At 42.3% G+C, this 72,089-nt stretch overlaps 4 protein-coding genes and 1 pseudogene across 4 annotated transcripts in view; 2 read left to right on the forward strand and 3 right to left on the reverse strand.

The window, feature by feature from the left end:
- Positions 1 to 16,704: 16,704 nt before the first annotated feature.
- LOC149751124 (uncharacterized) lies at positions 16,705 to 21,350 on the reverse strand (annotated as a pseudogene).
- Positions 21,351 to 28,383: 7,033 nt separating this feature from the next.
- LOC103718278 (phospholipase A(1) DAD1, chloroplastic-like) lies at positions 28,384 to 29,490 on the reverse strand. Its single transcript, XM_008807018.4, has one exon. The coding sequence runs from the start codon at positions 29,419 to 29,421 to the stop codon at positions 28,384 to 28,386; it is 1,038 nt and encodes a 345-aa protein (XP_008805240.1). The 5' UTR covers positions 29,422 to 29,490.
- A 14,562-nt stretch (positions 29,491 to 44,052) lies between these two features.
- LOC149751125 (uncharacterized) lies at positions 44,053 to 45,021 on the forward strand. Its single transcript, XM_089927674.1, has one exon. The coding sequence runs from the start codon at positions 44,053 to 44,055 to the stop codon at positions 45,019 to 45,021; it is 969 nt and encodes a 322-aa protein (XP_089783800.1).
- Positions 45,022 to 45,118: 97 nt separating this feature from the next.
- On the forward strand, positions 45,119 to 57,980 carry LOC149751126 (uncharacterized). The gene is made up of 3 exons (XM_089927675.1): positions 45,119 to 45,432; positions 57,437 to 57,559; positions 57,707 to 57,980. The coding sequence occupies exons 1-3, from the start codon at positions 45,119 to 45,121 to the stop codon at positions 57,978 to 57,980; spliced, it is 711 nt and encodes a 236-aa protein (XP_089783801.1).
- A 13,782-nt stretch (positions 57,981 to 71,762) lies between these two features.
- Positions 71,763 to 72,089, reverse strand: part of LOC148702279 (uncharacterized) — a 1,535-nt gene continuing 1,208 nt past the window's right edge. Inside the window, exon 2 of the mRNA XM_089927676.1 lies at positions 71,763 to 72,089. This exon is cut by the window's right edge and continues 239 nt beyond it. Within this exon, the coding sequence (XP_089783802.1) occupies positions 71,763 to 72,089 (327 nt within the window).

Below are 72,089 nucleotides of genomic sequence, written 5' to 3' on the forward strand. Positions count from 1 at the left end.
CCATTTCCCACGCTTCCAACGGCAAAAGGATTCTTCCGGGTTCTATTGTTCATCATTGCCATATTTGCTTTTCTAGAGCTTTTCTTTTCTGTGTAAACTCTTTCATTGTGGTGCTTGTTCCAGTCAAGGGACTTGGAACAAGGGAAAGACGTCCCAAGCCTAAGTGAAATTGGGGGTGTTAGGGTTTGTTGTGAGCCCGGTGTAAAACAACGAGTTAGGTAGTGAACTCGCAAAACTACCGTACTGTAATCTTGGATTATAGTGGAAATTCCCAAAGGTGATTTGGGGAGTGGATGTAGGAGCAGTGGAAGCTCCGAACCACTATAAAACCTTGTGTTTGCGATTGACCTTTCTCATTCCTCCTTCTTTACTTTAGTGCATATATTTGTGTGTTTTATTTTTAATTAGGCGAAAAGTTTTAAAACACCCAATTCACCCTCCTCTTGGGTGACCATCTCTGGGCAACAAAAATACTGCACCACGGATTCATGGAAGCTGACCACGGGCCAATTATATTGCTTGTGATTAGATTTGAATGAATTTGAATTCTTAGCTTGACGAGAATGTCAGAGCTCGAACAAAGAGAGTATGCAAGGATCCGTGCGAGTATGTGTTTAGCCTCACATTGATTATTTGTCGAGAAAATTTTAAGTACTTATATAGAACTAAGAATATAAGAAAATATCTTCCGATTAGTTTTTTTAGGTGTGCTACCTATACCTTTCTGCATAGATATATAAATCTAGCTATTTGTTTAAAGACTTATTCTTTTAAAACTAAATATTGAATCATGCCCTTTCGGTTTCATCTCTCTACCAAACTTTCTACCTTAATGCACAGCAGAAAAAACAATTAAAAATATGCTACCCATTATATCCTCCACATTCTCTAAAATACCGAACAAGTGTCAGCTAATACAATATATCCCTGCATTTCCCTGGATTCATGAAATGCAACGATTTAGTGATTTCCCTACCTTTATGAAATAAGAGGATTTGGTACCAGCCGAATAATTTTAAAAAATAAAACTATTTTATATACCTTCTATAGAAGGAATCAAGCTCATAAACCCTCAACTTGCTAAGAACCATGCATCCACTATGATAAGAATTTATTTTGTTAAAATTAATATTTGTTAAAAAATTTATTGAAAGCTTATTCACATTATAAAAATCACTCATTCGAAATATGTTGTGATATTTCAAATTTAATAATTATTTTCTTTTCATAAAAAAATTCAGTCCTTTCCCATTGATAAAAATTGAAAAATGAATAACTACATTTTATTTTTCATGATATTTTCAAAACTATTTTGTTTAAAGTGTATAAAAATACCGATAACTCAACATATTCCTAAATTCATACATAATTCCTCCTTACAAGTTCTCTAAAATATAGATAATTTACTTATGTTGCAATTAAAGAGTAATGGCATGCTTTATATTATATATTTTATTTAAATAATTTATAATTTTAACATACTTCTAATATAAATCCTGCTCGGATCGGTGATCAAAATTCTTAGCCAAATCAATTTTGTGCATCCTTGTTTAGCATCGAAATTGAACATGGCATTAGTATATGCTCTTAGCTTGCATTTTTATTTTGTGTTAACTAATCATGCCTTCAAAAAGTGCATTTGACCTATCAACAGAAAAAATAAAAATGAGTTGAAAACTACTACTAGGACTGTGGACGAATCAGGTTGGATGGGGGCATGCTTGACGCTGCCTCAACTTGATTTTATATTTGGATCATGATTTTGGGTTGAAGCAAACTTGTTAGCTAATCAAGTTGGTTCAAGTCAGGTCCATGCAAAAAAAATTAGATCTAGTAGGTTAGGGTCAATTAGTCAAGTATGACTTGAACCCCAACGAAAATGTTCGGGTTTGGGACAGGTCAGGTCAGGTTTGTAGTTTGAGTCAAACTTCCAATTATTATTCTATAACGAAAATATAGTAATTGTTAATTATAGATAAAATTATTAAAAATAAATAAATTAAAAAAGTGCCAACTTCTACTTGAATTTTTATTCAAAAAATTTTAATTTCATCAAAGTAATTGATCATTCTTAAGTTTAAAAACTATAATTTTTTAAATATATATTAATATACTTGTGGGCATAATTAAGAATCTATAAAAAGAAACTATTAAATATGAATGTTTAAATATAATTAAGTAAAAATATATGAGAGGAGTTGTAGTTGTTGAGATAAAAAAATGGAAATAGTTTAAAAGAGAGTTAATGATTGAGAACGATATTTAGAATGAATGAGAAGAAAATTTATATGATTCCGGTTCTTGTGTTAGGTCAGATCGGGTTCAGATTAGATCGTGTCCTTTTTTTATCCAAATTAGTCTCGGATGATATACAAACCTGGCTGGGTCGAGTTGGATTGAAAAATAAAAGTTCCAAATATTGACCTGAAATTTAGATTGAGTCTAATTTTGAGCTCGATTCAACCCGCTAATCTTTAAATATGAATTGGGTCGAGTCTAATCAAGTTGTGTCAAGTCGGATCATTAGTCAACTCAACCCATTGCAACTCTAACAATACCATCAAAATTTTATTTCCAAATATTTTTAAAATATTATTAAAATAATATTGTAGATTCTATGATAAAAACAATCTACAATTTAATACTTAGATATTTATCATAAATATGGGATGAAGTATTATTTCACAGTATTTTTGTGAAAAAATACTATTAAAAATAATATTGTGGATTCTATGATAAAGACGAGTTACAAACTAATACCCGGCAATTTACAATAAATGAAGGACAAAGTGTTGTTTCAATATTTTTTTAGAAATGCTACTAAAATAAAGGTATGGATTCTATTTTTTTTCTTGCAATGGCAGCCTTTCTGCCTCCATGCACCTATATGCTCTTTTGCCTCCGCCGTGCTGGCCTCCACACTCTCACTTATAATTATACCTTCTTCTGCCCCCCACTGCGCTACTGTCCTCTCCCTCTGCTGCCCTAATGGTATCCTTCTCGCCCTAATGGTACCCTTCCCATGCCTTTCTCCCTCACCAAGCCTACTAATATGGGGGTTTGTCTATTTCATCATGTTATTTTCAGTCTACTTCATTCTCTTCTTAGGATTTTGAAAACATAGACAGAAATGAATGCAATAGCAAATGGTCCCTAGATTTTCTATCGTGACAACTAATAATGAAGTTTGTGAAGAAGAATTTTTAAAAGATCTCGTAAAGTTAGTAAAATTTTTTAATGATTTTACTTAGAAATCTAGATTCAAATCTCATCTTCATCATCAGTTGGGAGATTATAGGTGTTTGGGGTGGGCTGCACCATGTCCTATGAGCCTCTTATACAAAATTGAAATAAACATGCACCATCTAAATCTGAAGCATGCGGAGAAGAACTTTCAAAGATGTATAACTCCAGTAAAATTTCTGACCCAAAATTTAAGCTCAAATTCTACCTTCACCACAATTTGGAAATTTAGGGTTAAGTGGAGTGGGCAACCCTATTGCCTATGGCCCCTCTTATTAAAAAAAAATAAAAATATGCATAAAAGAGAGAGAAGAAGAACTCCTTTCAAGGCAATTTTTTTGCTTCTATAACCAAAATTACCCGACCTTTTGAAATCTATCAGCATTACTGCTGGGGCAAATATCCCTGGGATTATGAAGTTGGGCATATTGCTGGCCCAACTATTTTGTATAATTTTGGAGCTTTTAACGTGTGGAGTCAAATGATTTCACTCTATAATTCCAATCAGGGTGAATTTTTTTGTATTGCTTTGAGAGGCAAGGACAATGGGTGCTAGTTCTCTACAAACCCAATTTTTGAAAAAAAAATATATATATACTGCAAATTTTTGTTCTCTGGTCAGCTACAAGTCCCATCGATTTCACTAGAAATGGCTGCAGATAGATTTTTTTTTTTTTTTCTCTTGTGATTACAGACTACAGATAGACTTCCACTAGATTCTTTCATCCATCCAAAGGTCGCCCGTACCCAGGTTAAGGAAATTATTACCACTGCCAATCAAAATGAGAGCAAATACTAAGGGTTCCATGTTCGGTTCAATTGGTCTGAAACTGTATGCAAGCAGTGTAATATATGTTACATTTTAATGTTCAAAGTTCAAACATAAGAAATTATTTTTATCTATAAAATTCAGCGACGTTTTGCAAAGAAAGGACATATCTCAACTATCAAATTCGGATCCAATAATGTAGAGTGGTGCCCAAGCTCTTTGAATAACTGACTTTGGCTCAAAATATTTTGAGCTAAGCTTAGATTGGCCGCCAAGTTAATTCAGGTTCACCGAGCTCAGCTCCGACGGCCGAGCATCAGTCTCGAAATAGGATCAGACTCCAATCAGAACCGGTGCTCGTCTCATAGAGTTAAGCTTGATGAAGCAAACTATACAAGCAGAATTTAACCCATAAAAGTAGTTCAAAAATCTGGATCCAACATTAAAAAAATAAGATCTGATTCGAAAAGAGACTTAAGCCAACTGAGACAACCAAGTGATTTGCTGATTTTGGGTCTAAATCATCGAATCAAAGCCTATATACATCAATTCTATGTCAAGTTGGACCAAGACCTCAGCTTCTCAAAGAAGTTTCTGTTGATCTAGCAAGATGCTTTGTAAAATATTTAAATCACATAAATAGAAAATTTAACAATTATAATAAAATATTGATCTAGCAAGATGCTTCATAAAATATTTAAATCACATAAAAAGGAAATCTAACAATTATAATTAATAGTGGTAAGAAAATATCTGACCTGTGACGTGTGAGAGGCACGTCAAGAGACGCACTGTCCTAAAGCCGTTGTTGCCTCCCCACGTGCAGGTATTGGCGGTCAGCGACGACTCCAAGATACAACCCAAACGACTCACAGTAGGCCTAATCTACAGTGCACGTCTGTAGTAGGCAGATTACCTAGTCTATATCGATTGCCCAAAATATAAAATAAAATAGGTAATTATAAAAGAGAAAATGGTGGTAGGAAGAGACTATGGGAGCAAGAAGAAGACTTTTAGTTTTTATCTTTCCACTCTTTTTTTGGTGTAAGAAATGACTCTCATGTATAAAGGCCTTTTGTAATCCAACCATAACGGTTGAATACTTATGGCCTCATTAAGGCCATAATGAGAGATAATGGGAAGTTTTGAAACTTCCAAATTGAATTTAAAATAATTCTTTTAATACTTTGGGGGTTACAAATCTTTTTTTTATTAACACCTCTTTAAAATTTTTAAAAATCCATTCAAATTCCAACAGTTTCAGCCCTTTAGTGTGCTGATAAATTGAGATGGACAAAAGCAATACACACACACATATTTACACACACACACACACACATATATATATAGACACATGTATATTTATATGTATTGGAATAAAACAGTAAAACATGCAGTATATTGATTTTTGGGGCTTCACAAATTAAACATCATTCATACGCTTAAAAGAAAAGGTGGATTAAGATGCTATGTGTTGGGTTATCCCTCCTATGTTGGAGGAGACTTAGCCCAACAAATGTGGGCTAAATTAATTAGTTTTAGCCTATTTGGTTAGACTATTTTTTGGCCCAAAACGTAAAGCCCATTAGGGCAACCTTTTATGTTGAGAATGCAGGGTATGTGAGCCGTCTTCCACGAGTTAAAAATAGAGAGAGGTAGGGGAGAAGATGCAGAATTGATATTCAGCGTGCAGTCTTGATCAAACGACGATTGAGAGGCGATCCGTGGTCCGATCGAGCTGAAATTTGGATAGCATGCTCGCAACACGTGGTTCTTCAATCTGTACGGTGTGATCGCCATTTGCAGTCTTCTATCATAGTCAGATTTTTCAGAAACGTGGCTGCTGTTTATGTGAGATATTCTCAATCTTTCTCTCTTATTATTGATATTTGCCAAGAATATTATTCTTGAGATTATGTGGTGATATATACCTCTAGTTTTAGCTAGAGAGAATAGATTGTATACCCATTATTTGTTGATAGTGGAAGATTTTGGGTGGACTACAGTCCCGTAGTTTTTACTCTCCACATTGGGAAGGTTTTTCACGTAAAATTTGGTGTTCCTTTTGTATTTTCTGTTTTTTTGATCAGCTAAGTATTTGTGAATGCCTTGATATATATATATTAGGTGGATTGGCTCTAGTTGTTTGTTTTCTAACAGGTTTACACAAGGTGGAAGAGTTGTTGATTCCGTAGTGCTTTAATTATCTTGTTTGTTGTTACCTCCCAATCCCAACACTATGGTCTAGCTAAGATAGTATGGAAAGTGGAAAATAATAAATGACCAAGGTTTAACCCGAGTAGTTGCATCATCATCCTTTCTCTAGAGGATGCATAGGTTCAAATCCATTTAGGTGTTTTAGGATTTTCAGTTCATTAGTGATACTCTAGAATATTGCACATGATCTAAATCTAATTTGTGTCAACCTTTATGCCTAAGATAGAGCATATTTTTTTCCCCTCTATGGATTGTCATCTTTCACAATTGAAACAAGACCCTTCGGATCTGTAGATTACAGTGACGTGCAGACTAGTGGATTCCAATTTTCATTGGTTCTAAGTTGGCATCGATCGCCATCCAACTTTGAAAGCTGAATTACCATAAAAAAAATTGTCTTCCAGAAATTACCTGCAATCAATCTTAGCTAAACTAGTTAGCTTGCCCCTCCACTTGGAAGATGCCCTAGATTTGAATCCTGATGTTGGGGTCCCTATGTCACGCCCCGAACCCAGCACCCGGGTCCGGTACGCGACCGGCCGCATGAGCTCTAGAGCAGTGCCCTAAAGATCATGCAAGGCCTATGACTAACAAAAATTCCAATAAATCTATAATTAATCTAGTAATTCAAATAGAGCAGTCCGACATGTCCAAATAAACAAATTAGTTCAACTACAAGATCTTCAAATGTTCATCGACATCAAAGAAGGATAAATAAACTAACTAGCTAATGACTCTGATACTTGCACTCTGCGCCCATCCCATCCAAATCTAAGCATCCTGCAACTCTGATAAAAAAAAGAAGAAAAGGGGATGAGCTTTATAGCCCAGTAACAATCCCTACACATCCATACCAACATAATAATAATATAAATATAAAAACCACTGCAAGTCGAATCACATACCATGAAGTCATAAACCAACTATCAAAGCTCAACAATTGATATAAATATGTACACCCAACATCAATAAAAGTCCAGCCATACAAGAATGATATAGCATATAATAGCTCATAAATCCATATTATAGTTTTAATGCATTTTCTTCAATTTGATCCAGATTAATTTATCTTTCCGACTTTGGGTCAAATCTCGGTCACATTTCTCAGCCTGTGGTGGGGCAACCAAATTATCACATTTTCAGCCTGTGGCAGGGCCTGCACAATATAGTTCCACATTTCTAGCCTGTGATGGGGCCTACCAAAGTATCATATTTTGAGCCTGTGGCAGGGCCTGCACATTATAGTTCCACATTTCTAGCCTGTGAGGGGGCCTGCCAAAGTATCACATTTTCAGCCTGTGGCGGGGCCTGCACATTATAGTTCCACATTTCTAGCCTGTGAGGGGGCCTACCAAAGTACCACTTTTTTCAGCCTGTGACGGGGCCTGCCATAATAACAAGATAAACCTAAAGTCCCTTTTCATACAATCCAGTTTACATCCACACATCAATTCCTTTATATTTATTTCCGGCTTTAAACTAACCACGGTCACGTTTCCAGCCCGTGATGGGGCAACCAATATCACATAGTTAGTTTAGAGCACCACATCCATCAGTCGAATTTTTGCAGGTGTAGGTTATGCGCATGCATGCATCCATCATTATACCAATCACAAGCAAAGACGATCAAAATACAATTTAAATATAAAAACCATTTTGCTTTGTCTGGGTCATAGCATATCAAACATATATATAGTGCAAAATATTTATATCATGTAGGATTAGCGTACAAGGATTCTTACCGAAATTGTAGACAGACTCAAATACAGATCTGGATCACAACCTACGAGTTGGGGTGCTGAGTCCCCTGATCAAAACCTCCTGGCATCGCTGACTCTTCCCCTACAACATCAATTATAAATCACAAACTAAATTATTTAATATTTAAATATTCTAAACCATAATTCACATCTACTATGGGGTCCATCACCAGGTCCCCAAACATCTCAATCCCTCCAGATCTAGGGCAGTCGGGGTGGCCCGACTCCCACCTTGCACCATCGGCCTATGTCGTCGCCAGCCGTGGCCGCAGCCATGCCGGCGACGATGGCCGGTCCCGATGAAGAGACCAACATAAAGGGATGATTCCTCTCTCTTCATGGTTGGGAATACATCTCCCTCCCTCAAATCCTTTTTGATCCAAGGGAAACAACCATGGTGGCTGTGCCCTCTCCTTCCCCAACCCGACAACACCACAGGCCGAACCATCGTTGGCCGTCTGCAGTCGCCGGCGATGGTGGCTGGCCAAAGAAAGAGAGGAGAGAAGATCCCTCTTCTTCTCCTTCCCTTAGAACCGAAAGGGTCCTCCCCCTTTTCCTGCATTATTGATAGAAGGCAAGCATTCTCACAGCCACCGTGATGGTGGCTCGGCTCCCCCCCCCCCACCCGACAGCAGTCACGGTGGCCCACGACCGCCGTCGTCGTCGCCGCCGGTGGCAATCCGACGAGGGGAAGAGGAGGAGAGGATGGGATCCCGAGGAAGAGGACCTCGGATCCACCCTCCCTCATCACATACCCATCCTAGAAAACCCTCTCCGACCTTCATACGAACCCGACCAGCCCCACCGCCATGCATCTCGGCCATCCCGGCGGCCGGCGGCGGCCAAAAACTTGAAAGAAGAGGCCGAAACAGGGGTACCCTGTTTCGGGCTCTTCTCCGACGATTCACCGGCCAAAAACCCCTCCCACACGACCCAAAAACCAAGCAATGAAACGCAAGGAAGAAGCCACGCTTACCTCGGTCCGATGGGGGTGCTCCGGCGGCCTTTCCGGCGACAAAATCGGAGAGGAAGACCTTCGGATCCCTAAGCTTCTTCGCCCGATTTGTGAGGAGTCTTCACGAAGGGAAGAGGTCGCTTTGCGGCCGGCCGGATCTCCTCTCCGGTGCTCGTCTCCTCCGGCGATCGACCTCACGCCGGACGCCGCCGCCTCCCTTTTTTTTTTTTGTTTCTTCTCCCACGATCGTGCCCTAGGCACGATCGTATATGGTGGATGGGCCCGGTCTTTTCGGGCCGGCCCGTCCACCCTTCTCTCTCTTTTTTTTTTTTTTTTAGGGGTATTACATACTCTCCCCCTTAAAAAAAATTTCGTCCTCGAAATTAACTTACTTGAAGCCTCAAATTTTTTTTTAAAAAATTGCATCCATTATATCATCCCTGAGATTTCAAATAGTCTCCCTCTCGGAGTACCTACCCACAAGATTTTGACATACAAAAATTACATCATCTCAAAACTTGATCCTTTCTATTTACCACACATAGTAAGTTCTTTTGATCTCCTTCAAAAGAATTCCAAACTCCCAACCTTGGATTAAAATGCCATAATTATATCCCAAAGAAATTAATTTCTCTTAATTCTACCCAGAGATCATAATTGGCTTGACAGAAATAGGAGAAATCTTTAGTATCAAATGCTCCTAATATTCTATAATCATTTTTCTTTTCTTTCTCCCATATCATTCCAACAAATAAGAGATCCATGTTAAAACATTCCAAGTCTAAGACCAACCAAGGAATCATCAACCATAAATGCTAAATTTAACATGCCCAAGATTCTTCCAAAAGTTGTCAACAATAGAAGAATCCACTGGTGAAAATTATATAGCTACCTTTAGATCATCCATAGAATCAACAACATTCTCCTGAAGCGAACTCAAGTATTCCATCGTAATGCCTTTTAGATCAAATATTAATGATCTTAACCAGTTTCAAAATAAGTCAAACCACCACACTTCCGTTGCACACTCTGATTTAATTCATTTAATTCTCTAAAGTCATAAAATAATTTTTGACTAGAGTATCACTTTGCATTGAGACTAAGAAACTCCAAATTTCAAATTTCCAAGTAGAACTAGAGCAAAACCTCTAGATCTTTTTGTTCTCGATTTATATAGAGTGTACTTACCATAACCCCGATCCTTTAGTCAAGTTTAAGGTCACTATGTGATCTCCACAACCTTTTTAGAATCCAAAATATCTAGGTTTAATTTAAAGGGGGTAATTCTTGTATTCTCTTTGCAATTTAATTAGAAAATCTACATTGATTTTCCTTCCAACAGAATTTACCTCAAACTCAATGGGTTAGAACTGTTGAGCCAATATCACTATGAGTAGGAATTAACTCTATCAACCACCAAATCCTTCTTTACCAAAATCCTTAATGTCTATGATCAATGCTACCCATGATAACTCACATAAGCATCTCAAAATCGAAATTTCTACTCAATTTTGTATTTTACAATGACAAAGATTTCTAGTTAGGTCATAAACCTTGACTTGAGTTCAAGTTAATACATCCAATAGTTTCCAATAATTAAAAAAAAAATTCAGGAGCCCAATCCAGATATACAAATTCAAATAATTAGAATACTCCACCAATTTGCATACTCTATAGCCTCAAAATAATCAAATACATCAATAGGAAATAGGTCTATTTACAATATTCAACATGCCAATACCAGATATAATCCACATACATATTCAACTTCGAAGAACATTCCTTTCAATATTATGAAATCTTTTTAGCTCACTCCAATACTACGGAAGATCTACGTACAAATCCCGCTCTAACAATTAGCAGCAAAACCAAAAGTACAATCACATCAAAATCCATATCAAGTTTAAACTTTCAAGTCATTTAAATAATATCTGAACATCGTATAACCGATATGCCATTGTTGACCTTCCTACACTTATCTTAGGTCAAACCTCTCTTATCATGATCAAAGACAATTTATACTTTCCTTCCACACTCATCGAAAACCAAACCTGATGCATACATTTTATCACAATGCCCAGTGATCTTACACCTTAAGCACTGAATCTAATTGTCATGTTCCTAGTGATCATAACCTTAAGCTATGATATATTTCCGTCGCAAACCTAAGTGATCTTAATCATATGCTCAGATTCCAACTGGTCACATTTTTCAGTAATCTTAAACCTCAAACTTTAATGCCACTAAGGCCACAGTCCCTAGTGGTCTTAAACCTTAGATTATAATATCATTCTTGTTACAATCTCAAGTAATTATAAACCAAATCTCTGATAGTTTTGCTATCATAATTCTCCACTGATACTCACCTGAACATAAACCCTAGGATACCTTAACCTTAAGCTCTGATACCACTCTGTCACGCCCCGAACCCAGCACCCGGGTCCGGTACGCGACCGGCCGCATGAGCTCTAGAGCAGTGCCCTAAAGATCATGCAAGGCCTATGACTAACAAAAATTCCAATAAATCTATAATTAATCTAGTAATTCAAATAGAGCAGTCCGACATGTCCAAATAAACAAATTAGTTCAACTACAAGATCTTCAAATGTTCATCGACATCAAAGAAGGATAAATAAACTAACTAGCTAATGACTCTGATACTTGCACTCTGCGCCCATCCCATCCAAATCTAAGCATCCTGCAACTCTGATAAAAAAAAAGAAGAAAAGGGGATGAGCTTTACAGCCCAGTAAGAATCCCTACACATCCACACCAACATAATAATAATATAAATATGAAAACCACTGCAAGTCGAATCACATACCATGAAGTCATAAACCAACTATCAAAGCTCAACAATTGATATAAATATGTACACCCAACATCAATAAAAGTCCAGCCATACAAGAATGATATAGCATATAATAGCTCATAAATCCATATTATAGTTTTAATGCATTTTCTTCAATTTGATCCAGATTAATTTATCTTTCCGACTTTGGGTCAAATCTCGGTCACATTTCTCAGCCTGTGGTGGGGCAACCAAATTATCACATTTTCAGCCTGTGGCAGGGCCTGCACAATATAGTTCCACATTTCTAGCCTGTGATGGGGCCTACCAAAGTATCACATTTTGAGCCTGTGGCAGGGCCTGCACATTATAGTTCCACATTTCTAGCCTGTGAGGGGGCCTGCCAAAGTATCACATTTTCAGCCTGTGGCGGGGCCTGCACATTATAGTTCCACATTTCTAGCCTGTGAGGGGGCCTACCAAAGTACCACATTTTTCAGCCTGTGACGGGGCCTGCCATAATAACAAGATAAATCCAAAGTCCCTTTTCATACAATCCAGTTTACATCCACACATCAATTCCTTTATATTTATTTCCGGCTTTAAACTAACCACGGTCACGTTTCCAGCCCGTGACGGGGCAACCAATATCACATAGTTAGTTTAGAGCACCACATCCATCAGTCGAATTTTTGCAGGTGTAGGTTATGCGCATGCATGCATCCATCATTATACCAATCACAAGCAAAGACGATCAAAATACAATTTAAATATAAAAACCATTTTGCTTTGTCTGGGTCATAGCATATCAAACATATATATAGTGCAAAATATTTATATCATGTAGGATTGGCGTACAAGGATTCTTACCGAAATTGTAGACAGACTCAAATACAGATCTGGATCACAACCTACGAGCTGGGGTGCTGAGTCCCCTGATCAAAACCTCCTGGCACCGCTGACTCTTCCCCTACAACATCAATTATAAATCACAAACTAAATTATTTAATATTTAAATATTCTAAACCATAATTCACATCTACTATGGGGTCCATCACCAGGTCCCCAAACATCTCAATCCCTCCAGATCTAGGGCAGTCGGGGTGGCCCGACTCCCACCTTGCACCATCGGCCTATGTCGTCGCCAGCCGTGGCCGCAGCCATGTCGGCGACGATGGCCGGTCCCGATGAAGAGACCAACATAAAGGGATGATTCCTCTCTCTTCATGGTTGGGAATACATCTCTCTCCCTCAAATCCTTTTTGATCCAAGGGCAACATCCATGGTGGCTGTGCCCTCTCCTTCCCCAACCCGACAACACCACAGGCCGAACCATCGTCGGCCGTCTGCAGTCGCCGGCGATGGTGGCTGGCCAAAGAAAGAGAGGAGAGAAGATCCCTCTTCTTCTCCTTCCCTTAGAACCGAAAGGGTCCTCCCCCTTTTCCTGCATTATTGATAGAAGGCAAGCATTCTCACAGCCACCGTGATGGTGGCTCGGCTCCCCCCCCACCCGACAGCAGTCACGGTGGCTCACGACCGCCGTCGTCGTCGCCGCCGGTGGCCATCCGACGAGGGGAAGAGGAGGAGAGGATGGGATCCCGAGGAAGAGGACCTCGGATCCACCCTCCCTCATCATATACCCATCCTAGAAAACTCTCTCCGACCTTCATACGAACCCGACCAGCCCCACCGCCATGCATCTCGGCCATCCCGGCGGCCGGCGGCGGCCAAAAACTTGAAAGAAGAGGCCGAAACAGGGGTACCCTGTTTCGGGCTCTTCTCCGACGATTCACCGGCCAAAAACCCCTCCCACACGACCCAAAAACTAAGCAATGAAACGCAAGGAAGAAGCCACGCTTACCTCGGTCCGATGGGGGTGCTCCGGCGGCCTTTCCGGCGACAAAATCGGAGAGGAAGACCTTCGGATCCCTAAGCTTCTTCGCCCGATTTGTGAGGAGTCTTCACGAAGGGAAGAGGTCGCTTTGCGGCCGGCCGGATCTCCTCTCCGGTGCTCGTCTCCTCCGGCGATCGACCTCACGCCGGACGCCGCCGTCTCCCTTTTTTTTTTTTTGTTTCTTCTCCCACGATCGTGCCCTAGGCACGATCGTATATGGTGGATGGGCCCGGTCTTTTCGGGCCGGCCCGTCCACCCCTCTCTCTCTCTCTTTTTTTTTTTTTTTTTTTTTAGGGGTATTACATATCTTATTTCATAAAATGACAATGATAACTTAGATAATCCAATGCACGGAGCTTCTACCACAATAAGGTCTAGGGAGGGCCAGATGTACATCTATTTATATTTCTAGAAAGATTCACCCCTCAAGATTCACATTTGCCGACAAATCCAGCATGTCATAGTGCAAGACTATTCCATATGTGTGAACAGATCTAAATGAGCGGAAATTTAAACATTTCTTGGTGTAAGGATTCTAACCGCCTAAAGGTTTTCATAGATTCTTTGACAGTTAAAAAGGCACTCTAGCTCAGCAGAAGGAGCCTGTAGGCTGTAGGGTCGCTATGAGTCGGTGTCTTGGTCAAATGTCCCAATCATTGAGATTTCTAAGGGCATGGGTCAACTTTACGCGGGAAAAACGGCTACCAGTCACTTTGATGGCCACAGAAGGGTTCTCACCGGGCATGCGACGTCTAATTACGTCTCCCTAAGAATTCATTAAGTTTCCATCGATTCATGCAATGCTTGGAATTTTTTTTTTTTTTTTTTTTTTTTTGGGGGGGGGGGGGATAAAATGGTCCATGGCAATTCTTTTTTCTCATGGCAATTCTTTTTTCTCATGAAAGGAAAAAAAAAAAAGTTCCATGGACTGGCCACATGCAAACTTGGGATTTATTGGAAAAATACAAGAATTTTGAAAGATAAATATTTGTTGGATTTTTTTTCATGAGTGCTTGATATGGAATGCTTGCCAAGTGCGGCCTCCGTAGAAATAGAGTGACACTTTCAAGTTTAAAAAAATATGTAATATTGTTAATATTATCAACCGGCCATGCTTCATCAAATCCACGATTATTTGTTTTGGCACATCCCCATCTCTCCTTCTAAGTGTATGTATGTGCAATAACACTAGTAAAATGAGCATTGGAGATCCAAGGGCAAAATTAAAAAAAGGAGGAAGAGATTGGCGGGTCTCTTTTTTTTTCACATGCCAATTATTACTCTAATTCTATGAATTCTATAAAATAATCTGTACTTCTATTATTTTTCTATATAAAAAAAATTTAAACAAGCTTTTTTTTGCCAAAAGAGTACATCTTTCTAAAACTTTTTTGGGTAGAACTTTAAACATGATTTTATTAAAAGAAAGCAGACTTATGCAAGGGCATGCAAGACAGGGTTCAGATTATGGTAGAGACATATTTCCACCGCATATATATTAAATAAATTTAATCTGATATATTAAATAAATTTAATCTGATATAGCTATGAAAGTGTCCTTATCAATTAAAGAGTAATTGACTCTTGTGAGCCTTTCAAAGATTCCATGAAAAATGGACCCCGTATATCCAAGATAACTAGCGCTGAGGTGGCTAGATGGCAGCAATCATAAAATTTGTCCTATTAGCACCTTGTTAAGCCTCAAATAGGCTGTCAATTTTATCTGAATGTGACACAAAGTCAATACTTGTGTTTTTCTTGTCAAATCTCATCTACCTTGTCATGATGGGCCCAAAACCTTCACACAATTTGATGGAACCAAATTTGGACGTTCACCCTTTCTGAAAACCAGGACCTTCTTCCAAATAAAAGAAAACACACATGTTCTAAATAATAGCCTTAACTCTTAGCCGCACAATGCTCCATTATCCCTCTTAACAGAAGTGGTGACCTCACCTCTCACTTCAATCTATTGGACTTTTACTGAAATGATTGAGTTATGTTGATGATTTATAATGTCAAACAATGATAGCTTCTGTATGAAATCAACATCATACAATTGGTGGTTCTATCTATGACTATCCACATCTCTTTATAAATACTCAGTTAAAAGACTAAAAGACTAATTTTGATGGTCGGCATCTCTCCCTTTTTAGAAAATATCAGTAGTTTGAATCTTAGTGCTGCAACCTCGTCGTGCTTCTCAAAATGATAATAGTTGCAATATATTTTACAAAATGATAACAACTATAATAATAATAGTTAATTGTAACGATAAGATCCATGCTTGTCTTTCTTTTTGACTATGCAAAAGATTTGATTGAATTCGGTTGTTTTTGTTGAAAAACAACACACACATTTTGCATATGGTCTATGAAACTGAAATCGGATGCAGTGAAAGCGATCTTCTATACGAAGTGCTTTATTTCGTCTATGTGGATCGATCCATTTTTATTATTTCTAAAATTGAAATATAATTAAAAATAGGCTAATTAAGCTTTATTTGTATTATCCTTTTTATGTGCATGTCTTTATTTATTGTTGTTGTCAATTGTAATTCTAATAAGTATTCAAATAATTAAAAAAATTTCACAAGTGCAGCTCAAGGCTTGAAATGTAGTAGAAACTAGGACTCCATTACACAGTGGGGCAGTGTGGTGTCCTAAGACAATGGATCCTTTTCAAACTTAGGCATGTTTGGTAAATTCCCATTAGGGGGAATAGGAATACTACAACAAAAAGGGGTTTCGCCGACTCTTACCCACCGACGCAAGAAAAAAGCGTCAGAAAATTGGGCACCCTGTGCAAGGTTGCCGACACGTTACAGCAGGGGCGGAAAAAATTAGGTTAGACGACGCTTTTAAGCGTCATCAGAATGCTACGACGCTCAAAAGCGTCGTCGGAAGCCTTACAACCCAATCACCTAATTTTTTTCCCACGGCGCTTTACAAAGCGTCGTCGTAAAACAGGCGCCCTTCTATTTTTTTCTTCCTCCCCGATCCCAAGTCCCAACTCTCTCTCTCTCTCTCGCGGAGAACAACAATCCCGTAGAACCCTTTCTCCCCAATCTGTGGCTTACTTGGAAGAGACGGGGTGAAGGGTACGGGCGATGCCGTTAATGGCGCCATAGCTACGGGAAGTGAAGCCCAGGCAGCCGAGCAGGCCCTAGCGGTAAGGCAAGAACGTCTTCCGCCACATCTCCTCCGCCTACGCCCGGTTCGCCGTGTAGTGCCGCTCGTGCGGAGACGGCGCCGGCGCCCTCCGCCACCCCACCCAGTTCACCGGCTTCGCCGCCGTTCTCTTTGAAGACCAGCCGACCGGTGGCGATGGATCCTTCGATTTCGCCTTCTCCGCCCCCGAGATCGCGGCGGCAGGCGGAGGATTGGCGGAAGAAGAGGAGTCGGCAGCAACGGCGGCCGAGGCGGAGGGAGGAGGAATCGGCGGCGGAGGTTTGGACTTGGATTTGGATTGGGAGAAAGAGATCGAGTGCCAGAACTTCTCTTTGGTGTTTCCTCTCTCTCTTCCCTCGCTCTTGCTTCTATAGAGGAGATCTTTGAGGAAGATCCACTTCTTGGAGGTTCTTCCAGAGGAGGAGGAGGAGGAGGAGGAGGAGGACGTGGAGGAGGACCGGGAGGACGAAGCTGAGACGGATAGAGTGGCCGCCTCCGCCTCGATCTGCTTCGGATCTGGAACCGGCTCTACATCTTTCGCTCTATCCTCTCGTTCTTCGACCTCCATTTGCCAATGGAGTGGCGCGTTCCGAAGCGGGGAATGAGATCTGGCCCTCCGGCGAATCGATCGGCTCCGGAGCTTCAGATCCCGCCCCCTCGCGGCCATTTCCGCCGGGTGACGCTCGGATTCGTCGTCGTCGTCTTCTTCTTCGTTGAGATCGAGGAGGGGGGCGAGGACCTGGGGCCGCTGGAGGTGGGAGCAGAGCTTCATGGGGCGGATCTGGCCGTTAAGGAAGAGCTCGTCGGCGGAGGTCATGGATCCGGTGGCAAAGGCGGCGGCGGAGGGGAATCGGGCGGAGAATTCAAACTCGAAGGAGCTGGCGACGGAGGCGTCGGGGGAGTCGGAAGGGAAGCCGCCTCCGCCGGCGCCGGCGAAGGAGAGGAATTATGCCGCAGATAATAATTCAATTGTTTTTTATTTTTTAAATTTTTTTTTCTAACGACGCTTTAAAGCGTCGTTAGAACAAGTTTTGCCGACGCTAAAAAGCGTCGGTAAGGCGTCGCTAATTTTTGACGCTTTTGGAAGTGTCGGAAAATATTTTCTTCACTGTAGCATAGGCGACGCTTTGCCGACGCTTAGGAAAGCGTCGGGATAGTTTTTAGCGACGCTTAAAAGCGTCGCTAAAGACCAAAAACAACGTCGCTAATGCCCAATATTCTTGTAGTGGAAGTGAGTAGAGCATGCGGGGTGAGAAGGATGGAGGTAGGAAAGAGAGAAGGGAGAGAAAGAGTCAAAGGGTTGCAGGGCCCGAACATCATGGGATTGAAAGACCTTGAAAGGGGATACGTGGTAAGCAAAGCAATACATGTGCATTTTGGTGTATATTGATTCGTAGTTTGATAGGTCCACCAGCTCGGCAGAGGATCTAATCCAATTGGAAATCTCTACCATGATCAAGCTTTTGCGGTCCTCCTGCAATCTCCCTCTTCCTTTCTAGCTTCGCTCATCCTGCCGTATCTGACAAGATATTTTCAAAACGATCTGTAGTCGTAGAAAATTCTCATAACCTAGATATATGATTTTTAAAAAACTACATGATCAATTTTAATTAATGACAATAATTTTAATTTAGAATTAGTCTTTCTCATAAAATAAATGTGAGACAAAGCTGCACAGTTAATAAGTTTGCGCCCTAGCTTATATTCATTACAAATCCCCACATTAATTTAATTATGTCCTAAATAAAGGATGTACATGTTCCACGAGGCTTATGTCAAGTCGGCAGCAAGTGCAAGTCTACTGACTGTGGCAGACTTCCATCCCTTTAGCCGTCCATTGTCACAATCTATCCCCACTGCCAAGATGAAAGGATGCAATCTATGTTTCTTTCCATGCTGTTCACGCTTCGCTATGCTTATAAGAAAAAAATCTTTGCCTAAATGGTCTGACATCAACTAGTCTCAAATGAACCAAGGTGAACATAAACAGCATACCTTATTTTGATAATAAGCTTAATAAGCTCATCTAAAGCTTGACTCATAAATGAGCAAGTTTTTTCATCTCGATCTCAAGTTATTTGCTACGATCCCGCTTTATGTCAATAGAGCTAACTCTCTAATATTATATATACAAACATCTTGGCTCCAGATAATGGTCAAATATAAATTGAGAAAATCTAAGATATCAGATATAATGTTCATATCAACCGATATTTTTCAATCATTTTTCACTTAAATCGATTTTTTAATTAATAAATCTCAATGACAATGCTTAAATATAGTTCTTAATCTGAAATTTATCATCTCAGTTGAGATCCCATTACCTTAAAAAGCTTACTTCTTTCCAAATTTTTTCACTTACCATATCAACCAAGATAAATCAAGATCTCCATTTATGTCGCTCTTAGCCACTACTCATGTATATCAGGATTTATGGACACTTTTGACTACCAAAATTAATAGAAATTTGGGATCGCCTCAACAACAAGCCTGAATTCCCTTTTGATATAGTGAGCAGGGCATTAATATTTTAGCAGTCTACTCCAACATATTTGAAAACCCTAACTGGTAGTCTGTTTACAGGTACTAAGCCTTTGTAACTAAAGAGATTCATAGATTAGAAATTATAAGCTAATATATATATATATATATATATATATATATATATATATATATATATATATATATATATATATATATATATAAAGTTCTTATCCTTCTACGTGCATAGCCTATGCAGAACTCTAATATAGATACTTGGGGGAAGGAGACTACACTTTTCTTCAGTTTTTTTTTTTTTCAAAAGTAAGCCACCTCTTTTTAACTTTTTTCTAGATGCAGCGATTGATCCCTTTGTAGTCGCTGGACGGATTCCACCCAACACATTTGGCGCAGCAGTCAATCAATTTAGTCTTCAGCTCTGTATGACTCCCCAATCTGATCTCAAGTTGGAGACTAAGTCAAGCTCACTACCGAACATTTGGTTGATTAATTTATATCTTGGATTGGATCAGCCATGAAACGATTTTATGCATTCAGAAGTAATCATACCCAAAGTGAAGCAAAAGTCTAGGTAAAATTGATCCAAAAAGTGAAATATTAATTGTTATGTTTAGTACTAATAATTTGTAAATTCATTCTGCAAAATGGTTATATTAATTTGTTACCTAGCACAAACAACTTGCTAGGTTCCCCTAGATCAACAAGCACAAATATTTTTAATTCAAAGATCAACAATATTCTCTGGACAATTTCGTGATCTTGTAGATTCTTCTTATATTTGAAGAAGCTAAAGTCACATACTTGTCGACCTATTTAATAAAAAGATTCTGGTAGCGCTCTCAAGAGTTTCATCTAAAAGTTATTATATTTGAACATCTAAGCACTTGTTTGGGTATTTCTACATAATTAAACTAAAAATTCTGTAAAAATCGAGCTTATTGACCTATCCATTTTGCATTTTCTAAGAACTTATCTAAACCCAACCCAGATCCTAACCTTTGGGTTGTAGAAAGAAAAATTAGATCTATGGAAATCTTTTTTCCTTCCTACAAGATTTGGATTGGGTGATATTTAGTTGTTACGAAGCCATTCTTAAATGGAATATCCAAGCATGCCCTAAGAAGGAGAAAGATTCTATCGACCATTCATATATGTTGTAACATTACCTAATTAGTAGACCTGAACAACCTAACCTAAACAATAGATCAAAGTTGACTTGAACCAAGCTAGTCTAAACCGACCTAGTTGAACCCATCGACTTTCAAACAAATATATATTCAAAATCATTGTAATTGAACTTGATTTAAATGATGAATTTCACTCTTCTCCTCTCAGAAAGAGGCTCTAGGTTCCATCCTGAAGGTGACATTTGCAATCACATATTAGAGAAGGAAAAAATCACCAGAAGAATTGCTATTTCGCAAGCCATAACTCATCGAACCATGGTGCAGTGTAGTTCTGCCACTTCCTGTACTCACCCAACAAACCAATGGATCCTAAATGCATGTTCTAGCAATCCTTGATTGTTAAAACTTCCCTCTTTCTAACATAATAATTTATCATCTTCAAAAAGAGGGTCAAGTGGGTGGTAGTCATTGAGCAACATGCCTACGTGATGAGGACCCAAGCACTCCCTATAATTGTACTATAAAGGGGAACTACCCCTATGGCTCTTTGTTCCAAACAGAAGGGAACATGGATCCTTACATCTCTAACCTTACATCACAAGCTTAAGAGGTCCACTCTCAAAGAATTGGGAAAATGGAAGCTAGAAGAAAGATATTTTGATGGAAAGATGCAAAGAGGTTTCCAACTTAAGAAAAAGCATACTTGCGAACGCAGCCGATGGACCCAGCTCTCTTACAAGCCACAAGATGTATTGATATCAAAATTGCCATGGCCAGCGGATACACAAAAGAGCAATAGAGAAGGTTGTGCTAATAGTTCTAAGGACACGCGATCGATGATGACCTCGGCTGCTGGAATGCTTCTTTTACCATGCATGCATGCATGCCCTTCATGTGCTTCCACATCATCAGCGTCGCCCATGGGCATCCATGCATCCACTTGGCGACAACTCATTGGACGAGTGCGGCGAGAGCTTTCGAGAGGCCAGACACACACTGGTGACCAAAGCCAGAAACTAGGCCACATCACAATTTCCACATAGAGATGTCTTGCCTTTTTTTTTTTCCCCTTCCTAAAGTAGTGGAGATCGAAAGAGATCACCACTTTGGGAGCTGGTGGGCCTCTAGTTATCGCTTCATTCTCACCCTTTTTCCAGGGAGATTAGGACCAAGTGACTTGTTGTAATATTTTGGCTTGGCTAGCTGCATCTATCCTCTTTCAATTTTGGGATCATAAGTAGAAAGATTATACTGTATTTACTTCTAATAAGATTAAGTTTTGGCCAGCATTTAAAAGATATTTCAAGCGAGGCATATTTATAGAGAAGTGAACGGTGCGGTAGATTGGATTGCTTCTTTCATGACTGATCATTTTGGCGGGGTTCTCTAGACCAGTGAGACGCAGTTGGTAAGTGCCTTTTGGAGTTTGTTGTTTTCTGAATTTCTTGAATGTGTTTATGCTAGAGTAGTGTGAATTACCTGTTGCAGCAAAAAAAGAAAAAAAAAACATTTGATGTGTTAAATATGAACAAATATCGCGGCCCAAGGCGGCATATATATCCTTGGAAGGAAATGCCCCATGGTGGTGAAATTGGGAAGAGGAGACCTCTCTAATTAAGAGTTCCCTCATGGCCTGCATGCCCGCTGTATCCTACATTCATGGTTAGGACATGTGCATCATGTGAAAAAAAGTGTCCTCTTTCAAGTGGAGCAACATTTGGCTTCAATTGTAGGAACTGCATGTGAAGTGTAGATGTTAGGAATCTTTAAATGGATAAATCATATGACTGGATTGAGTGGCCAATTCTTGTGCCCGAACCTTTTTTTTTTAAAGGAAACTAATTAGAGGCCTATCGAAAAGATGCAGCCCTTGCAATCAGACAATGTAATAAAGTTCGAGAGAGCTTTGTGACAACATAACAGACAAATGATTTCTTGATGATGCACTGCAAGTTAGTAGGTAAACTTGTTTGCCTCGCAACGAATATGCCAGACATTAAAAAGAAAACGGAGCTTCTCAGACCACCTTATATTGTGCCAAAGTTTAAGAATGTCCAATTTATTGTGCAGGTGAAGATCTAAGGCAATATTTCATGTCTCCGATCAATCACCCATAGTGTGAAGCTTCTTTAAATTAGTTTTCTTCTCCCAAGTAGTTCATTGGTGGGAAATTCACTTGGAGAAGAAAAAACTATAACAGCATATAAATAAGAAGTTTTTTAGATATACACCCTTTTAAATATACAAAATTATATGAATACTTTCGTAAAATTACTATTTGCATGTATATCCTTCTTTTCTTTCTTTTTTTATATATATACTTGTACTATTTAGCGTCGTTTAAAACTAAACAGCTTAAAATTAAAATGACTAAAATACTCTTATAGATAGATATGTAAAAAAAAGGTTATAAAGGTATACACATAAAAGAAACTTTATAAGAATATTCATATAATTTCTCGGTATATTTATTAAAAAAATAATTTTATGGGACCGAAGAAGCAAGAAGCACAAATGGAAAGAAAGATACCTAGTTGTTAAGGTTAAACTCGTTATTTGTGAGGTCCATCCTTTTAGAATTTTATTAAGTAGGGAACTTTGAATGGATTAATGTTTAAATAAAGAACTATGAAACCCAGTTGGGAAAACTGTAGCAGTGACCGAGCTAAAGACAGTGAGGATAAGCATGAAGCCAGCAAACTTGGCACCAGATGCAGGGATGTGGATTGATGGGGACTCCTCGCGGCTCTCAGTACCTCATTCTTACACTGTTGAGATAATATATATAACCCCTTGAGAATTTTCCCTGATGACGCAAGTTTTTCGTAGTTTTCCTTGAAGGAAATGCGATCTAGCGTGAAATCATGAAATCATTTCATCTTGTATGAAACTAGACCCACAGTGGATCTGGTTTGACTAATAATTTTTTTTTTTTTTTGTATGGATATACACAGAGCCGGCCCGAATCTTAGGCGATCGAGGCGGTCGCCTAAGGCCCTCCCAGAAGGTGAAGCTAGCAAAGAGATTGTGAGAGAGAGAGAGAGGGAAGTTTCTTGCGTTGTGACCAAAAGGAAGCAAAGGCCCCATATAAAACGGGATCTGGAGCTGGCTACGAGTCTTCCCCCTTGATGGAAGGGAGGTTGAGAGTTTTCTGGCCTGCAGAGGGGCAATTTGGGAAGTTGGGGACAATAGTTTTGTTTTGGGTGGGGAGAGGGAGAGAGAGAGAAGGGATTTGGTTGGCTTGATAGACGCCTGAAGCCACTCTTATCTTTCATCCCTTCTCTTTTTTGGTTTTGGTCTTGGTTTTCCTTCCCTCACATTACTCCTGATCCAGCTGGGCCATCGGGAAGAAAGATAGGGGGATTGGAGATGGACTTCTTGGAGGGTAAAGAGAGAAAAGGAGGGGGGGGGGGGGGGGGGGGGGGGGGGGGGGGTGGGGTGTTGAATGGCTGCTGTGCTGTGATGCTGCAGTTGCTGCTTCGGTACTCACTTGAAAGGGAGATGGTGGGATGGGATTTTTATTAATTAGATCGAGTGAATCTCCCATAATGCCCCTACTTTCTTTTATAGAGAGGTTCTTTTTTGGACAAATTCTTTCCTTTACCTTGACCATGAAGTGCCATGGGGATGACCTTTTCCTATTCTGCTCTTGCTTGACAGGGTAAAAGTATTATCAAGCATTATCTCAATTATTTAATCAGTTTCATAGCTCTTTTCTTAGGGTAATTACTTTTCTGTGCTCCCATTCAAAAATTATATTAAATTAAAAAGGCTTCTTATCTATCTTTGTTAGATTCATGTATCTTTGTTGAAATAGTGTACTTGATAGCTATCTATTTTCATATCATTTTTTTTAAATATTTTATACTTATTCAAAATTTTATTATTAAAAAAAAGGCCTCATTTATTGGATTCGCCTTAGGCCCCTAAATGTATTGGGCCACCCCTGGATATACATATGTAGGCAATGGTGGACAAGTGTCTTCCACGAAATTTGATGCATTTTTGTCCGAACGGATGCTAGCAGCATTTCATTTCTGAGGTGGTAGTTTTTTTTTTAATTATTTTCTTGAGGGTTATCCTATGTACTCACCAATAAATATTTTAGAGTTTATCTATCAACTAAAAAATATTGTAAGCCCCTAAAATTACAATTCATATATTGGTTGAATGACCACTTTGCCTTCGGTTACATTAATTACTTAGTAAAATATTTTTTTAGAAAAAAAGGGTGGAATAATCACCTCTTTCTTCTTTTTTTTTTTGACGAGTACGGATACAACCAATAAAATCAAAAAACAAAATACTTTTGGGTGCTAGGGTTAACTCCCTATCTTCAACCTACAGAGTACTACCGGAGTGACTGGCTACATAAGCCGCCACCTAGTCTGCAGCCCAGTTAGCCTCACGAAAAATGCTTGGCTTGAAAGGCCCTTCCATCCCTCACCATTGCCCAAATATCTCAGAGCAAGGGGTGGACGCAACCATTACCCCTAGGGCTCCTCCAAATCTAACTGATGACCGTGGCCTACATTTCATTAAGAGCCTGAAACGGGATAGAACAAGAAACAAACCATGTTTACATAATGTTAAAAGTAATAACAATCGAACATTGGTGATCATAAATTATAGACCTTTATATAACCAATAATGTTATATAAGTTGATGGTTGAGATTTGTTTTAAATAACATAAATGGAAAATTTGAATGTGGGTTATTTACAAATGAACAAATTAAAACAAATAGTGGGTGGGAATATATTATATTTTTATCTAAATTCATCAAAATTATATTACCCAAGGATATTAATCCATAGGCCCTCCTAAGAATATTCTTCAATTGATAAGAATGGGGTTCCTTTTTAGGGAATATGAAACTTTTAAAACAAAATATTCTGCATAAAGAAAACAATAAACTTCAAAATTCTTGTGAAACACGGCCATAATCGAGACAACTCCAAAGAACCAAAAATAGGGGCAAAAAAAAAGGAAGCATCAAATGTATGTACAAGATATGAAATATATAAGGCCCTAGCTGGATGACCAAATTGTTAAACTCTTTTGTATTGTTACAAGAATTGTGAGTTTAATCCCACCTTCATTTCAATATTTTGTGCATTCACTCATCCTGGCTCTCAAAGAAGTTAAAAAACAAAAACATCTTGCTTAATAAATTAATTGTTTTGTCACAGTAATTGATTTCTTTGCTGGCAACCTTAGACTAAGGCTTAATAATGGAGTAAGGTCAATGCCTCAATCATACTTTCCATATCGAGGAAGGGCCAGTTATTTGGGTAACAATATGTACATCCCCATCAAAGATAGATATAGATTTGGATAAGTTCAGAAAGTTTTTGTGGGATTTGATAGTGGATACCGACATCCATATATATATATATATATATATATATATATATATATATATATATATATATATATATATATATATATATATATATATCCATGTGGGTTCAAATATTAATTTTGGACAAATGTCATATAATTAAGATAATTCTTCTTTCAATCTTAATGCTGCATATGTTGTATTGTTATTATATCAAACTATATTATCACTACAGGATAATATAGTATTCTCGACGCTTTTTGGAGCCTATCCCGACGCTAAAAAGCGTTGCTAAAATATCTTCTGACGTTTCTAAAAGCATCGTAAAAGCGTCATCTATTCAAGAGTGGAAAAAACTTTTGCCGACGCTTTTCTAAAGCGTCGATGGAAGAGAGGATCTACTGACGCTTTAAAGCGCGTCGCTACTACTTTTTAGCCAAAAAAATACTATTTGCAGTCTGCATATTCTCTTCCATCACTAATGTTGATGGAGTACAAACAACCGGAACCATAGTATTGATGGAGCACAAAGAGAAATACAAACAACCTCCCCGATCGGTACCTTTATTCCATCCGTGCGGAGTGGTTGGGTTTGGCTATATAAACAGTTCTTTCTTTTTCAGATCTGCCGATGTGGGACTAAAATGAGGTGGTTTTTTGGTTTCCGACGACGCTTAAAAGCATCGTTATTTAACAACGCTAAAAAGCGTCGTTAATTATGGAATTAACGACGCTAAAATGTGTCGTTAAAAACGACGCTTTTAAGCGTCGTCGTTAGTCGACGCTTTTAAAAAACGTCCGCAAATGTTGGTGGGGAAATTTTTTTGCCGATGCTTGGAATAAGCATCGGCAAATAAGAGTCAGAAATTTTCTTTTTTTATGTAGTGTATATTGTTATTGTATTACGCTCTCAAAATTTATTACTATAAAGTACAATTAGCTTATAAATAAATTTTAAATTTAAAAAATCAGTTGTTGATATTGGAACCCGGGTCTCTTGGATGAGCTTTTGCCATTTTGTTAAAACAACAAAAAAAAATGCTCTTGATATATTTCAAGAGTAGATCTTACTTCAACTTTTGAAGGAGTCAAAAAATTGTTTCAAAATTTTTACCAAGTATCATAGGATCATCTTAAAAAAAAACTTCTGCCTTTCAAGAAGTACTTTTTAGCTATCTAAAAATAATACCAAATAGTATCTAAGGGAGTTTTCTAAAAACAAAAATTTAAAACAAAGTAAATTGCAATGTGGACAAATTAATGAACGATCTAATAGAAGAAAAAAAAAGTTGCAATGCGATGCTCGCGCTGCTTTGGCCAGTCAAATGCTCAAAGAAACACTTCACGTCATTGGAATAATCAACTAGTTGCCTATCCATATTGGCCAGTATAACATTATTAGAAAAGAGAAAAAGTGAAAACGAAAAGGAAAAAAGTGCGGTATTATACTATCTTGGAGTCTAAATTGCATGCCATAAGTATTGGGTAAACATTGGTATCAAGGTATTATTACACATGGTGAGACTCGAATCGAAGCCAAATGAGTTCCATGCCAGAGTCGTGACCTTGGAGTATGACAGTGAGCCTGAAAGCCAAGGTGTTTGGCCGGTGAGATTCGCGGCTTGCGCGATAACATTCTCTGACCACCTACCGCTATCGTACCGTCGCTTGCATAAAAAGTCACGACCATAGATCACTTTCGGCTACAAATATAACGCACGCCACTTCCGTTCTCAACTGCAATAAGAAAAAGAAAGCTCGAACCAGCTCTTTTGAAATCAAATTTGCTGAGTGACGTTTTAGAACTCTTTTTTTTTTTAATCTAAGCCACCAGTCGCGAGCCCCCACCTCCGAATTCTTTTAAGGTCAACTTCGATAGATCGATCTTGGACAGAGGTACGAAAAGCGGCGCAGATTTTGTTACTCGAGACCTGTCTGCAAGAGTCGTGGCTGCAAAAGGCAGTCAACTCTTCGACATATCCGTTACAGGCGCAGAGCTGAGAGCCGTTTGGGCGGGTCTTCGTCATGCCCGGTGTGCTTTACGGGCCAGTTCCATCGTCCTGGAGGAGAACTCGATCACGGTCATTAATTAGATCCGGAGAGGCCCAATGGGTAATGGTTACGTCCACTCTTTGCTCCGAGATATCTGGGCAATGATGAAGGATGGAGGGGACTTTTAGGCCAAGTATGTTTTTCGTGAAGCTAATGGGGCTATGGATTGGATAGTTGCTTCTGTAGCCAGTCACTCCATTAGTACCTTGTGGGCTGAAGATAGAAAATTGTCTCTGACACTCTGAGGTATTTGTTTTTTAATTTTATTAGATGCATCCGTACTCGTCGGATATAACTTACTAGCCTTATAGCGGAAAAAAAAAAAAACCCCACCAGTCTATTACCTCATATACTGTTTTGTACTTCAAACTTTAGGCATGTTCCAAACCGCACCCATAACAAAACAAGCAAGACCTTTTCCATTTTATGTGCTCCTTTTCCTTGCTTTCTGCTTCTTTTATTTCCCTTCTAATTCTTTCTACGTACAAAAAAGATTAAAGCATTTCACTTCAAAAAAATGTGAGACTGCAAAAAAAAGAAAAAATCATGAAGTGGATCATCTAATGAGCTAATGACCGGAAAGGACACTTGGTACTGAGCTGGTTCACTAGGTTGAGGTAGACGCTGAGGTCGTGGCAGGCCACCACATTGGCCGTCCGACGACCGGTGAGACGGAGCTCGCGGCCGATGTCGGCGTAGACCCACCCAGTCTTCGACAGCAGCCAGCTCAGTGTCATGCCTTCTTTGGCGTCCTGATTCTTCCCATTGCCGTCGTCGATGACGAAACCGGGAACCTTGGTTATGATGTCCTGCGCGTTCACTATCCTTAGAACCTTGCTCCCTTGCTCTTCCAGCCGGCGGCGGAAGCTTGCGTTACCGACACGTGGCCCGCCGAACGAGACCACGGTGACCATCGGCGCGTGTCGGAATGTCGCCGTGATGTCGTAAGCGGTGAGCACTGCAAGCGCTGCGCCGAGGCTGTGACCGGTGACTGTGAGACTGAGGGGGTGACCTTTGCCTCCGTAGGCATCGAGGAGCCGGGCGATCTCGTCGCGGACCTCGTCGCGGAGACTCTGGCGGACTGAGCCGGGGGAGGTGAAGAGGCTCCAGAATCCACGCTCCACCATCGGCTCCGGCTGGGAGGCTGACGGTGGGAAGGGGCAAGGGAGGTGGGTGAGACTGGCACGGAGGTTCTCGAGCCACTCGAGGCAGGTGGCGGTGCCGCGGAAGGCGATGACGACGTCGCGCCGGCCGAGGCGGGCAATCTCGTCCTTGTCCTGGCAGACGGCGACGTAGCCGATCCAGCCGGAGCGGCGGGAGAGCCACGCGGGGGCGGAGCTGGCCCAGAGGGGGAGCCGGGTCGTGGAAGAGGCGTGGAGATTGCGGGTGACGCGGTAGCCGGTGCTGGGGAGGCCGGAGCGGCGGAAGAAGGAGTCCTTGGGGAAGCGGCAGGCAGCGTAGGAGGGGGAGGTAGGATCGAAGTCGAAGGAAGTATAGGCAGCCTGGACGAACTCGCCGTAGCGGACGATCTCGGAGCGGAGCGCGTCGTCGAGTGGGTCGAGAAGGCCATGCCAGTTGTTGGCACCCTGGTACTCCATCCACCGGCTCCCAATTCTTACGGTGGACGGCCCGCGCGTTGAAGATCCAGAAGAGATAGAACAAGTGATCAGGGAACGTCGCCGGGGAGTCGGGAGAGAGCGATAGCGAGTGGCACCAGTAGCAACTCTCATGTTGTTTAGTTTCTTATTATAAACTATTGTATGTATTCTTAGCAAAACAAAAAGTTATTTTATATATAGATATATATATAGAGAGAGAGAGAGAGTAGCAACGGAATCTCCTGCGTTATAGTATTCAGCTGCTACTGCTACTGTTGTTATTGTTGTTGGTGGTGCTGAAGGGCATTGTCCTTGCATGGGATTTATAGGCGGAGAGAGATTAGATATGGGAATGCTGGGGGATGGGTAGTGGGCCAGGGAGAGAAAAGGTCGTGGAGGTATTGAAGAGAGAGAGGGAGCGAGAGATGGATTTGATGTTGGAGGAATATGATCCAGAAATTATTATTTTATTATTTTATAATTTTAGAATAGTATTATAAAAGAGACAATCTACTAAAAAAGTGAAAAGATTGAAAAAAAAAAAAAAAGCTACGACCGAGGCAGGTGATTAACACTGCTTCTTTAAGAACGTGATTCATCTCTTATATACAGGCCTGCAGTGATTAACATTTGAACCAACTAAAATTTAGGGAATAAAGTTGGTTTATATCTTTTTTAAAAAAAAAAAACTCTTTTTCAAATTAAAACTCTAACAATTCTCCACAAAAGATCAAATTTTTTTAACAAAATATAAAGAATAATGTTTAAGCAATTTATACTGTGCAATGGGCTAGTGAGATATCCTGTGGACTTGAACCTCATTTAGTATTAATTGTATCCATCTGAAAAAACCATGGTAGATTAGACCTTTAACTAGAATCTGACTTCTACTTATCACATATGGTACGGATCAATTGGATATTTATACGGTTAGCGTTATTTGAAAGATCTTACACTTAGTATAATGATTTTTTATGAGAATTTTTTTAGGATAAGCCCTTGTGGCTTATATGGCAATCCTCACGTAGGTAGGTCCGCCAAAAGTATTTGTGATCCAATATCCTATAGATTTTCTATCTTAAACTTAGTAAAAGTATAACACAACCTTTTGAATTTACTTTGCCACTAATAAGAACACTCATCATAGGAATAGGAGGAGATATACTCTAAGTCAACTTTGTTTTTATTACATTGAACCTCTTTTATGGGATCCCCAATCATAGAGGTTGGATCTCTAGTATTCATAACCAAGTAGTGAGTTTAAGATGATCCTCCTCGATGATTTTAGGACTCTACTCCTAGACAAACTCTTGGTTAATTGAACTTCCATATTTTTCTCAGACTTGACAAATTTCAAAAAAATAACATTACTCCTTTCAAGTTATATCGGTTCATCTTTTTATTAGTACTCATTTGATTAGTCAACTCTATCATGGCCTTATTATCACAATAGATAGATATGGCTAGTATCTGCTTAGATATTAAGTAACTCTAAGATAAATTTTTAATCCATTCTCCTCAGTGAAAGTGATTCCTAGGTTCTTCGGTGTTAAGCATGCTGATTTTTTTTTTTTTTTGAAAACCATGGCTGAACCTGATCGGGTTGCCTACGCACCCCTTCACAAGGAGGATCAAGCCACACGTAGTTCTTTTTAAGTTTCAAAAATGCAGCGAAAAAATGAATCAAACAATTTAATTCATGCATGCTTACAAGATCAAATCTAGAAATCAGCACATTAAGAACACATAGGATTATGCCGTAATCGTTTAAATAATTATGCTAAAACTTTTATGCATGATTAACTATCAGATCTGAAACTTAAGAACTCTATTCAAATTAATCTCCGAATATCCATCGAATGGATTCTGGAGATATCTCCGTGAGGAGCCCCAAAAGAGGGTAAAACCTCGGAAAATCGGACCTAAACCTTGATACTATAATAAATGATCAATGCTAGATTAATACTTTTTATGATGAATGAAAGTTGTAGATCTGATTTTTGACTTCGCAGCTACGCACACGAATGGCCTCTACAAAAAGTACATGCGAAGCCCTGAAGGATCTTCTTCCACAACAATGCTAGCAGCTGCAGAACACTTGAAAGCTGAAATCTGCTCGCCGGGATTCAATCAACTCTTGATCAATCATCTTGAAGCAGATGGAGATGAGGTTTGTAAGAAAAGTAGAGGACTCAGATCTGATCTTGAATCTTCTAGATAATCACCCTGAAAACCCTCTAAAATGGAGAAGAAGAGGAGGAGGAGGCGTTTGAGAAAGAAGGCTGCAATGGATGTATTGCCGGTGCCCATGTTTGACCTCTTTTAATGGCCTCCGAATTTTCATTCAAAATTCGAAAATTATCTTCAAAAAACCTCCTTGCGCATGCAATGGAATAGGAACAACCCAAATTAGATCTCAACCAAATCTGATTTAAATTCAAATTAAACACATGTGCAAGAGGGGAGGAATTTGAAATCCATACAGCAGAATTTTCCTTCCTCTTGTCGCATATATTTCATTTGAAATTTGAATTTAAATGATTCAGAGGTTCACACGCCAGCTTGGAAAGTTATTTGATGCATGAAATCATTTAATATATTGCTTAATGTTTGAATTCAAATTCAAACAACAAACAATGTCGCCATGTGTCAAGCAATGGGTCCATGCGCCATGCAATAATTTTGGTTTATTTAAAATTCATGAAATCCAATTCCATGTCACCACTAATTGCCACATCATCTAAGCCTAATCCCCTTGGGTTGCACCTAATCAAATTTGGTCAAACCCGGATTAAAACAAAGCAATTTGGTTGAACCCAATCTAATCGGGTCAGACCCTGATTGAGCTCAAATTGAATCCAATTCAAATTTTGGCTCATCCAAACTCAATCAAATTGAGTTAATTACTTTGTGTTGGACCTAATCCAATTAGGTCAATCCCCAATTAAGCACAAATTAATTTAAAATTAATTTGATCAGCTTAAGTCCTTTTGGTTCTAACCTAATCCAATCAGGTCAAAATCCTGATTGAGCCCAAAGTTGAATCCAATTCAATTTGGCTCATCCTTAACTCAATTACTCAATCAAAATGAGTTTATTAGTAATTTAATTACTAATTAATCCTTCAATAATTACTTTAATTATTTTATAAGATAATTTGCCAATTAAATTGATCAAATTATTTCTGAATGATTCTTAATCATTCATCAGTCTTCTTGATCAATCAGAAATCTTCTATGCGTGTGACCTCATAAGTTCGAACCTAGGCCGGTAGTATAGGAACAACTTCCTACACTAATCGATGTAACCATCTAGCAAAGGTACCCGACGTCCGGATAGGCCGAATATATGCGAAGCAAATATTCTGAAATTCTGACTATGGTTACTGTATAATTCAATCCCTTTGACTCCTAATGCCAGGATGACTTTAAGCTCACTGTCAACCCTATAATTAGTACATTCATTATGTGCTTAACTTTAGATATCCCGTGACTCCTCACTGGGATTATCCTGGCCAAGATTTTGCTAAATTAATCACAAGATATTATCTTCTGTTTCCAGGAGGGGTCAATTCCATCTTGACTCACAACTGACTACGCAAGTGCTTGACTGCACCCAGTGACCTTCCGTCACTGAATTAGAAATTCAGGTAGTCTGGTATCAAAGTATAGTGAGTTGCTTGCTAGTCACAAGTTGCGGTCTTAGGTTAGAGGGCCAAACTTATACCCATATCTACTTGGAACATCTCTCGACAGTAGAGCGTTCCGGAATTGGTCACGTTCAGTGAAATGTACTCCTACACTTCACCTGTGTGACATACCAGTGTCTCCACACTCCTTGATTAAGAGGACAACCAACGTATATGTCACACAACGACCTAATCTCGATAATGCTGTCGTCCTAGTAACAACATATCATTTGGTCGCGAACAAGTTTAAGGACTCAAACATAAATCCTCCTTTATCATAACATAAGTCCCAAGGACTTCATCATATAAGAGTTCATTTGAAAATGAAATGATGAATAATGCCAAATAACACTTTATTAATTTATCAATTCATTTACAAAATTCAATCATCAATATACTTACGATTGACATTTAGGATACAAATCCCAACACTCAGTGCAGGTGGTCTCCAGAGCAATTAACTTGGCCTATATGGTGCTCCAAGATATAATAGTGTGCCTTTGAAGATCCCCAAGCTATGGTAGCATACAATGAAGACAAAGATATCTAATGGTTGATTTTAGATTAAGAGAAATAGTAATCTAATTTGTATCATTGTAACCCTAAACCACCTCGAGATACCCAATTTATAAGAGAGATAGATCAAGAGTTTTCTTAAGATATCAAAATATCCTTTCGACATTTGACTATTGAGATTGATTAGGGTTTTGAGTATATCTACTCAGTCTTCCTACTAAAAGTTGGTCTAGGATCAAGGGAGTCAAGGAAAGAGATCAAACCTAAGGTGGTAAGCTAATATTTTGCTTGGCTTTGGCACCTTCTAAAGAAGGAACCACTATATTTCTCGAGTTTAATTCTACTATGATCATCAAAAGAAGTCATTTATGAAGTTTTGGTTGTTTAATTGGTTCTACAAACATAAGTTGTAAGGGGTGTAGCCTTCTATATTTAGATAGTTAATTAATACCTTTCAATAATACCATACTAGTTTTTAACATAAATGCAATAAAAAGCAATTATAATAATAAAATTAAACAACTCCACTAAGAAATATACCAAGTAAACTTACATTGTGATTTATGCATGTTTTTCAAAGAAGCAGCCATAGGTATTTTGAAAACAACTAATAATATGCACAGTTTTAAGGTAGCAATAACTTTTACACAGATTTTGAAGGTGCAGAAAATTTTTGCACAGATTTTGAAGATGTAGAAAATTTCTATAAAGATTTTAAAAATACAGAAATTTCTACACCAAATGTCAAGCTTGCAGAAAATCAGTTTGTACAGAATTTAAAGCTGTAGAAAACTTCTACATGGATCTTGAAGTTCCAGAAACATTTTGCAGAGACTTTTAAATCTGTAAAAAATTTCTGCATAAATTTTAAAGTTGCAAAAAAATTATGTAAAAATTTTAAATCTGTAAAAAAATCCTGTATAGTTTTTAAAGTTGCAGAAAATTCGGTTTGTACTATTTTTAAGACAATACGAATTTCTTAAAAGACTGATTTTTGTAAAGAAAACAATCTTCAAATAATAAAGATAAGAACTTTCAAATTTTATGCAATCAAAACAAATTTGATTCTAAGCAACCAATAGCAACTTCTAGTTTTATCAAGATCATGTTTTTAGATTGTTGGAGAAATATGGCCTAAAAATTGCTATATTGCTACTTTTATAATTCTAGAATAGTATTATAAAAGAAACAATCTATTAAAGAAATTCAAAAGATCTTTCTTGTATTAACATTGCCCTAAGAATGTAATTCGTCCCTTATATGTAGGTCTGCGGTGATCTCATCCCTAACATATAACAACCCAACTCATTCTGATCCTCCTCTAACGAGCATGATCGTGGGGAAGCTGGATCTAAAAAACTCCTTCAGTTGTTCAAAAAAAAGAAAAAGAAAAAAGATAGAGGAAAAATAGAAAAGCAGAAAGTATGGCAACAGAGTCTGTTGGACTGCAACAGAATTCACTAGAGAAAGTTGATGTGTTAGTGTGTTTCGGATATGCCAGGGAGAGTGATGATCTAGAGTCTATATAGACTATCTAGATGATAGAGAAGATGCGATGGTACCTAAGATTCACGATGTTTCGGAATATAGTGTAAAAAAATATTTGGGTTTTTTGTATGAATACCCTCCTAAATATCGAATTTTGCATGAATACCTTTCAAAATTGATATTTACACGTATATTCTCTTAAAATACTTGTTTTACTATTCTACCCTTTTTTTATTCTTATTTTTGCATATGTACCCATGCCATCTAATGTCATTAAAAAATTAACGGTTTCAAATTAAAATAACTAAAATACTTTTAATGGGTAAAGGTGCAAACAGAAACATTTATAAGGGATCGCGATCGCGATCCCGATGGCAGGAAAAAAAGACACAGACAATAGCATAATTTTTAAATTTTATTTTATTTTTAATTAATATAAATATAATTTTTCTTAATACTATTAGAACAACCGTTATATTAGGGGCATTTGTACAATAACAGAGTTTTACGAGGGTATACATGTAAATATCAATTTTGAAAGGATATTCATGTAAAATCCGATATTTAGAGGGGTATCCATACAAAAAGCCCAATAAAATTTAAAAATATTTAAACCAACTAGCATTTAGAGGATAATGTTAAAATATTTGTGGAAGAAGAGAAAAACAAAAAAAAGGAGAGAGAAAAATAATTTTATTTCTTTGTTCCATCATATTCGGTATATCTCAAGAATTATATATACTCGTATATAGACTTCATATAAGAAAAATAATATAGACTGATATAGGATCACACTAACAATAAAAAATATTACTAAGTGATACAAATTGTTATGTGATCCCTAAAATCACTCTAACATGATCATGCTAATTAAAAAAATAATATAGGTTGATACAGACTTACGCTAATAAATAAAAATATTATAGGCAATTTAGGTTGTTACGTGATTTCTAAAATTATACTAACATCCCTTTCAAACTTAAGATGGTACTATAGGTGCCAACTTGAGTTTGGAAAGTGAATCACGAATATACTAAAAAGCTGACGTACTAGATGAAGAGCTAGAGTAGTAGCTTAGAAGCTGACGTGATAGACTAAAAGCTGACATAGCAGCTTAGAGACTGACATGGTAGTATGTCAAAAGCTGATATGGCAACATTGAGCCTGATGTGGCAGAACATTAAATATTATAGTAGCTCAGAAGCTAATGTAGCAAATTAGGAGTTAACAAAACAACTCAAAAGTCGATATAACAAATTGATGTGTCTGACTGACGTAATAAACTGATATCTTTGTCGATATGGCTGATTGATTTGTCTGATGATGTGATAGCGAGAAGACATGTAGAAAATAACACTTGTAGCAAGAACAAAGCTTGAAGAGAAGGCAACCGAAAGGTCGATGATCCTCGTAGACGGAGACGCCATTGAAGAAGAGCAATTGGCTTTGAACTGGGGGGTAAAGGAGCATAAAGCAGCTAATAAAATCGAAGATGGAGAGAATGGGACAGAGCGACGGTGAGGAGAGACGACTGAAGATCTAAAGCTGAGAAGAAAAGTAGTGGAGAGGAGCCGCGGATTCATTGAAAATAAAAGATCTTCGGATAGTAATCTACCAGAAATAGAGAATATGCAGATTTACTAATGAGATCAATCTTGATTTATTAGAAAATAGAGGTCTGCAGAGAAACAAATTAAGGATATGTGGATCCACCAGAAAATAGAAAATTTTTGGATGTTGATTCACCTGGGAACAGAGATCGATAGATCGACAATAGAGGTCTTCAAAGCTTCTTAATATAGCGACGATGACCACAACAAAGACGAAAGAGATGATAGCAGGTTATGTGATCGGTAGCTCTGATACCATGCTAAAATATTTGTAGAAAAAAAGAAAAACAAAAGAAAGAGAGAGAAAAATAATTTTATTTTTTTATTTCATCATATTTGGTACATCTCAAGAGTATATATACTCGTATATGCACTCCATACAATAAAAATAATATAGCCTGATATAAAATTACACTAATAATAAAAAATATGACTGATCGATACAAATTGTTATAAAATTTTTAAAATCATTCTAATAAAATTATACTAATAACAAAAAATAATATAAGTTGATGTAGATTCATGCTAATAAAAAATATTGTGGGCGATGCAGGTTGAAAATTATGCTAACAAATAAAATTAGTTTATTTGAAAAAAAATAAAATTTTTTACAAATTAAAACGTCAATCTTTGACGCGCCGAAAAGATGAGGAGGGGGAGGTGCGGAGGTAAAGACGCCCGAGAGAGTACGATTGGACTTTTGGGGGAGGAATCGTGGGGCCCACGCACGAGGCCATCTTGCCCTCAGCGGGCGCCGGAAGAGAGTGAAAGAGAGATAAGGACCGTGGGACGCGGAATTCGTGCATTATGCTCCAATGATTAGCTCTGCGTCAATCTTTGTGAATGGAAAGTAAGGGAGTGAGACTTTTACGCTTGCTTGGGGCCACAGTGAGATGAGGCCACAAGCATACCATCATGCTCCATGGCAACCAATCCCTTGGGCACCAGACCGTTGTGGCATTAATGCTTCCATTAGCTAGTTGGGGTGGGAAGTGAGGAATAGTCCAATTGAATGCACAAGGGGACGTGGTTTAGCATGTAGGTTCTTGGCTATGGACTAGTGACCACAATATGCATGCCATTAATGCTTAAGGTAGACTCATGTTGTTAGGGTTTAATTATTGGATTCTAATATGACCTTGTCGCGCAGGTGTGACATAATTACTGATTTGCAAGAAGTATGAACTAAATCATACTTTAGTACGAGGAGTGGTTGCTGGAAAACCAGCTAATGTCGCATAAGCTTTTTAAACCATCTAAAATTTGCTCGAACAGTACGGTGATGATATCTCTTCTCTTATCGCTAAATACTCCTATAGATCGCATAGAGTCCAAATTTGCAGATGTGTCAGTTGGTAAGGGCTAAATCATGCTATGCAACTTACAGTTGCCTACAAGACTAAGCTAGAGGAGGAGAAGAAAAAAAAACCTGCACAACACTATGATATATAAGTATCATTTTGCATTTGGGATGTAAAGTTAATATTTTTTATGAAACTAGAAGAATTTGGTGGCCACCACTATAACATATTAATCAAAATGCCCTCTTCTTAATTCTTAAAGTCAGTGAACATGAAATTTAAGCACTTTCGAAGAATGTGCTATAAATATGATGGTGAAATATGACTTATATAAAGTTAAGGCAGTTTATATGTTAAGGCAGTTTATATTTGCATCTTGGACATCAAGTTGAAATTATTTATGAAATTAACTAGAAATAAGAGGGAGACCGACACTAGAGCTATGTGGCATATTGATCAAAGTGCCTTTTCTTAACATTAGTTGACATGAAATTTAAGCACTTTCTATATGCATGCTTAAAATTTGCTGGTGAAATATCGCTTTTGCAAAGTTAAACAGGTTCTTATGTGAAATTGCTTTAGGATATAGAGGGATCTTTTGCAATTTCTACTGTATAGTAGGTTATTTTGTGATTTTTTTTTTTGAAAACAAATGAAAGCCATTCAATTTAAAAGCAAGATTATGTATCACCGATTTTAACTGCAATAAATATGGAGTTCAATATAGTTTCAAGTTGAGCATGGGTGTTTTCTTAATTAATTAAGTATATTGGCATACATATAAAAATATTTGGAAGTGGTACTTCTTCATGTTATACACACACATATTTTTGCACCTACTTGATGCATAGGTTAATGACCACTAAAATGAATAATACTTACTTTTTAGGTGTTTTTAATGATATAAATCATGATCAATAGTATAGATCTTTGATGTGAGTGCTCCATTATTGAGTTTGGACTTGAAAGCAGTAGACACCTTCTTCCTCAAGAATGGTGTAGTCCACATTTATATAATGTATTTCAAATTAATTCAAACTTTACTCAAAAATTGCTATTAGAAGTTATATGAAAAAAATTGCAAACAATGGCTAGGTCATGAAAGCAAATTGCAAATAAAATTAACATTGCTTTTGACTAAACAAATCTTACAAGTTCAAACCAATCAAACAAACTTTTCATTCCTTTCCTTTTTTCAAGGGATCTATCAATGTCAAGATTGGGGTTTGGCAAAATCCTACTAGTGCATTAATAAAAGTTCACATGTACAACAAATGCATGTCTATATCAAGAAAAAGAATCTTGTAGAAACAACCAACCCAAGACATGCAAAACACCTAGAAAGCCAATTATTTTCGATTTGTCATTCGAAACACAAAATTTCATCCAATAAAAATAGATTATGCTAGTACGAGGTAAATGTTGTTGCTAAAGAATTGAATTAGTAATAAGCTCGTCATGGTTATTGATTATCTGGAGAAGGTGGATCAATTCAAGAAGAAATCATAGAGATTGCAGCCCGATTGAAGAATGTTGTGCAGTCATTACAAATTGCATTGTTAAATTGCATATTTCAAAGGTCAATGGATGCTACAAACTGAAAGCATTTATCATCAGTTTCATGAAACTGATTTTTTTTTTATTGCTTAAATAAGTTTGAATTGCCTCAGAATTTCATGATTGTGTTCTACATGAATTATATAACCTCATTTTAATTATATGCTTGTTCTTGTATAAGATTGTTTAAGGGTAGACTTGAATTTGATATGGACCATATTAGGCCAGTCAAGCTTAAGTTTGGTCTATAGCTGTTTCCCTTTTTTTTCAATGGTAAGTTGGTAACATTATAACCATTCTACAAAAGGAAACAAGGCACTATGACATTGATGAAACTACGTATTAATACTACAATAGTTTTTAAGGTGCCAATTTCTATCATATTATATTTGTAATGTCATACATTATTGTTTATGATGACCTTATGCAAGGATCAATGAAGTTAATATTTTTGCTTATAATAATACATCAAAAATGATTACTCCCTAAACACAAAAGTTTACTGAAAACATCAGAAATACATTTGTATTGCCGTTATGGGTTTATATTTTATATATATATATATATATATATATATATAATAGGTGTCAAAGGCTTATAGCCCGAGCAATTGGTCGGCGAACTTCCAGAAGAGGCATTGCCACTAGTGTTGATTCCAATGCAGTCCCATCACAGGTGGTGGTGACGCAGCACATCACTGGTACTTTTTTTTCCAACCATGGCCTCTGATCTCTCTCTCTCCATCTATTTTTTTTCCAACCTTGGCCTCTCTGTCTCTCTCCGACTCAACTTTTTCTCCATTGAAGCTGGACCACCTCCTCGAATCTTCGATTGAGGATTGTATAGAAAAGGTAACACCTGTTTAAAGGACACGTTGCCCAAGTTTAGAGTGGTAAAACTCATGCAGAAACTCAGCGCAGCATTCTAAAGTCAGCAGAACGCGTTCCCGTCATCTTAGTCATCTCATCACCGTCCCTTTTGACTTGCTATTCCACTCGCACCACTTTAAGAGAGAAAAAAGAGGTGGCATCTTTAGCTCCTAGAAACGTGCATGGAAGTGAAAATGAAATGTTTAATCTCATAAGTTTTGCTTTTACGGGAGCACTTAATTACTGTATATATAGAAGCTTCCCATGCAACAATACTTGTGGGGGGGGGGGGGCTTGATTCACAAGCCTCTCTTGTCCATGTTTCATGCTCGTTTGATTAGCTGTAGAAGCCAAAAGTTAAAGTAATGCAAACAATATATTAAAGGCCTTAGGTATTAATGCTTGATGATTTTTTATTAAAAGTTTTGGATATATAGCAAGTATTGTAGCATATGTTGTTGACAATCATACCGCATATGTTGTTGACAATCATACCACATATGTCCTTTTTTTTTTGCATGGGACCTTGGCATTCTGCCAACACAATAAAATAAATTGTCAGCTGGTCTTGAGGTGTTAAATTATTCTCACCCACTCATGACATGCATATAAATGTTGTATTCCTCTGGAAGGAAAGATCTATTCAAAATATATTTAGGAAGCAGTAATTAAGATTGCTGTTTGTATTGATCCGTTACTAGCCAGCAGAGCAGACCAAGGAATGGCTAGAGGCTTCACACAAGCTCAGATGAAGAGAATTAAAAAGGTGGGAGCTACCGATACAAAACTGTGTGGTTGAGGAGTTGGCTTCCATTAGATGTCTCATATCTTATCCCATTTATTGCTCTATGTGCTCGTACCCAGCCATCGCTCTATTTTATCCTTTTGAGGACAACAAAACTTAAAAATAGACCACTATGCAACGGTGTCAGAAGAAGTTTGGTATTTTTATGTTATAATTCTGCCATATCTTATAGATCACACCAATCTCTTCCTGCCCTGCGTCTTAGTATAAATGCTGTGCTTAAAAATATACAATAAAAAAAAAGTGTCAAGTCTCTCTTGAGAGTAGATTTGGGCCCATTCTCTTGACAACCAATTGGCATAGCTGCTCTTGTTGTCATTCAGGACTGGTTCAACAGTGTGTGGGGGCAATCATGCAGGGCTACTTAAATATTTTATCTCACACATAAAGAAGAGAAGGGCCTTAAAGACACACTAGTAGCCAACTGGGTATCTAACATCTCTCTAAAGAGAAAGGGTAGAGAGAGAGAGAGAGAGAAAGAGCGGGTGCATCAATATTCGCGTTCTCTGGGGGGTCTTTAGGGTACTCTGCCGAATAGGTGAGGGTGTGTGGGGATGACCGACTCGGGGGGTGGATCGGCGGCGCCGGGAGCTAAGATGCCGAAGGGCTTAGGCCCCGGGGCTGCGGAGAAGGGTCGTTCATGGGCAGATGTGGCGAAGGGAGAGCCGCGGAGGCAATATGGGTCCTCCTATCGTTCCTCCCCACGGGTGTTGGAACTGCTGCAGAGGAAGTTTTCCGAGGTGGTGGACGTCCCGGAGGAGGAGCTGGAGGGAAGTCGTTCGGAGTGGCGGAACTCCACGATCCTTGTGAGAAGTCTTGGGAGGTATGTTCCGGCGGACTGGGTGGCGAGGGAGATCAAAAGGGTGGGGCGCTTGGGATACGATGTGGAGTGCTTCTTGTTGATGGACGGGTTCTTCGCTGTCCGGTTTGAGAACGAGGTCGACCGGGAAGCTGCTATGGCGAGCGGTCCGTGGATGGTGGCCGGTCAGCTTCTTGCAATGGACCGGTGGCGACCTAACTTCATTCCGGGCGATGAGGGACTCAGCCGGGTGGTCGTTTGGCTCCGTATGCCTAGGTTGCCTTTGGATTACTGGAAGAAGGCGACCATCATGCGAATTAATGCCACTGCTGGTACTCCTCTGGCCTTGGATGGGGTCACAGAGCAGGGGAGGCGCTGTGGATTTGCCAGAGTGAAGATTGCCTTGGATTGCTCAGCTCCTCTCAAACCGGGCACTCTAGTGAGGGGCTCATCGAAGGGGGTAGCGGAGATATTTTGGCAGGATTTCATCTACGAAAACCTGCCGGCTCCCTGCTCCAGGTGCGGGCGTATTGGGCATCCGATGGCGAATTGTGCCTTTTCCATTCCGGAGGCCGAGGTGGCGGAAGAAGGGGAGATTCAGGGGGACGGGATGGAGTCGCCGAGGCCGTCGGCTCAGGAGAATAGGGGTTGTGGTGAACCGGAGGATCCGCCGGTGTTCGGCCCATGGATGGTCACGGGTCATGTGTGGGCGCCGTGGGTGGCTAAGGTGTCGGCTCGGAGGAAGATGACGGCCAAGCCAGGGGCTGGTCCGAGTGCGGCACCTACCTCTCCCCGTTCCGGTCTGAAGCCAGGCGTGAACAGGGATGATGCGGGATCTTCCCCGATCGACCTTGATGGGTGGCAAAAACCCGCCAAGGTTGCTCGCCGAAGGACGCCGGAGAAGGACGTCTCGGAAGCCGGCGGAGGCGTGAACATGGGCGGCCCGAGTTACTCCACCCAGGGCGTAGGCACGGCGGCTGAGTTGGAACCAGGTCCGAGCTCGGGCGGGAGCGACTCAGTGCCGACTCGGGCTGCGGGTGAGGCGGGACCCAAACTTGTTCGGGATGGGGTCGAGTCCGATGGTGCGGGCGAGGTGGGATCCATCCTCGGGGTCAGGGCTGATTCCACTGACCTCGGCTGTATGGGTCGGAGTCCGATGAAACGAAGCAGAAGCCCGGCTAGACCTAAGGGGCTGCTTCGCTCAACCTCCCCCGGGGGAGGGTTTGTTTCTTTGAGGAAGGAGAGGCCGGGGGGAAGCCATCGCTGGAGGAGCAAGAGCTCCCCTCCGCCCCTCTCGGCGGTGTGCAGTCGGCCTCCTAGGGCGGAGCGGGAGTCCAAAGGCGGTGGTCCCTCCCGGCGTGTGATGGTGGGGGCGACTGGGAAGACACTGGCCCGGTCCCTCTCGGTGACGGCGTTGGCCCCGGAGTTGGTCATTGACCAAGCGGCACGGCCGGCTAGGAAGAAGGAAGGGACGTGTCTTTCGGTGGGGATGGGGGGTGCGGCTGGGCCGCTCGACCAGCCTCCGTCTGCGGTGTCCATAGCATTACAGGTGGCTCGGGGTAAGCTCCCTGTGCTGCCGGATACAGGGGATTCCTCTAGACCCTGTGGTGTGGGGGGTGGCCAGAGTGAGGATTCTGGTAGCAGGCTGCATAGGGGTCCGTCGCTTCCTGCAGCAGAGCTAGGGACAGTGTTGGGCCAGGAGGCTCAGCCGGAGGCTGGTGGTGCTCACCTCCGTGTCTTGGACCAATTGAAGAATGCTGTGGAGAGGGTGCATACAGGAGTATTGGCTTGTGATGGACCTGTGAATGAGGTGGTGTTTCGTGAAGGGTACCCCGTGCCGGAGACTAGTGATGTTCACCTCCGTGCCTTGGATCAATTGAAGGGTGCGGTGAGGAAGGTGAACATAGGAGGATTGGTTAGTGATGGATCTGTGAATGAGGTGGAGTTTCATGATTGCAACCCCGGGATGGCGGGTTGTGATACTCCCATGGGTGAACAATGAAGGTTCTCCTATGGAACTGTCGTGGTGCGGGGAAGCCATCTTTTGCCCCGGCGTTCCGAAGGTTTGTGCAACAGAACAGACCGGATATTTGTATTTTGTTTGAGACCCGTTTATCGGGTAGGGGCCTTCAGAAGGCAAGGAGGGTGCTCCCTCGGACATGGGGTTTCTATGCAGTGGAGTCCCGTGGGTTGTCGGGCGGGATAATTGTCACGTGGAGGCTGGAGTCGTGTAGATTGGATACGTTTCATGTTTGTGGCCAAGAGGTGATCCTGGTGATCTCGGAGGGCACAAATGATCCCTGGGTTCTTGCGGCGGTGTATGCGAGTACTGACTTCAGGGAGAGGCGACGGTTGTGGGAGGAGGCATCGCAGTTGGTTGATCAGGGCTTTCCCTTTCTGATGGCGGGTGACTTTAATTGTATTGTCGACCCTCCGGAGAAGATGGGGGGTAAGCCTTTCTCCCACGAGAGGAAGGTTAAGGAATTTCAGAATTTTTTGACTACAAATGGGTTGATTGACTTGGGATTCTCTGGTCCAAGATTCACATGGTGCAATAATCAACAGGGTCCGGCTAGGGTTTGGGAGAGACTTGATAGAGCTTGTGCGACAGCTGGATGGGTCCAGAGATTTCCGGATCATCGTGTGTCTCATTTACCCAGGATTGCATCTGATCATTGTCCCTTGTTGTTGAGCACTGATGCCTTTGTTCCGGTGCACCCCCCATTCAGGTTCGAGAAGATATGGCTTTCTTACCCTCGTTCATGGGAGATGGTAAGGGAGGCATGGAGCACTCCAGTGAGGGGTGATGCCATGTACCGGGTGTCCCGGAGATTGGAGTTGGCGAGGAGGAGGCTGAGGAGATGGAATCGAGAGGAGGTGGGAGACATCTTTAGGAGGATTGAGGAGTCAGAGGTGGCCATTGTTAGGTTACAGGATCAGGAGGCTCGAGGGGGGTCTGTCAGATGAGGATGTTGGGGAGCTTAGATCCTTACTTGCTCTGCATGATGGCCTACTTAGACAGCAGGAGATATTTTGGAGACAGAAGGCGAGGGTACAGTGGATCATGGAGGGGGACAGGAACACCAGATATTTTCACCAGGCGACAGTGATTAGGAGGAATCAGAACAGGATCAGAGTTATTAGGGATGAGGAGGGGCAGCAGTCGGAGGAGCCGGAGGTGATACAGAGGATTCTGGTGAGCTTCTTTAGAGGCAGATGGACAGAGCAGACCGGTGGAGCGAGCCTAGCAGAGATTCCACCGCCAGGGGTGGTGGTCACAGAGGAGGAGAATTCTGCTTTGATTAGTCCGGTATCAGAGAGGGAGATTAGGGAGGCGGTGTGGTCCCTCGGAGGGGACAAGGCACCGGGGCCGGATGGGTTCCCACCGGTGTTCTTTCAGCGATATTGGATGATAGTTGGACGGGATGTGACGGCAGCTTGTTGCCCAGATAGACAACCCAAGAGGGGGGGTGAATTGGGTTTTTAAAATAATTTGACTAATTAAAACTTTGTGGATGATTAATTAAAAACTATAGCAAGTTATTTAATTAAGGCCTAGTGCTGAGAGTAATGTGCGGGGAAGAAGATGAGAGACAATGCACTACAAACACAAAGTTTTATAGTGGTTCGGAGCTAACCCTTGCTCCTACGTCCACTCCCCAAGTCTCACTTGGGAATTTCACTATAACCCCCTTGGATTACAGCCGGTTGTTTTGCAAGCTCACAACCAAACTTGTTGTTTTACGAGCTCACAACGAACTCGGTCGGTTTTTCCAGGCTCACCGACTAGAACCAACCCCGATTGTTTTTCCGGGCTCACAATCAAACCCTTACACACGTTGGTTTTACCTTGGCTCACCAACCAACCTTAAACCTCTTGATTCAATCCCCCGATTGAATCAATTAAATACAAGAGATAGAAGAAAACAGAAAATAGCTTCTCAAAAAGCAGATTTAAAACAATATAATCGTAAAGGAGTTAGAAGCCCTCAAACGCTTTTAAGCTGGTGAAGAGGTATGGCTTCTGGAACTCCGGTCTCCTCTTGAAAGAGTGGTCGACTTGAATGCAGGAGGAGGAAGCTTTGATTGTTGGGAAGAAGTTGTTGGAGCAGTAAATGCAGATCTCCCCTTTTTCGTTTAAGAGCACTTGGAGAGCTTGAAAACTTGAATGCTTGGAGTGGAATGTCTGTTCTCTACCTTGCTACAGTCCTCTGTGGCTATTTAAGCCAACCCCTACGGAAACTAGCCGTTACTCTGCTTTTTCTGGCCGCTCTGCACACTCTGCGCAGCCTGACAATATGACCGTTGGTGGGTTGGAGTCGACTCGCGCGATCAGGAGTCGACTCGGCTGTAGCAGGAGTCGACTCACGCTTTTCCGGAGTTGACTCGGCAACTGTTCCAAATTTGAATTAAAGTTGCCGTCTAGACTGGGAGTCGACTCGTCTTGACCTGGAGTCGACTCGCCAACTTCTGGAGCTGACCTGGCAATTTTGGAGTCGGCTCATCCACTGAAGTCCGTGGATCCAATTTTGAATTTTGTCCACTCGAGTCGACTCGACTGTCCTGGGAGTCGACTCGAATCTCAGAGCCCGAACTCCCGATTCTCTGTCTTTTGGCTCATCCAGTCTTGGAGTCGACTCGAACTTCCTTGGAGTCGACTCGGCTCTCAGTTTCCGAAAGTTGGTCTTCTGTCTGTTGATGGTCGCTCAGTCTCGGAGTCGACTCGCGTACTGCGGGAGTCGACTCGAATCTCAGAGTCCGAAAATCGTTCTCTGACTTTTTCCTTGTGTTCCTCTGAGAGTCGACTCTTACCTTCTTTGGAGTCGACCTGCCAACCATTGGAGTCGACTCGCGTTCCACTGGAGTCGACTCGAATCTCAGACCCGAAAACTGCTCTCTGAATTTTCTTTGTGTTTCTCTTGGAGTCGACTCTTACTACCCTGGAGTCGACTCGTTGAACATTGGAGTCGACTCGTGCACTTCGGGAGTCGACTCGTTGACAGTTTCTGAGTTGAAGCTTTCTGTCCTTCTGTCTGTTCTCAGTCGGAGTCGACTCGTACTGATCTGGAGTCGACTCGAGCTCGTGCCAGTGAACTTGATACGCTTGGAGTCGACTCGTGATACTCGGGAGTCGACTCGAGTCGCAGACTTTGGTTCAGCAGACTTCTTACCTTATCCAAAATACTATGAACCAAATCTAGAGACACTTGGACAGGATTTTCACTGAAACACTCAATTGAATTCATTAGTAATCACAAGATATACTCAAATGCTTTGAGCTCATCAAAATCAAAAGGGGTTTTAATCAATCACTCCACAATCTCCCCCTTTTTGATGATGACAAAACTTTGAGTATATGTAAAATGAATTGCTCATAAAACAATGAAGTAAAATCAATAAATAAATTCAAATGTCTGATAATTTAATTTATCCAAGTTTGAAAGGAGTGAAACATTAAATTTCGGAGTTAAAGCTCTCCCTTTCATTTGGAATTATATAAGCCTTCATATTATGCAATCAATTGTTTGGCTTATATGTCATTAATGATTTAGCTTGATTAAAATTCAGATTCTCCCCCTCAACATATGCATTCAACTATGTTTTGATTCTCTGAATTTCCTTTTAATGCTTTGAAGTTTTTGAACTGAATTTTATCTTTTTAGAGGGAAAATCTGTCAATTTGTTCTTGAGTAGGATTCAGCTAATCTCCGAATATCCCTTGAATAGATTCTGGAGATTACTCCATTAGGAGCCCCAAAAGAGAGATAATGAGCCTCGAGGTACCGAATCCACTTAGAACAAATTTGTGTGTGTTATTAAGAGTTTATCTTTTTATTTATTTCTATTGATTTCTTTTACATATTTTTTCATATTTCTCCCCTTTTTACATATTTTATACATATTTCTCCCCCTTTTTGTCATCATACCAAAAAGGAGGTAATCACACACAATCAATGGCACAACCAATCATCGAATGGCACATAATTGAAGATAAGATGTCTACTCATTGTATTGATATGAATTGAAGTGGATTTGAGCATACAATAAGTAAAGTAAAACAATACAAAACAAAACTCAAACACATCTATGTCTTCCTCGAGGATGAAGCTCCCCCTCTCAAGGATGCATCTCCTCCTCTGGAGGATGTGGCACCTCCTCTCGAGGATGGTGCTCCTCCTCTCCATCGGCTCTGCTCCATGAGGAGGGTGACTGCATCTGTCACATGTCCGAGCTGCGTGATAATAGACGTGGTGGCTCTGCTGTGTGTAGTGGAGAGCTCTGTCACCGACGCCTGAAGCCCAGTCACCGATGTCTGAAGTGCGTCCAGCTTGTCGATGAGTACATTCGCCAAGCGCTCGGCCCCCTCGGTGGTGGTGTGCATGTCACGACCTATCTCCTCTCGCATCTGTCGAGTGGAGCTCGTGACCTCACTCATGCTGTGGAACTGGGCCTGGACCAAACTCCGGACATTGTAGATCTCTTCCCGTACATGAGCCGTCATGTCAGTCACGGCTGTCAAGGAAGGGACCAACTGAGAAGATACGGGTGCAGGAGTGGGGGCAGGCACCGCACCTCGGAGCTCCCGAAGCAGCTCATCCCTCAGATCTCGGACGATCTCCTCCGCAGCTCCCGGAGCTGCTCTGTATCAATACGGACCTCCATAGATGGTGGAACTGAGGAGGAAGGTCCGGCAGAGGTGGTAGGAGCAGGAGGAGTGGATGGGAGGTCTGGATGGTCTGGAAGGTCTGGGTAGTCTGAATCTGGCTCAGGACTGGGTGATGGTCTGGTGGTCTGAGCAGTGAGAGTGGACTTCCTAACCCAGATCCCTTCTCTCTTCCGAAACCCCATCCTGTGCATAGTCCCCGTACATAAGCGATCAGTCCATCGCAAGGCACGAGAGGGTTCCCTCTCAGGAATGGGAATCTCGTACTGCCTAAAAAGAAGAGTGAATAACATCCCGTATGGGAGTGAGAGCCTAGGTCTATCTAGGGGCTCACACATATACCTATAAATGAGCTTTGGGAAGTTGATCGGGGTGTCCTGAAGGATATAAGACATAATAGTTAAGTCCCTCTCATTCACAAAATCAAATCTCCCTGTCTTAGGAAAGATGGACCTGGACAGAATGCTCAAAAGGATTCTCACTTCAATAGGAAGTGAGCTAGCAGATACCTCATCTAGGGGGGACTGAGGTGGATGCCCTAAGACGACCGTAAGGGCCGCAACTCTATCCTCAGGGTGTGCGGGAGCCACCCCTACTAATGGAAGGTGAAGGATATGGGCAATGAGGTCCTCTGTGACACGCAACGGGACACCTACTACCGTGCCCTCGATACCTCCATCTCCCCGATGGACGGTACTGTAAAACTCTTGAACTAGGCCAGGATAGGTGGGAAGGTCTAAGGTGAGGAAGTACTCTAGGCCCTGGGCTCTAAGCCTATCGCCTATGGTGAACCCCTCCCGGGAGAGATAGTCGAAATCGACAAACCTCCCGGAGGTGACGGCCTTCCCGGCCAACGGCCTAACGAGAACCACCCTAGGCGGGGAACGATCCGGAGGTGGTTCCCTCGCGGGATCGTGCCGTGCCTTGGAGCGCCGCTCGGGACCGGCCTCGGGACGGGACCTCTTCCTAACGACGGTCTTACGAGGCATCTTGACCTAAACGGGAAGAAAAATACCTAGAGGACGGTGAAGGACCGACAGAGGAAGCTCGGGACGGACCGGAAATGACCTAGGAACGGACGGAAACTCAATGTCCGGCGAAAAATCGACGGAAAAAGGGCTTGGAGACGATCGGGGATGACCTAGGAGTCGGCTTTAGGGCTTTGTGAACAGTGGCGGCTTGAGGAAAAGTGTTTGCGAAACGACAAACCTAGGGTTAAAAAGTCGGATCCCGACTGCGAGTCGACTCCCCTGAGTCGCGAGTCGAGTCGACCTCGAGTCGACTCCAGAATATGCGCGAGTCGACTCCCGACAGTGTGCGAGTCGACTCCCCCTCAGCTGCCAACTTTGCGAGTCGACTCCCGCAAATGCGCGAGTCGACTCCCCCTCAGGAGTCGGCTCTGAAACTTACTCGAGTCGTCTCTAACCTTGGCACGCACCTAAAAACCATGCCATAATCGTGCCAAATGAGGGAAAATCACCTAATTAAGGACTGATTTGATGATCACTGCATAGAAACTCTATTTTAACCTCATTCTAATCATCAAAATCAATTAATCTAGTGAAAAACCCACTAGGATGGATCAATCACTTCTAATCCCCTCCTAAGCACACTAAACCTCTCTTCACTTAGGGGTTTTGTAAAAATATCTGCTAATTGATTATCAGTACAAACAAATTGGAGTGACACATCACCATTCAATACATGATCTCTTATGAAGTGATGTCTTATCTCAATGTGTTTAGTTCTTGAATGTTGAATTGAATTTTTAGTTAGATTTATGGCACTTGTATTATCACAATTAATGGGGATTTTATCTTGTTTAATGCCATAATCTTCTAATTGTTGTTTAATCCATAAAATTTGAGCACAACAACTCCCGGCTGCAACATATTCAGCTTCTGCAGTGGATAATGCAACCAAGTTTTGTTTCTTGCTAAACCATGAGATTAGGTTTTCTCCTAGAAATTGACAGGACCCGCTGGTACTTTTTCTATCAAGCTTACATCCAGCGAAGTCTGAATCTGTGTACCCTATTAAGTTTAGGCTAGATTCTTTAGAGTACCACAGCCCTATGTTCTTAGTTCCAATTAAGTATTTAAAGATTCTCTTAACTGCAGCTAGGTGTGATTCTTTAGGATTAGCATGATATCTAGCACACATGCACACACTAAACATAATATCAGGCCTACTTGCAGTAAGATACAGTAAAGAACCTATCATACCTCTATAAAGTTTTTGATCTACAGATTTACCTGATTCATCTTGGTCTAACTTGCATGATGAGCTCATGGGAGTGCTGATTGACTTGTTTCCCTCCATATCAAACTTCTTGAGCATCTCCTTGATATATTTTGCTTGATTGATGAAGATGCCTCCTTCAGATTGTTTGATTTGAAGCCCGAGGAAGTAGTTCAGCTCTCCCATCATGCTCATCTCAAACTCACTCTGCATCAAATCAGCAAATTCCTCGCAGAGGCGATTGTTAGTAGCACCGAAAATGATATCATCAACATAAATCTGTACTAATAACATATCCTCATTTTTCTTTTTCAGAAATAATGTTGTATCTACATTTCCCCTAGAGAATTCATGTTCTAATAGAAATTTACTAAGTCTCTCATACCATGCTCTAGGTGCTTGTTTTAGTCCATAAAGTGCTTTGTTCAGTTTATACACATGATTAGGGTATTGATGATTTTCAAAACCAGGAGGTTGTTCTACATACACTTCCTCATTTATATACCCATTTAAAAATGCACTTTTTACATCCATTTGAAATAGTTTGAAATCCTTAGAGCATGCATATGCTAATAATAGTCTAATAGCCTCAAGTCTAGCTACGGAAGCAAAGGTTTCATCAAAATCTATGCCTTCTTCTTGATTATAACCCTTTGCCACTAGTCTAGCCTTATTCCTTATAACAATTCCATTTTCATCTAGCTTATTTTTATATATCCATTTTGTACCTATAATTGGATATTCAGAAGGCCTCTCTACTAGATCCCACACTTTGTTTCTAGTAAATTGGTTTAGTTCTTCTTGCATTGCATTTATCCAATTTACATCATTTTCGGCTTCTTCTATATGTTTGGGCTCAAAGTGTGAAACAAAAGCTAGATGGCTATTTAGATTTCTTAGTGAAGCTCTAGTCCTAACCGGTTGAGATGGATCATCTAGAATGAGTTCCTTAGGATGCCCGTGAGCATACCTCCAAGCTTTTGTTAGCCCATGATCCACAATAGCCTCTTGGCTTGATGATTCTCCTTCAATCAACTTTTGATTATCATCTTGTAATCCCATCTCATCTATCTTTTCCTCAGGTATTTCAACATCATCATCAAAATTAACTTTCTTACTAGAGGAGATGTCACTAGAGTCATCAAATACTACATGTATAGATTCTTCTATGACTAAGGTTCTTTTATTAAATACTAAGCAAGTGTAGTTCACCGGTTCCACCGAATGCTCCTACTCTATAGGCTTTACTAGTTGTAGAATAACCTAAGAATATTCCTTCATCAGATTTAGGGTCAAATTTCCCTAGATTGTCTTTCCCATTATTATGCACAAAACACCTACATCCAAAAACATGAAGATAATTAACCTTTGGTTTTCTGTTTTTCCACAGTTCATATGGTGTTTTCTTTATAATGGGTCTTAGTAAAACTCTATTTAATATATGGCAGGAAGTATTAATGGCTTCTCCCCAAAAGTACTTAGGGAGGTTACTTTCACATAACATCGTTCTAGCCATTTCCTCTAGAGTTCTATTTTTCCTTTCCACAACTCCATTTTGTTGTGGTGTCCTAGGTGCAGAAAAATTATGGGTTATCCCCTTTTTACTACAAAATTCGTCAAATAATTGATTTTCGAATTCGGTACCAAGGTCACTTCTAATGGCTATGACTGAAGACTCTCTAGCATTTGTTACTTCCTTATGGAACTTTTTAAACATAGAAAATGCTTGATCCTTATGTGCTAGGAACATGACCCATGTGTACCTGGAGTAATCATCTACTATAACAAGACCATATTTATTTGCACCTAGACTTGTTGTTCTAGTTGGACCAAATAGGTCCATGTGTAATACTTCTAGAGGCCTAGAGGTAGAGACACATTTTATGGATTTAAAAGAGTTCCTAGATTGTTTGCCAAATTGACATGCTTCACATATTTTGTTCTTTTCAAATTTTAATTTTGGCAAACCTATCACGGAGTCTCTTTTAACTAATTTAGTTATTGTGTCCATGCTTGCATGACCTAACTTACGGTGCCATAACCAACTAGCATCATTATCTTTAGTTTCATTTACAACTAGACATTGGTTATGTTTTGCAAGATCTTCTAGGTCTACAACATATACATTTCCACGTCTAATCCCTTTAAAAACTAAGCTATTATCATTAGGATTTGTTATAATACATAGTGATGGTTTAAACATAACATCATATCCTTTATCACATAATTGACTGACGCTTAACAAGTTATGCTTAAGACCATCAACATATCTAACATTATCTATAAAAGTAGAAGGGGTGATTTGAACTTTACCAATACCAATGATGTGACCTTGGTTGTTGTCTCCAAACGTCACAGCTCCTCCCTTCTTAGCTTCAAGGGTGAAAAATTGGTCTTTATCACCCGTCATGTGCCTTGAGCAGCCACTATCCAAATACCAGCAATTTTTGTTGACCTTGGCTGCAAGACACTCCTACACAAGCAAATCATGTCATCTTAGGTACCCAAGTTTTCTTGGGTCCTTCATGGTTAGTCAAGTTGGTTCTTTTTGGAACCCATACCCTTTTAATTTTTCTTTTAGTTTTACTTTTCCTAAAATTACATACATTTGCTTTATGGCCTACTGTACCACAACAAAAGCAGGTTATTTTCTTAGTTTTTGTTTCCCCAGCTTTAACAAAGAAGTTACTAAGAAGTTTTTGCTTATTCCTTGGTTTATATCCTAAACCGGCTTTATTAAACACTGCACGTTGACTATTTAGTATCATGTTTAATTTTTCAGAACTATAGGTAAATCTTTCAACTAAGGGTTTGTATTTGTTAAGTTCTTTAGTTAGTGTTTGATTTTCGGCTTTTAGATCATTAAGTTCTTTAGTAAGATCCTTATCTAAGGTTTGTTTATATTTTTTAAGTTCTGAAAGTTCCTTAGTTAGTTTTTCATTATCTTTCGTTAAGGTGTTAGTCTTCTTAATTAAGAGTTGGTTGCTTGTCTTAAGTTCTAGATTTTCTTTGGTAAGATTATCTTTATCCTTAATTAATGAATCATGCTTATGAATATAAGTTTGGTTAGTTACTTTTAGTTCTCTGTTTTTAACATTTATATTCTTATACTCAATCATTAATTCATTGAACGCATCATAAAGTTCATCAAATGTAAAATCAAAATGCGTATCGGAAGTTACCTCGTTTTCGTTGGCCATGAAGCAGAAATTGGCCTTCTCTTCTTGTTCTTCATCTGATGAGGAGGATGATGAGTCGGAGTCCGATAGGGTAGTGACAAGTGCCTTTTTCTTCTTGTACTTACTCCCCTTCTTCAGTAAGGGGCACTCCGCTCTTATGTGACCCGGCTTCTTGCACTCGTAACAACCAATCCCCTCATTTTTCCTTTCCTTACCTTTGTCTTTGCGGTAGGAATTTGAGGGGCCTCTCCTTTGATGATAGGACTTCTTGTGGTTGATGAATTTCTTGAACTTGCGCACAAGAAGAGCCTCACCACCATCTTCCTCATCTTCTTCTTCTTCACTGCTGCTGCTGCAAGACAAGTCCTTGTTAGAAGAAGTAGATTTAAGGGCTATTACCTTTTTCTTATGGGAGGACTCTTCCTCGTTGTGTTGTTTCATGGTGAGCTCGTGCGTCATGAGGGATCCAAGAAGCTCCTCAAGTGGTAGCTTGTTCAAGTCCTTGGCTTCTTGGATTGCTGTCACTTTAGCTTCCCACGACCTTGGTAGACACCGAAGGATTTTCCTGACAAGCTCACTGTTAGTATAGTTCTTGCCAAGGCTTTTTAGACCATTGACAATATCAGTAAACCTAGTGAACATGGATGTGATTGTTTCATTTGAATCCATTTTAAATAGTTCATATTTATGAACCAAGATGTTTATTTTGGATTTCTTGACTTGATTCGTGCCCTCATGGGTCACTTCAAGTCTGTCCCAAATTTCTTTTGCTGAATTACAAGTTGAAATCCTATTGAATTCATTACGGTCTAAGGCACAATAGAAGACATTCATTGCTTTAGAGTTTAATTGTGCCTTCCTCATGTCATGTTCATCCCAGTCCATTTCTAGTTTAGGTACCTTAACACCATCTACGTAAATGGATGGGATGTATGGCCCATTTACTACAATGGACCACATCTCATAGTCTTGGGCTTGGATGAATATTCTCATCCTAGCGTTCCAGTATGAGTAGTCAGATCCATTGAAGAAAGGGGGTCTTTGGGTGGACTGACCCTCAATGTGAGAAGATCCAAATGGGGTTGTCATTTTGATCTTTTAACTCTTGAATGGAAGAGTTTTTGGCTCTGATACCACTTGTTGCCCAGATAGACAACCCAAGAGGGGGGGTGAATTGGGTTTTTAAAATAATTTGACTAATTAAAACTTTGTGGATGATTAATTAAAAACTATAGCAAGTTATTTAATTAAGGCCTAGTGCTGAGAGTAATGTGCGGGGAAGAAGATGAGAGACAATGCACTACAAACACAAAGTTTTATAGTGGTTCGGAGCTAACCCTTGCTCCTACGTCCACTCCCCAAGTCTCACTTGGGAATTTCACTATAACCCCCTTGGATTACAGCCGGTTGTTTTGCAAGCTCACAACCAAACTTGTTGTTTTACGAGCTCACAACGAACTCGGTCGGTTTTTCCAGGCTCACCGACTAGAACCAACCCCGATTGTTTTCCCAGGCTCACAATCAAACCCTTACACACGTTGGTTTTACCTTGGCTCACCAACCAACCTTAAACCTCTTGATTCAATCCCCCGATTGAATCAAGTAAATACAAGAGATAGAAGAAAACAGAAAATAGCTTCTTAAAAAGCAGATTTAAAACAATATAATCGTAAAGGAGTTAGAAGCCCTCAAACGCTTTTAAGCTGGTGAAGAGGTATGGCTTCTGGAACTCCGGTCTCCTCTTGAAAGAGTGGTCGACTTGAATGCAGGAGGAGGAAGCTTTGATTGTTGGGAAGAAGTTGTTGGAGCAGTAAATGCAGATCTACCCTTTTTCGTTTAAGAGCACTTGGAGAGCTTGAAAACTTGAATGCTTGGAGTGGAATGTCTGTTCTCTACCTTGCTACAGTCCTCTGTGGCTATTTAAGCCAACCCCTACGGAAACTAGCCGTTACTCTGCTTTTTCTGGCCGCTCTGCACACTCTGCGCAGCCTGACAATATGACCGTTGGTGGGTTGGAGTCGACTCGCGCGATCAGGAGTCGACTCGGCTGTAGCAGGAGTCGACTCACGCTTTTCCGGAGTCGACTCGGCAACTGTTCCAAATTTGAATTAAAGTTGCCGTCTAGACTGGGAGTCGACTCGTCTTGACCTGGAGTCGACTCGCCAACTTCTGGAGCTGACCTGGCAATTTTGGAGTCGGCTCATCCACTGAAGTCCGTGGATCCAATTTTGAATTTTGTCCACTCGAGTCGACTCGACTGTCCTGGGAGTCGACTCGAATCTCAGAGCCCGAACTCCCGATTCTCTGTCTTTTGGCTCATCCAGTCTTGGAGTCGACTCGAACTTCCTTGGAGTCGACTCGGCTCTCAGTTTCCGAAAGTTGGTCTTCTGTCTGTTGATGGTCGCTCAGTCTCGGAGTCGACTCGCGTACTGCGGGAGTCGACTCGAATCTCAGAGTCCGAAAATCGTTCTCTGACTTTTTCCTTGTGTTCCTCTGAGAGTCGACTCTTACCTTCTTTGGTGTCGACCTGCCAACCATTGGAGTCGACTCGCGTTCCACTGGAGTCGACTCGAATCTCAGACCCGAAAACTGCTCTCTGACTTTTCTTTGTGTTTCTCTTGGAGTCGACTCTTACTACCCTGGAGTCGACTCGTTGAACATTGGAGTCGAATCGTGCACTTCGGGAGTCGACTCGTTGACAGTTTCTGAGTTGAAGCTTTCTGTCCTTCTGTCTGTTCTCAGTCGGAGTCGACTCGTACTGATCTAGAGTCGACTCGAGCTCGTGCCAGTGAACTTGATACGCTTGGAGTCGACTCGTGATACTCGGGAGTCGACTCGAGTCTCAGACTTTGGTTCAGCAGACTTCTTACCTTATCCAAAATACTATGAACCAAATCTAGAGACACTTGGACAGGATTTTCACTGAAACACTCAATTGAATTCATTAGTAATCACAAGATATACTCAAATGCTTTGAGCTCATCAAAATCAAAAGGGGTTTTAATCAATCACTCCACACAGCTATACAGCAGTTCTTCAGCACAGCAGTGATGGCTGCTGAGTGGCAGAGGACCTTCATTGCCCTGATCCCGAAACGGCAGGATGCTACGGAGCCGAGTCATTTTTGTCCGATCAGCCTATATACGACTTTGTATAAGGTGACGACGAAAATTCTCGCTATCAGATTGAGGGGGGTGCTCCCTAGGCTTATATCCCCGGAGTAGGGGGCTTTTTTGGAGGGGCGGAGTATATCTGACAATGTACTCATTGCTCAGGAGTTTATGTTTGATCTTAGCAGAGCTCCGATGAGGAGAAGCTTGATGGGGGTCAAGCTTGATATGGAGAGGGCTTATGACAGGATGAGGTGGGACTTTGTGCAGCAGTCCTTGCGGTTGTTTGGGGTACATGAGACATGGATCAGGTGGGCGATGGGTTGCATCAGGGTGCCCTCCTTTGCTATTTTGGTGAACGGTACGCCCTTCCGTTTCTTTACGTCGTCTGGGGGTTTGCATCAGGGCTGTCCCCTCTTTCCATTGCTGTTTATTATTTGTGCGGATGCATTGTCTAGATTCTTGCGGCAGGCAGTGACGAGTCAGGAGCTGGAGGCTTACAGACCGGTGGAGGGAGCAGTGGCGATCTCCCATCTGCTATTTGCTGATGATTGCATGCTTTTAGCCAGGTCCTCGAGGCAGTCGGCTCGAGTTATAGATCAGATTCTTCGGGATTACTGTGCTCTTTCTGGGCAGCAGGTCAATTTGGACAAGTCTGCTGTTATCTTTAGTCCGAAGACGCGCGGGGCGCTGAAGCTCTCTATACTGGAGGTTCTAGGAGTGGGAGAATAGGGGGGCCTGATGTCTTATCTGGGGGTACCTTTATGTGGCCGACGACTGAGGATTAGGGACTGTGTGTCCCTTGTGACTAGAGTCAGACGCAGGCTGGAGGGCTGGCAGTCTCATTCATTGTCTATGATGGGGAGGATCATCCTGGTGCGTTCTGTACTTTCATCTGTCCCTATTTATCTTCTATCCCACGTCGATATTCCGGTGTCAGTCTTGAGGTCCCTTGAGCAGTTGTTCAGAGAGTTTATCTGGAGGAGGAGTAGCGGCAGAGGCGGGATCCACTTGGTGGCCTGGAAGAGTGTATGCCAGCCGACCAGTGCCGGGGGGCTGGGAGTGCAGTCCTTGATGATGAGACGGGAGGTGTTAGCGGCGAGGCATGCAGCCAGATTTGTGCTTGAGCTAGAGAGTATGTGGTCCTCATTGATGAGGGCCAAATATGGTGTCTTGGTGCCTGGGGGGCGGGTGGAGCGTCACCACTCTCCGATATGGCGAGTGATGTGTGCCAGGGCTATGGTGGTGCTTACGGAGATCAGATGGGTGATTGGTGATGGGCACTCGATAGATGTGCTGGAGGATAGCTGGGTGACCGATTGGCCGATATGTCGTCTGCCGACCATGGTGGACTCTGCGAGATTAGCTGGGTGCAGGGTCAGGGATCTGCTGGATTCTGAGGGGAGCCATTGGAGGGTGGGGATGATCAGGGAGGTGTTTGGTGAGCAGTTGGCGGAGTTGATTTTGGCCTTGCCAATTCCCTCTGGAGGGGTGTCGGATAGGCTGCTTTAGACTCCGACGGGGCGGTCGCGGGTGAGGGCCAGGGATCTTTTTGCGTTGTTCTGCAGGACGCCAGCGCGACAGATCGTGGGAGGATGGATATGGAGATTACGGATTCACCCACGGGTGGCACTTTTCATCTGGAAGGTGGCTTGGGGATGTCTCCCGACTAGGAGTTTGCTTGTTCGGCGTGGTATGGGGGTATCTCAGTTTTGTGAGACGTGCGGTGATATCGTAGAGACCATTGAGCATGTTCTCCTGCTGTGCCCTAGAGCTCGACAGATATGGCAGTGTTCTTCGGTTCCCTTGATTGATGCGGTAGTCTCGACGCAGGATCTGCTGCGGATGTTGAGAGATTCCATGTGTAGGCCCAGGTTGGCAGCGGAGGGGATACTGAGGGCGTACCTGTCTTATCACATTTAGTTGGATAGGAACGCAGGCATATTTGAGGGGAGGCGGGTGCTTCCGAGGATGGTGGTGGACAGAGCGGCACGACATGCGAGGGAGGTTATGGTGGCTGCCACTGAGTTTTCTTCTGCGATGGCCAGGGACATCTGGGGTACTTCTCACGCTGTTTCAGCGCCCCATTTTGTTACTGTCTCTTGGGTACCTCCACCCCTTGGCTATCTCAAAGTAAACTTCGATGGCAGTAGGTCACTAGACGGTTTGACTGGAGGGGTCGGCTTTGTGATTAGGGATCACGGTGGTAGGTTGGTGGCTGCTGGTGGGCGTCGGACACCTGGGATTATAGTTGTTGGTGCGGAGCTGCGGGCTGCTTGGGAGGGCTTATCCTATGCCAGGCAGGTCCTTGGCGCCGAGCGAGTGTTCCTCGAGGGAGACTCTGCGGTGGTGATCGATTGGATCCGGGGGATGGACAGGTACGGTGACGGTCACCCCCTCATTCGGGAGACTCGGAGAATGGCTCAGATAATGGTCGGTTTCCAGATTGGTCATGTATTTAGAGAGGCGAACAAGGCCGCAGACTGGGTCGCCTCTTTTGTGGCCCGGCATTCCGGAGATGTTTTGTGGACGTCTACTATAGACGCTCCTTCTCCTCTGTTGTCTTTTATTTCTACGGACATGGCGGGCTGTACTCATGTTAGATTTATTTGAATGAGTAGCCGTTTTTTACCAAAAAAAAAAAGAAAAAAAAAAGACACACTAGTAGGGCGTCACCTAATCCATGAGGCTAGTTGCAGGGGCAGCGGTATGAGACGTTGGCAACTTTCTTGGCATGGGAGGAGCTTAAGACAATGGGTTCTGGCCGTCAACATTTTTCCCCACTTTAAATATCAATAAGAGAGCCATCAATTGCTTCATAGAAATAATGGATAAAATATTCGCGCATGAAGCATTTTTTTTATTCGAGAAAACAATATTTCCGAGGTCCGATCATTGAGGATATCATCAACTTAGTCTTCTAGTGGATTAGTTTTTGTGTGTACATGCTGGGAAAAAGGCAACAGAATGGCATGATAGAATGGCTGATTATGCTCGTAAGCTAGGGACTTATACAGATTGGGATTACACGTTTCCTTCTTTTCTTGCCAAATTTTTGAAGTTTGACAGTGTGGCTGGGATCTGTAAGTGGCTGAAATAGCATAAATTAGACCACTAGAATGAAACCTAATCTTCTTTTTTTATCATTTCTTAAAAAGAACAATTCACACTTTGGAGGAAATGTTGAGGGCATGTATAGTTTATCTTAGAGGTTGCTGAAATGATTATATAGCTTTGGTGGAATTTGTCTATAATAATAGCCATCATTCCAGCATCAACGTGGTATTTTATAAAGCTCTTTATGAAAAGAAGTGCAAATATCTGCTGCACTGGAGTAATGTTGGTGAAAAAAATTATTGGATCCTAAGTTAGTCTCAAATACCAAAGAAAAAATTTTATTGATCAAGAAAGAACTTAAGATAGACAAAAAAGTTGGACAGAAAAGAGAAATAGAATTCCAGGTGAGTGACTTTGTTTTTTTTTCAAAATTTCACCCTCAAAAACGTCTCTCCTTTCGTATCTTTTATGCGCTTAACCAAAGATTGTCAGACTTTTTTTTTATTTATTTTGGTGGTAAATGCGGCATTTTATATAGCTCTAACTGGAGTACATCCTGCCAAATCACGAGAAAGTAAAGCGTACAAAGAAGAGGAAATGTCTCCTGCAGATGTCCATAGAAAATCTCTATAGTGCCGGACGACAAAGGAGGTGACCCAGTCTGCTGTCCTGTTCGCCTTCCGAAACACATGTGTTGCTTTCAGGCCACCCATCTCCCGTGCCAGCTTGTGAGTCTCTCTGATGAGAGGGTGGCCATCACCATATCTATCCACACCTCGAATCTAGTCAATCACCATTAAAGAATCCCCCTCAAGGTACACCCTCTCGGCTCCAAGGGACCTCTTCGCATATGACAGCTCCTCCCATGCGCCCGAAGCTCTGTCCCTACAACAGTGATCCCAGGCATGCATCGACTCCCAGCTACTACCAACCTACCAAAAGAATCTCTGATCACGAATCCGACACCTCCCGATATACCATCCACCGACATACTACCATCGAAATTCACTTTGAGATGACCACGTGGTGGGGGTACCCAAGAAACAAAGGTGAATCTGGGTGCTACAACAGCAGAAAGAGTGCCCCAGATGTCCCTGGCCATCTCAGTAGAGAACAACGCAGTAGTTGCGGTAATCTCCCTCGCCTGCAATACAGCTCTATCCACCACCAGCCTCGGAAGCGTCCTCCTACCCTCAAATATACCAGCTTCCTGTCCAACTAAATATGATAAGCCAGGTATGCTCCGAGGATCCCTCCTCCCAGAGTTGGGGACTCCGCATAGACATTCTCAGCAAATGGATAAAATTCTGTGCCGACTCCACCCCCTGGGGCAAGGGCACAGGTGATCTACTCCATATCTCCCTCGCCCGGGGGCATTGCAGAAGAGCATGATCAATAGTCTCATCAATCTCCGTACACACCTCACAGAACTGGGTGACCCGCACTCTTCGCCGAGCTAGCAAACTTCTGGTAGGTAGGTATATGCCCATGCCACCTTCCAGATGAAGAGTGCCACACGTGGGTAAACCTGCATCCTCCAAATCCATCCTCCCTTAATCTGCCGAGCTGGCTCCCTGCTATATAAAGCCTAAAGATACCTAGCTTGTACTTGCGTCCGTCCTGATGGCATCCATACTAACCTGTCAGGCTCCTCCTAGGCAGGTACCGGAAGAGCCAGGACCAACTCTGCCAACTGCTCCTCAAGAACCTTCCGAATCAGCCCAATCCTCCTCTGACCTCCAATAGGGTCCAGCAAGTCAGGCTTTTAAAACCCACCGAAAAAAACAAAAAAAAAAAAACTTATTTGCTTAATGTATTTAAATATGCCCACAGCTCATTGCTACCTATAATACTTACTTCTTGCAACTTAAAAAATTAGGCAAAATTACAATGTCTCAAATTTAGACGATTCTCATATGCCAACTCACACCTCCTGTCCAAATGTTTGCTTCCCGATACCACTCGTTAATTTATCCGCTCACAGGACCAGCCTAGCTCTCATGGCAATCAGGATTGATGCCGTATATGAAATCACTTGTGTGACAGGCAAATCTTGTGTATTGGCCACTGGTCGAGTGAAGCAGTGAAGTATTTTTCTTCCTCGGATGCTGCGCTCCCATAGATGACTTATTTCTCTGGGGAGCCGGCTAAAGTTTGGCTAATAATAACAGTTTTTAAGTATTATTTGCCCGGCTCAAATTTCAAACCCAAGAGGTAATCATCAAATAATGCCTCTTGTACCTCTCTCTCTCTCTCTCTCTCTCTCTCTCTCTCTCTCTCTCGGGACGGTTAGCCCCCGTTGGATCCTAGCTTAAAAAATGACGTTGGTTACTAAACTTAGTTTTTAATATTAGGAACTTATGATTTTATTTTCTATAATTGCATATTAGTATGGTGGGAAGTTGCATGTCTTTTGAGTTTTTAATCATATGGGAGCTACGTGTCTTTTGAGTTTTTGTCATGTGGGAGTTACATGGAGTTATAAGGGTTTTATTTAGAGGGAGTTATTTGAGATTTATTTGGCGTTATGAATAGTGTAATGACCAATTCAATTAGGAAGGTTAAAAGACCATCTAATGGTGCCTATAAATATCCATGTACTCTAGTTATTTTTTGAAATTAGTGGAATACAAGTTATTCATGTGTGCCTAAAATCCTCTCCACTTTTCTTCCATAGAGTAATTTGTGAGTGTGAACCCTCTTGATTTCCAACAGAGTGGTATCAGAGCCAAGACTTTTCTTGTGAAAAAGAGTGATGACAAATGGAATGCTTCCGATTCAAATGTCGCGGTTCACCAAGGATAATTATAAAAATTGGTGTATCCGTATGAAGACAATTTTAGGATCTCAAGATTTGTAGGAGATCGTTAAGGCTACACGGAATCGGAGAACGAAGATTCCTTGACTCCAGCTCAAAAGGAGTCCTTATAAGCCACAAGAAAGAATGATCGGAAGGCCATCATAATCATCCATCAATATTTGGATGATCGCATGCTACAACGAGTTGCTAAAGCAACTTCTTCGAAGCAAACTTGAGAGATTCTCCAAAACTCCTATCAAGAAGTTGACAAAGTCAAGAAGATTCATCTTCAATCTTTGCGTGGTGAATTCGAAGCCTTACTTATGAAAGAATCCGAATCAATCTCGGGTTACTCTTCAAAGGTGTTGACCGTCGTAAATCAACTAAGAAGGTATAGCGAAAATGTGAGTAATATGAGGGTTTTTTGAAAAAATCCTTCATTCATTGGATCCCAAATTCAATTTCATTGTTGTAGCCATTGAAGAGTCTAAAGATCTAGACTCCATGACAATCGATCAACTCACAGGGTCACTACAAGCTCATGAAGAGAAGGCTGTCAAGAAGCAAAAGACTTTAGAGCAAATGTTACAAACAAAAGTCTCTTTGAAAAAGAAAGAATATCGTAGTTGGAAAGGCGAAAGAGATCGTGGACGTGAAAATGGATGTGGTAGAGGAAGAGGTGGTCATGGATCATCCAATAAAGAAGAAAAGAAGCAAGAATGGTATCAATCAAGAAGACGTGGAAGAGAAAACAATTCGAGATCAAACGGAGGGAGGTATGATAAATCTCGAATTCGTTGCTACAATTATCAAAAATATGGTCATTTTGCTTCGGAGTGTAGAAGTCCTTCTCAAAATGCTGAAGAAGAAGCTAACTATGTTGAAAATGAAGAGACGGAGCAAACTTCATTGTTGGTATGCAAAGGAGAAGAAAATAGAGATCATGATTTATGGTATCTTGACAATATGGCTAGCAACCACATATGTAGTGACAAAAGCAAATTTGTAGAGTTGGATGAAACTGCAAGCGGTAATGTGGTTTTTGGAAATTCTTCCAAAGTTTCGATCAAGGAAAAAGGTACAATTTTGATTCGCTTGAAAAATGGTGATCATCAAATTATTGCTAATGTTTTCTATGTCCCAAGCATGAAAAATAATGTTTTGAGCTTAGGACAACTTTTAGAGAAAGGCTATGATATTCAAATGAAAGATCTTAATCTTTCAATAAGAGATCAAAAGAAAAGTTTGGTGGCCAAAGTTGAAATGACAAAAAACCGCATGTTTTTGCTCAACCTTCAAACCGATGTTGCTATATCCTTGAAGGCTTGCGTTGAATATCCAAATTGACTTTGGTATTTGAGGCTTGGGCACTTGAATTTTGATGGGCTAGAATTATTAGCCAAGAAGGATATGGTGAATGGATTGCCCTTTATTGACCATCCAAATCAACTTTGTAAAGAATGTCTCTTTGGCAAGCAATCAAGAAAAAGCTTTCCAAAAGAAGTTACCACAAGAGCAATAGAACCACTACAACTTGTTCATTCGGATGTTTGTGGTCTATTCAATCCACTATCTTTTGGTAAGAACAAGTACTTTCTCTTATTTATTGATGATTTTAGCCGGAAAACTTGAATTTATTTTCTTAAAGAAAATTTGGAGGTGTTTGAAGCATTTAAAAGATTCAAGGCACTTGTTGAGAAACAAAGTGGTTTTGATATAAAGGCTATATGATTTGATAGAGGAGGTGAGTTCACATCAAATGCTTTCAAAAGCTTTTGTGAAGAAAATGGAATTCACCATCTTTTAACGGTTCCAAGATTCCCGCAACAAAATGGGTTGCAAAGAAAAAAAATAGAACCATCCTTAATATGGTTCGGAATATATTAAAAAGCAAGAATATGTCTGTTGCTGGAAATTGGACCTGGGGGTGACCAGTGGCTGAGAAGGAGGAGCTCCAGCGTGAGATGGCGGGTGGCGTTCCGTCGGCGGGCGGCATCCTCCGGAGGACCTGCAAAAAGCTGGTGGCCGGGGTTTCCGGCGCCGGCCCTCCGATGCTTAAGTCAGAGGGGGCTAATGTGTAGAGGGAGAGAAAGTATTTTCTCGAGTTTTAGAGTCCGGACCCGCTCTAAGAGGGAGGGGTTTCCCTTTTATAGAGGGGTACAGGATTACCTGCGATGTGATGGGGCGAACGGGTTATCGTCATCATTGAGCATGATCGTGTGAATTAATGCACGATCATGTGAATTAATGCATTACCGTGAGAGATCAGGCCGGAGCTAGTGAGTCATCGTGGCTGATCGGACATGGCTGAGTGGGCCAACTACTTGCCGTGGAGGGCTTGAGATCCGTAGATAGCATGCGCATTGATTGTTGAGTGAGCCAGAGATCAGCGGAGGCCATGCGCATTAATTGTTGAGTGAGCCGGAGATCTATGGAGGCCATGCGCATTAATTGTTGCAGGGCATGGTCACCGGTCGAGCTGCAGAAGGATGTGACCGCAGCGGGTAGATAGTGAGGTCGGGCTTTCGAGGTCAAGGATGCTGAGGTCGGGTGCCCGGGTCGGGCATCTCGGAGTCGAGCGCCTGATCGGGCGACAGGTTGGGAGCCCTGAGGTCGGGCCTAAGGTTGGGTGTCTTGAAGTCGGGCGCCTCCAGTTCGGGCGCCTCCAGGTCGGGTGCCTTCAGGTCGAGCACCTCCAGGTCGGACGCCTCCAGGTCGGTTGCCTTTAGGTCGGGCGCCTCCAGGTCGAACGCCTCCAGGTTGGACGTCTTTAGGTCGGACGCCTCCGATCACGTGCTGGTGATGCGCTCACGTGTTTCGGGGCGATTCATTTTTTTCCAACACTACCTTCCGACTTCCAAGTTCGAGCCGCTTACGAGCTCGGACGAGGGAAGTAGTTGCCTTTACTGTATTAGTGGGGGCCGGGAAGCCTTAAATTATTCTGGCGCTTCACGTGTTTTGGGGCATCTTTAACGAGAGGAGACGGGGCGACGCCCTTTCGCCTTTCAAGGTTGCCACGCATCGTGGGCTCATGATGGAGCTCTGGGATTCGATGGGACACCGCCTTGATTCTGTATTCAAAGCGTCGATCCAGATTAAATATGCCACTTCAGTGTTTGGGGCCAACACGTGGCGCGATCTGGACAGAAGGCGGAATCCGGTCCCGCCGATCTGGGCCGTCAAGAGGGTCTATATAAACTCCCTAAGTTAGCCCTAGAAAGGTCTTGTTTGGCCATTGCAGTCGCTGCTCCCTCTCTTTCCTTTATTTCTTTTCTTCTTTCATAGTCACGACCGAGTCTTTCCGGCGGCGCCTTGAGGCGATTTCCGGCGACTCCATAGTAGGTCATCTTCCCACGTTGACTCGGGGGATCCTTCTTCTTCCTCTTTTTTCTTTCATTCTTTGTTTTCTTCTTCGTTTTTCCTTTTATGGGATGGGTCGTGGTCCAGGTGAGGTCGGGTCTAGCCTGACTGAGGAGGAACTGGAGCTGGTCCGTTTCCGATTTTTCTTCCGGCCCGGGTTTCATCTCGAGCCTGCGGGGTCGGAGGACTGGGTGACGAGACCTCCTTCAGGTCGGATCGAGGTGTACATTGAGACACTCTGGGCCAGCTTGCGGTTTCCTCTTCACGAGTTCGTGAACGAGTTGCTGGTAGCATACCAGCTCGTCCCAGCACAACTCACTCCGAACTCGTGGAGGACCATCATCGGGTTCATATCCCTTTGCCTTGCACACGGGATACCAACCTCGGTGAATGTCTTCCGCCGGTGCTTCATGTTAAAGTCAAACCCAGCGGACGGGGAGTGGCTCTATCTCGCCTTTCGGGGTGGTAGGCCATTCTTCCGAGGTGCCCCTTCCTCCATCCATGAGTGGAAGGGAAAATTTTTTTTCCTTTCCTCCGAACTCATATGGGGATTTGACCCGAGGTGGGGGCATCCCCGGCTGAAGGCACTCAATAAGCTCCCCTAGCTGTCGGCGGACGAGCAGAGGGTTCTCGACGCTCTGCATGGCCTCGGGGAGGATATCCTTCTGACCGACCTTCTGAGCGAGGAGGCCCTGGTGAACGTCGGCTTGAGTTCGGCGCGCCACGAGGGTAAGAGCAATCGTGCTACTCCTTCTTCATTTTACTGTCTTTTGTCTTATTTGTTTCTTTCCTTCTCTTTTTGGTGCTAATTTGACACTTAGAAATTTTTCTTTTTTTCAAACATTCCCAATATGGTGACCAGCCACACTGCGCTCTTCGCCCGACTGAAGAGGAGAGCGGCCGAGGCCGGCGGGGCTCACCCCGAGCCCAGGAAGAAGGCCAGGTCGGCCTCGACTTCTGCTTCTGCCGAGGTGAGGGGTTCTGGGGCCGAAACTTTCGGATCTATCCGGAAAGAGGCCCCAGCTGCCGAGCACGCAAGCTCGAGTTCTAGGAGGACGATGGGCTCGGCGCCTCCAGCCTGCCCCGTCCCCATTTTTCAACGGCCAGGTCGGCCAGTCATCCGCTCGCGGCGCTCGGGCCCCGAGCCGAACAGGAGCCCTGGGGTCCCAAGCACATCTTGCCCCGCCGTTGTGAGCCCGGGGAGGCCGATCTCATCGAGGGTCAACATTCCGAGTTTGTCCGAGGTCGGAGATCGCCCCGAGAGGGGGTCTGACGATCCGGAGTCTCCGATTCGTGAGGGCGATTCGGCCCTCCGTGATAGTAATGTCGCGCGGGAGGTATTTCGTCGCGCATTGCTCCCAGTTGACCGAGCCGAGTTCGAAACCGTCGACCTCGGCGATCTTGTTGATCAGACTACTGCAATGCTACTTGGGTAAGTCGTCTCCTCGTTTTTCCTTTGGTTATTGGCATTTTCTTCACCTTCACTTATCGTTGCTTTTCCTACAGCATCTTCATGAGATCGACATGCTGGTGTTCATAGCTTCGGAATGCCAGAATGAGGCCCGAAGGGGCCAAAGGCAGCTGGAGGTGGCCGAGAAGAGGCTCGCCGATTTGGAGGCCATGCGGCCGGAGGCCGTTGCGCGGATGGAGGCTGCCGAGGCCGAGCGGCGATCGGCAGTCGACGAGCTCGAAGAGGAGAGAGCCGCGCACACTCTGGCGAGGTTGGAGTTGTGCGCCTCCGAGGCGCGTCTAGCCGAGGCCCACTCCGAGGCCGCTGGCTACAAATATGAGGGCGGGGTTCTCCACCTGAAGGTCGAGCAAGTCGAGGCTCGAGAGAAAAGGGCACTGGAACAGGCCTGGGACGCGGTAGCGCTCTTCAAGGAGTCGGAAGAGTTTTGCGATTTGATGAAGGAGGAGGCCGTGGACGGGTTCCTCCACGGCTTCGAGAACTTTCGGAGGCAAATGCAACGGTTTTGCCCCCAGCTCGACCTTAGGGATATTCGGCCAAGGATGGGAGAGCGAGCTCGATGTTCCCACTATCCTCGAGGCCGATGAGGTCGAGGCTGATGCGGCCAAGCAAGCGGCGCGGGAGACTCCCTCCAGGGAAGCTGCCGGAGGCGCTCTCGAGGTTACTGGCGAAACCCCGTCTGAGGTTGCCGCGGAAGGTCCCGAGCTAGCTTCTACCGAGGACCCCCAAGTAATCATCGTAGACGACTCCGAGGTTGGTGCTGATGCAGCTGCTGCACCCTAGGACTTAGCCTTCTCTTCTCTTTCTTTCTCTTTATCCTTTTTTGTAAGTAAGGTCGGCCTTCGAAGTCATTATACGGCCGAACCTTGATTCTGTACTTAGCCTTCGGGCCTTTATTAATGAGAAATGTTCTTTTTTTCATATTTGCACTTGCTTCTGTATGTGTAGTTGATGAACCTTCATTTTGGCTGCTTAAGTTGGATTCCTCTTTGGCGAATTTTTTCAAGTCTCCATGCTCGGCTAAGTCTTTAGACCTAGATTCCAGTAGAATTTGCTAAGTTGTTAGGCTCAGCTCTAAGAGGAATCATGTTGAGGCTCTAGGCTTGGACTTTAGGAGAACTCGCTAAGTCTTTGAGCTCGGGCTCCGAAGAAGTCCCGCTAGGCCTTTAGGTTTATCCTCTGGAAAAATTTCGCCAAGACCTTGGGCTCGGCTTCCAGAATAAGCTTGTCGAAGCTTTGAGCTCGGGCTCCAAAGAAGTCCCGCTAGGCCTTTAGGTTTATCCTCTGAAAAAATTTCGCCAAGTTCTTGGGCTCGGCTTCCAGAATAAACTTGTCAAAGCTTTGAGCTTGGGCTCCGAAGATAACATAGGCCGAGGTCGGGCTATTATTGGAGCTTTCATGCTTTTGATCTCGAACCTGGTCCGAGTGTCATCAGGTAAAATTAGAGCCCATGGTGAGTGAATTGGCACTTCCGAGCTCGGTCAGAATATCATCGGGCGGAGCTCGAGGTCGTCATTACAGGCCGTCTCGGCTTGAGTTGACGTTCGGACTTGGATGGGCCCTCATACAGAGAGGTCTGGAGCAAGTGAAAATTGAGCTGGAGATTGGTGAGGAGCTCCCCGCGCTTGGTTGGGAGATTGTGCGCGAGGTCGAGGGAACCTCGGCTTGTAGTCGATTCAGGAGAGCATCCCGGCCTTGGTCGGGGGAAATCCCGAGCTTGGTCGGGGCTTTGTTGACCGTCCTGTAATATAAACAAGTAAGCGCAATGATGTAGGTGCTTGGTAGGATATACCTTTCGCACCATCGGGGCCGGGCATCTCAGGTTGAGGTAAGCGACTCCGCTCTGAGGTCGACTTTTAGTGGCGCTCTTTAGCCTGTAATCCGCTCCCACAGGCGGCGCCGTCTGTTGCGGAGATGGCGCTTTGGCCGGAGCCTCGTACAACAGCATAGCCCGCACCGGCCGAGTAGAGAAGGATACCGCATCCCCTACGAGGTATTGTCCACTTTGGGCGCGCCTACACGGGGATCTGCATAGGTACTACCCCGTCGTCATGCGCCATGGGGGTCCGCATAGGTACTGCCCCGTCGTGCGCCACGGAGGTCCGTCGTGCGCCACGGGGGTCTGCATAGGTACTACCCCATCGTCGGGCGCCATGGGGGTCCGTGTAAGTACTACCCCATCTTTGGATGTCTTTCCGAGGCCGAGGGAGCTTGGGCTCGCTGTCGACTCAGCGGGACATCCCAACCTTAGTCGGAGGATCGAGCACGAGGTCGAGGGAGCTTGGGTTCATTGTCGACCTGGTGACGCTTTCCGAGGTCAAGGGAGCTTGGGCTTGCTGTCGACTCAGCGGAGCATCCCGACCTTAGTCGAGGGATCGAGCATGAGGTTGAGGAAGCTTGGGCTTGCTGTCGGTCTGGTGACGCTTCTCGAGGTCGAGGGAGCTTGGGCTTGCTGTCGACTCAGAGGGGCATCCCGATCTTAGTCGAGGGATCGATCATGAGGTCGAGGAAGCTTGGGCTCGCTGTCGACCTGGTGATGCTTCCCGAGGTTGAGAGAGCTTGGGCTCACTGTCGATTCAGTGGGGCATCCCGATCTTGGTCAGAGTCTTTGATGGAGATCCAGACCGAGCTCGATGTCGACGTGGCGAGGTATTCCAGACTTGGCTGGGGCATCCGAGCTTGGTCGGGTTTCCTGAAGTTCACAAGCGTCCCAATATCAGGAAGAGCATGGAATAATTAAAAGAGAACTGTGAATGAATTAACATGAGAAGGGGATGAGAATCGTATTTCCAATCATCGAGAACCCTTGGGGGCTCTACTGGTAATACATCCGAAGGTTTTCGGAATTCCAGCTTCGTGGAATGAGGGTCCCTTCGAGAGACTCCAACTTGTATGCTCCGGGCCGCTGGACTCGTGCAATCCGGTATGGCCCTTCCCAGTTCGGGGCAAGCTTTCCCTGCTCGGCGGGCTGAGAAGCTTCAGCTCTCCTGAGGATGAGATCTCCTGCTTTAAAAAGCTTGGCCTTTACTCTGAAGTTGTAGTACTGTGCCGTTTTTCGTTGATATCTCGCCATGCCAACTCGGGCTGCCTCCCTTGTCTCCTCGATAAGGTCCAAGTTGCCCCTGAGTTGGGAGGAGTTGGAGGCTGCATCGTAATGTTCCACTCTTTGCGAGGGGAGTCCGATTTCCAGAGGGATGACAGCTTCTGTTCCGTATGCCAGGTTGAAGGAGGTCTCACCGGTAGGAAGTCGGAATGTGGTTCTGTAAGCCCAGAGTACATTGTAGAGGTCTTCGACCCATTGCCCTTTGGATCGGTCGAGCCTAGCCTTGAGCCCCTGAAGGATGGTGCGGTTCGTCACCTCGGTTTCTCCATTCGTCTGTGGATGGGCTACCGAGATGAAGCGGTGGTCGATGCCGAGCTCGGAGCAGAATTCTCTGAAACGGGTATTATCGAACTGCTGGCCGTTGCCAGATATAAGGATGCGGGGGAGTCCAAATCTACAGATTATTGACTTCCAAACAAAGTTCTGCATCTTCTGCTCGGAGATCCGGACCACTGGTTCGGCTTTGACCCATTTGGTGAAGTAGTTGATGGAGACGATCAGAAATTTTCTTTGCCCGGTAGGCAGGAGGAATGGCCCCAGGATGTCAATCCTCCATTGGGCGAATGGCCAAGGGGCACTGATCGAGGTCAGCGGGGCCGAAGGTCAGCACTGGATGTTGGCATTCCGCTGGCATCAATTGTACCTTCGGACGAAATCCGATGCATCCTTCTAGAGTGTGGGCCAGTAGTATCCCTGGCGCAGAATTTTGTGGGCCATTGCTCGGCCTCACAAGTGGTTTCCGCATATCCCTTCATAAACCTCTCGCATAGCATAGTCTGCCTCTGACGGGCGAAGGCATTTAAGGAGGGGAGAGGTAAAAGATTTTCGGTAAAGCTTGCCTTCATATAATATGTATCGGGAGGCTAGACGCCTGATTCGGCGAGCCTCGAGCTCATCATTGGGGAGGGCCTCATTTTGCAGATAGCTGACGAGCTCATCCATCCAGCTTGGCTCGGTGTCGATGCAGAGGGTTGGCTCGGGCTCCTCTATGCTGGGCGTCGGGAGGTACTCGATCACTGTTGCTTTAGGGAGCTCGCTCATGCGGAAAGTCGC

This window comes from Phoenix dactylifera, chromosome 16 (assembly GCF_051530095.1).
Source record: "Phoenix dactylifera cultivar Ajwa chromosome 16, Ajwa_hap1_PhDact_Kaust_v1.1, whole genome shotgun sequence".
Taxonomy (NCBI): domain Eukaryota; kingdom Viridiplantae; phylum Streptophyta; class Magnoliopsida; order Arecales; family Arecaceae; genus Phoenix; species Phoenix dactylifera.

Bases quoted from the DNA above. Each gene is read 5' to 3' on its own strand.
- LOC149751126 (XM_089927675.1), top strand. From the start codon at position 45,119: ATGGAGGGGGACAGGAACACCAGATATTTTCACCAGGCGACAGTGATT. The intron at 45,433-57,436 runs GTTCCCACCGGT...TGATCTTAGCAG, and splicing joins AAGGCACCGGGGCCGGATGG to AGCTCCGATGAGGAGAAGCT. The intron at 57,560-57,706 runs GTGGGCGATGGG...TGCATTGTCTAG, and splicing joins GTACATGAGACATGGATCAG to ATTCTTGCGGCAGGCAGTGA.
- LOC103718278 (XM_008807018.4), bottom strand. From the start codon at position 29,421: ATGGAGTACCAGGGTGCCAACAACTGGCATGGCCTTCTCGACCCACTC.
- LOC149751125 (XM_089927674.1), top strand. From the start codon at position 44,053: ATGAAGGTTCTCCTATGGAACTGTCGTGGTGCGGGGAAGCCATCTTTT.